This window comes from Corylus avellana, chromosome 2, assembly GCF_965113065.1.
Source record: "Corylus avellana chromosome 2, dhCorAvel1.hap1.2, whole genome shotgun sequence".
In the NCBI taxonomy this organism is placed as follows: Eukaryota; Viridiplantae; Streptophyta; class Magnoliopsida; order Fagales; family Betulaceae; genus Corylus; species Corylus avellana.
In genome coordinates, this window is record NC_142491.1 from 2,869,485 (window position 1) to 2,933,726 (window position 64,242).

General features: G+C 34.0%; 3 protein-coding genes, 1 non-coding gene and 3 pseudogenes across 4 annotated transcripts; 1 reads left to right on the top strand and 6 right to left on the bottom strand.

Moving 5' to 3' along the window:
- Positions 1 to 1,114: 1,114 nt before the first annotated feature.
- On the bottom strand, positions 1,115 to 2,641 carry LOC132173984 (cytochrome P450 94A2 pseudogene; annotated as a pseudogene).
- Positions 2,642 to 10,520: 7,879 nt separating this feature from the next.
- LOC148587199 (U6 spliceosomal RNA) lies at positions 10,521 to 10,624 on the top strand. Its single transcript, XR_015911611.1, has one exon. It is a non-coding gene; the product is annotated as a U6 spliceosomal RNA (small nuclear RNA).
- A 5,486-nt stretch (positions 10,625 to 16,110) lies between these two features.
- Positions 16,111 to 17,646, bottom strand: LOC132182160 (cytochrome P450 94A2 pseudogene; annotated as a pseudogene).
- Positions 17,647 to 22,552: 4,906 nt separating this feature from the next.
- LOC148587200 (U6 spliceosomal RNA) lies at positions 22,553 to 22,647 on the bottom strand (annotated as a pseudogene).
- A 2,891-nt stretch (positions 22,648 to 25,538) lies between these two features.
- On the bottom strand, positions 25,539 to 31,330 carry LOC132163204 (Nuclear transport factor 2 (NTF2) family protein with RNA binding (RRM-RBD-RNP motifs) domain-containing protein). Its single transcript, XM_059573410.2, has 10 exons — positions 31,159 to 31,330; positions 29,932 to 30,002; positions 29,699 to 29,836; positions 28,978 to 29,251; positions 28,673 to 28,899; positions 28,270 to 28,447; positions 28,012 to 28,133; positions 27,866 to 27,925; positions 26,731 to 26,794; positions 25,539 to 26,163 (listed from the first exon to the last, which is right to left on the bottom strand). The coding sequence occupies exons 2-10, from the start codon at positions 29,986 to 29,988 to the stop codon at positions 25,856 to 25,858; spliced, it is 1,428 nt and encodes a 475-aa protein (XP_059429393.2). The 5' UTR covers positions 29,989 to 30,002; positions 31,159 to 31,330; the 3' UTR covers positions 25,539 to 25,855.
- Positions 31,331 to 40,977: 9,647 nt separating this feature from the next.
- Positions 40,978 to 43,370, bottom strand: LOC132190122 (nuclear transport factor 2/RNA recognition motif protein). Its single transcript, XM_059605017.2, has 2 exons — positions 42,528 to 43,370; positions 40,978 to 41,526 (listed from the first exon to the last, which is right to left on the bottom strand). The coding sequence occupies exons 1-2, from the start codon at positions 43,219 to 43,221 to the stop codon at positions 41,006 to 41,008; spliced, it is 1,215 nt and encodes a 404-aa protein (XP_059461000.2). The 5' UTR covers positions 43,222 to 43,370; the 3' UTR covers positions 40,978 to 41,005.
- Positions 43,371 to 49,632: 6,262 nt separating this feature from the next.
- Positions 49,633 to 53,957, bottom strand: LOC132167715 (ER lumen protein retaining receptor family protein). Its single transcript, XM_059578727.2, has 6 exons — positions 53,693 to 53,957; positions 51,497 to 51,696; positions 50,951 to 51,088; positions 50,780 to 50,860; positions 49,878 to 50,005; positions 49,633 to 49,796 (listed from the first exon to the last, which is right to left on the bottom strand). The coding sequence occupies exons 1-6, from the start codon at positions 53,916 to 53,918 to the stop codon at positions 49,757 to 49,759; spliced, it is 813 nt and encodes a 270-aa protein (XP_059434710.1). The 5' UTR covers positions 53,919 to 53,957; the 3' UTR covers positions 49,633 to 49,756.
- Positions 53,958 to 64,242: the final 10,285 nt, after the last annotated feature.

Consider the following 64,242-nt stretch of genomic DNA (forward strand, 5'->3'; position numbering starts at 1 on the left):
CTTGGGGGTGGTTCGGCCACCCCCAAATGCACCCGAACCCTTTTTTTTTTTTTTTTTTGGCCAAGGGGGTGGCCGGACCACCCCCTTGGCCATGGGGGTGGTTCGACCACCCCCAGATCGGCCAGGGGGTGGCTAGAGAGCCACCTCCTTGGCCAAAAATGGGGTGTTCCGGCCACCCCATTTTGGCCAAGGGGTGGCTGGAACCACCCCATCTTTCTCCTCCCTTTTTCTTTGTTTTTTTTTTGTTGTTGTTTTTTTTTTTTTTTAATATTTTGCTTTTTTTTAAAAAAAAAAATACTAAAAAGTACATTTTTGCTCAAATGGCACTGTATCTGGAATAGTACCGTTCCAGCTACAGTGCCGGCCCTGGGCTGTTGGCAAACGGGGCCTTAGATCCATAATCTACTTGTGAGTTTGTGGAAAGAAACCCATGACTTGACCTTCGGTCTCGTGTTGTGGGTTCCCGTGGTCAGAGATCGACAACCAAACCGTGGGTTTACATAGCCATAAACCCACGAATCACGATCATGGGTTTCCTTCAGTAAATAGGTTTTTTTTTTTTTTTTTTCTTAATTTTTTAACGAAAAATGGGTAAAGTAAAAGTAACTGGTAGTTTAAAAGCTTGAAAAAAAAAAAAAAAAAAAAAAACTCCTCGTCAAAAGCCATATTGACGCATGACGGAAGGAAAAAAATAGAAAATAGATAAAAATAATAGAAAATAAAATAAGCTATGTTGATCACCGGTCAACAATGGAGCTTTGGTAAAGTCTCACTATCAAGAAAAAGAGAATAATCATGCCTCCACTAAAACATCTTTTTCATTAATCATAATTTGATTTTTATAGGAGTACAGAGAACATTTAAATAGACATGGTAAAATAAACTCTAACCCTAATTTAATTGACCTTGGACTAAACCTATTATCTAATTATAAAATATCACTAACTCTAGATTAGATGACTTTCGGCCAAGCCCATTACAATAACTCTTAAAAGGTGGATAAAACACCCAACAGAATATAAATAACCTAATTAACTAATAAGATCCAAATAAAATTAAAACCAACTTATTTATTTTTCCTTCTCCACCACATATCTACGTAACACTTTTATTCTCATGCATCCCTCTCTACAATCCTCACCGAAAACCCACCTTTCATTTTTGGAGCAAACTTTGGCTCCACGCCTTCCTCCACCGCCGAAACTACCTTGAATCGCCTGAGAACCCCCGCAAGCACCCTCTTCATCTGCAAGAACGCCATCTCCTTCCCCAAGCAAATCCTTGGCCCCGCCTGGAACACTGGGTACGTGTACGCGTCCCTCCCCACGAACCTCCACTGCCTATTCTCCGCCTCTTCCTCCTTCTCCAGCCACCGCTCAGGCTTGAACTCCGCCCAGTCAGACCCCCACAGTGTCTCCAATCTTCCCATCGCGTATGGTACATACGTCACTCTCATCCCCTTCTTCACCACCGTCCCGTCCGGCAAAACGTCATCGTTCACAGCCTCCTTCGTGACCATTGAGACAGGCGGGTACAGCCGCATGCTTTCACAAAGAGAAGCGTGAGTATAAACCATGTCTTTGACTTCTTCATAGACAGGCGCTTTAGATTTCTCTTTGATTTCTTTCAAAACCTCGGATTCGACATGCGGGTTCTTGGAGAGTAACCAAAGATACCATGTCAAAGCCGAGGAGGTAGTTTCACGCCCAGCGAGTATGAAGCTTATGACCATGTCGGTCACGAAGTTATCATCCGAGTGGCTAGAGCACAAGAATCTTGACAATAGGTCGACGGAATCGAGAGAGGCCTTCTCTTTGAGCTCTTGCTTCTTTTTTCTTATTATGTTCTCGGCGAATTCTTTAACTACTGAGAGTGCGATTCTCATTCGCTTCTCCGACCCAATATTCAACAGCTTCTTGATTTTCCAAATGGTCGGGATTACGGCATCGAACCTGTGGATGGTGTTCTTGACGATTTCTTCAAAAGCTTGAGCGAACTTGGTTTGTGGAAGAGAGGGCAACAGGTAGGCAGGGTCGAATCCAAAAGCTATGTTGCATATATTATCGAAGGCAAACCTTTGAAGAATGTCCTGGAAGTCTAGGACAGTTCCGGTTGCCGCAGCTACGGAGAGGATAGGGATGAGGCGGTCAGAGATCTCTGCGTCCACCACGATCTCGATGAACTTGCGCAGAGACTTGGTGTTGAACTCATGGCTGGCGAGTTGTCTTTGAAACTTCCAGGATTCACCGTCCACGTTGAAGATGCCGTGGCCCAGGAAGTCTTTAAGGGTTGCGTTGAAATAATCTCCCTTGCCGTAGTTGGGGAAGTGGGTCTTGAGGATGTGTCGGACGACGTCGGGGTTGGCGGTGAAAACATGTCGAGTGCCGATGCTGTGGTGGAGGACGTAGGTGGCGGAGGGTGAGACTTGGAGGATGTCTAAAATCCATTGGAGTTGGCGTTTGCGGTTAGCAACCACGGCCAAGAATGAACCTATTATAGGGTAGGATCTTGGGTGGCTGATGGCGGTGGAGGGTGGCGGAGATGATTGCTTTTTAGGTGTTGAAGCTTTGATAAGGAAGAAAATAGAAAGTAAGGGAAGAAGGAGAAGGAAAAAAGAGGGTATGGGATAGAGGAACAACATGGCTAATATTTTGGAAATTAAAGTCTTTAATTATAGGTGTTTTTGTGGATGGACAATTTTGTCGGTATTTATAGGCAAATAAATCACAATTTTTTAATTTTATTTTACAAGTTTTTATAACCTTAAGATGGGTTGACAAAAAAAAAGAAAAGAAAGAAAATAGTCATAAAGTTTCTTTTTATTCATAAAATTTTAATTGGTCCAACAATGTAAACTGCACATGCATGCCCACCTCTTGAATTTTATTACGTAAGCCAATTCGTCACACAATGTGCAGAACTTTCCTGGTGACATGCAATATATATATATATAATCCACCAATTCGTCATTGGTAATTGTAAATCTAAAAGAATAATGCCATATGAAGCGTGAAGCAACCATGATAAAAAAAAATGGTTAAATTCGGAATTGGTTTATATGCTATTTTATGTTTAGCCAATCAGTCTTTGGTATTTAAAAAGTGATAAAATTTGTCATTGGACTTTTTAGCTTATCGTGTCAAATCAGCAGTAACATTTGTTTAGTGAGTCCACATTAGCTGTACCACGGGGCAGTGGAAAAAATCACATTTCCATGCGTAGGTGATGGTAGGGTTCTCTGATGACCTATCTGTTAAAAGTAATGATTAAGTAATTAAATTTTCTAAAAAATTTACATACTTTTCTTAAACTATCACCCAATTGATAATGTCTTTCTAAATTTTTAATTGTGTCTGTCCTCTCAAATTACCAAAATATTGTCAATATTTCTCCAATGACCAAACTACCCTTAATGAAATAAAATAAAAATACTAAAAATTCTAAAAAAAAAAAAAAATACTGAAACTACAATAAATAAATAAATCCAAGGGGTTGCCAAATTTTTTTTTTTTTTTTTAAAAAAAAAAATCCTTCTTGTAAGAAAAAAATTAAAAAATTTCGATTTTTCTTTATAAAAATTGAAATTTTTGTTTTATTTTTATTTTATAATTTTTTAAATTAAAATTTTCGTTCAAAAATAAATATCATTGCAAAAATAATTTTTTTTTAAATTAAAATTTTCTGTTTAAAAAAAATAAAAGATTCGTTTTTAAAAAAAAAATCATTTTTAAGAGAAAAAAAAAATTAATTTAAATTTTCGTTTTTTTTAAAACAATTTTTATTTTATTTTTTCCAAAATTATAGGGGTATTTTTGTCTTATTGAAAAATCTATAGGGGCTTTTTTTTTTTTGCTAGCCTTACGGGGGACATTGGCAATGTCACTACAAAAAAACAATTTTTTTTTATGACTGGAGATTTCTGACGTTTTCTAGTGTCTGACGTGTCAGAAAATTTTTCTGACGGGTCGTTTCTGACGCATGTCGATTGTTAGAAACATAGATGTCAGGAAAAAAAATTTTCTGACGTGTGAGTGGGTAAAACGTCAGAAAATTATGACATTTTACTTTGTCACACGTCATAATACTTTTTTTGACGTGTGAAGTTCTGCAACGTCAAAAAATTTCCTGACGTTGCAGTTCTCTCACGTCAGAAAATTTTCTGACGTGATAGTTCTGACACACGTCAGAAAATTGAAAAATTAAATAAAAAATTAATTAATTAATTTTTTTTTTAATTTTTTCTGGAATTTTTAATTATTAATTAAATTAATTAATTATTATTTTTTTTTGAATTCCTCTGCACGCACGGCAGCTCCCTCACGCTGCCGTACGTGCAGATCTGTGTTTCTCGAGAAACACAGATCGATCTAGATCGTGCAAATCTGCACGATCTGCACCACACCATGGTGAGAGCTGGAGAAAATTTTCTCCAGCTCTCATTTTTCTCTCTCTCTCTTCTAATCTTCTCTTCTTCTTTGATCTTCTCCTTTTTTTTTTTTTTTTTCTTCTGCTTCTCTTCTTCTTCTCTTCTCCCTTTCTTTTTCTTCTGCAGCTTCTCCTCTTCTTCTCTTCTCCCTTTCTTTTTCTTTTTCTTTTTCTTCTTCTCTTCTCCGGCCTTTTCTTTTTCTTCTCCTTCTTCTGCTTTCTTCAATCTGTGGACAGAAGGGAGATATATTGAGAGAGTGGAAAAAACAAATGAGGAGGCATGGCGTGCTGGGGAAAGAAAAGATAAAAAAGCAAAAAAATTCAAACGCGCGCCGGGCCTAGGTGCGCTGCGCACAGCGAGATGGGATGTTTGCACGGAATGGCTCGAGGAAATGAATTTCCTGACGTGCTATGTTTGGCACGTCAGGAAATTCTGACGTGCCAGGTGTTGCACGTCAGAAATTTCTAACGTGCTACACCTGGCACGTCATAAAATTACTCTGGAAAAAAAATTATCTGAAAAAAAATATATCTGCACATATATATAATAATATATATATGTTTAATTTAAATATATTTTCTGACGTGGTAATTCACCACCTCAGAAAAATTCTGACGTGGCACACTGCTACGTCAGAGAAATTCTGACGTTGTGAACCACCACGTCAGAAAATTCTGACGTGATAATTCACCACGTCAGAAAATAAATAATTTTTAAATATTTAAAAATTTTTTGACGTGGTAACTTTTGCTGACGCGTAAAAATTTTCTGACGCGTCAGAATTTTCTGACGTGGTAACTTTTGCCACGTCAGAAAATAAATAATTTTTAAATATTTAAAATCGTTAAAATTTTCCAGACGTTCCAATTTTTAGCACGTCAGAATTTTTTGACGTGTCAAAACAGACATGTCAGAAAATTCTGATGTGCCACTATTCACACGTAAGAAAATTAATTTCTGACGTTTTAAAATTCACCCGTCAGAAAATTGCTGACGTGGCAAAAAAACTTATACTGTAGCCATGTCAGAAAATGCCATTTTTTTTTGTAGTGTGTGTTGGTAGCTTGGGGGGGAGATTGTCACAATTGAAAATATTGGGGGGACATTGTCAATTATGTGGTAGTTTAAGAGGGGTATGTGGACTTTACCCAAAAATTTATCTATTCTTATTAGCTTAAGCTTTTGGGATAAATGATAGTTTAACATGGTATCAAAGCTAAAGGTCCTGGGATCGAACCTTAACTTTGTCAATTCACCCCATTTAAATTAAATATTCCACGTGTTGGGCATCACCTATTAAAAATAGAGTTTGAGCCCACACGTGAGGGGGAGTGTTAAAGTAATGATTATGTGATTAAATTCATCTATTTTTATCAGTTTAAACTTTTGAGATAGCTTGTAATTTAACACCATCTCTGCCTTGTGAAAGTTGTATATGTTGATCATAAGCGAAGGAAAGATGGGACATACAAAATGAGATGCAGGTTTGTAAAGTTTAGAGATAACCACTCGGATTAAATTGAAACGCACATGAAAATTATTTAACTCATCATGAGCCAACTTGATTGAAGGCAAATCATGGTTTAAAAAGACATGCTTCAATATTGTAATCCAATGTGGCCCTAGGCTTTGAGGCAAGGACAAAGTCAGGCAGTAGTTTGAAAGAGATCCCACCAAAAATGTTTTCATTGGATCTCGATTTGGTGCAATAGGTGGTCCATGTAAGAGTATAAACGAACTCTACTTGTTTCGACAAGTGTTTGAGTAATTCGAACCACAGCTATTAGGACGGCCTGAACATCTGTCCAGCAAGTAAGAACTACCCAAACTCTCGAATGAGACCGCCCTATTGCTCGTTCTTAAACAATTCCAACCCTTTAATGCATTCCCTTCTATCATTACTCCCATTTTATTTAAGAAATTCATGTTCCAACCTGTTAGGAATAAATGTGTCCCATTTGGGCCCGGTAATCCGAAGGCCTACAGCCATCCATAAGGCCATGATCTAAGTCACAATTAGCAGGCTTCATAGTTAATAGAGATCTGGCCCAGAAGAATCAACAGTAAATACTACAGAGGCCCGGTTGATCGAGGACTAACCCCCGGGAACAGACTCCCCAAGAGTATCAAACCCTTTGCTTCTCGGGGATCACTTATCATTACAAACGGACATCGTCGATTATCCAAACTCTCAGTGCTCAGTGGATGACTTCCACTAGGTTAGAAACTCTTGTCACAATTATCCAATATCACAGGGATAATGTTAGAGCTCACATACAACTGCTATTTTCAATTCAAATCAAGTTACACGGATAATACCAAAGGAGAGGATCAAACTACAAGACTCGGATAGGATCATCGCAGAATAGAGATAATATCAAAGGAAGATTTTTAATTCGGGTGAACCTGTTAGCCTATTTATAGGCCCAGACCCTAGGTATCAAAATTACGCTGAATTATTTTATCACTTATACATATTTTCTCAGAGTCTTACTTGAGCATCGACACAGGGCTTCGTGTTTGCCTGGTTTATCTTCTTCAGGGTTGATCTCGTAAGACATGCACGCTCAATACAGGGTGTTTTCTTCGTGTTTGCCTGGTTTATCTTTTTCAGGCTTGATCTCGAAAGACGTGCAGATCACACCAATTAGAGACTGTTGAACCAAAAATTGCACCAACACAACCCATTTTATTTAAGGAATTTGTTGTTAAAAAACTACAACCACCCTTCAAAGCATCTTGTCCAAATCATTATCAATCCTAATCTAACTAACATGCCCAATATATATCATCTTTTTTCACAGCTTTTCTAACTTTTTCTCGAGAATCTTTAGTAAGGTGTTTATCTCACCAATTCCGAAGAGTACCAGAAAAACCAGTAGTAAGCAAATCAACAATTCCAGGATGACTCAAATTATGATTAGTAACATAAGTATTAGCAACCATAGACATGTAATTCATTTTATTCAAAAGTTCTTGTTTAGACAGGTCATCAACATTCCATTCATACATTTTATCAACAGAAACAGAAAATTGGGATTGAAAAAACCTTTCTTCAAATTGCAAATCTGGGGGGTAGGTTTTGGATACCAATTCTTGTAAGATTAACGGGTTTGGCTTTATCAAAAATTCTTTGGAGTTTTGGATCTAAATCAATTTCTCCAAAAAAAAATTCAAGAATTTTAATATCAAAATCAATAGAGTATTGGGAGCATTCAGTATTTTCGGAATCAGAATTATCAGGGGTTTCAGCATTTCTTTTGATAGTACAAGCTTTTCCAGAAGTTTCAGCTTGACTAGCTTTTAATTCAGAAAGTATTTTATCGATTTTCTCAACATTTTTTTGGTTACTAATCTTCAATCCAAGGTATTTTCTTTCTTTAGGCAGAGAAAGTATGGGGTTTTCACCTTTTAAAACAGGGGTAACAGGAGTACTATCAAATTTTTCTTCAATACTATCCAACAGTTAACCAATAGTATGGAGAGACTAGTTAACAAAATTGTTTTGTTCAATAATTTTTCTAGTTTCAGTCGAAGTCGAGTTAGTAGTTTTAAAAGGAGAAGCTTTAATGGTTACGCATTTGCATTGAATAAGAAGATTTTCAAGAGGTGGATGAGAAGCTTTAACAATGGTTTTGTCTTCTTTAACGAATGATTTTTTAACAACATTCAGGAAATTAACAGAGGAATAGTGGTTTTGGAGAAAATCAAAAAGTAGGATATGCTTTTGTAGTTCAACCATTTTTTAGTCCATTGGATTTTTATGAGGAACAAAAGAAGTTTTTAACTGGAGTATGTATAACATTGCACTGATGTTGGGGGGGGGGGGGGGGGGGGGGGCATTAAAATCAGAAGCAGAAGGGGAAAGGGATCCCCTTTCATCATCAGCTTGGGACGGAGGAGGAGTCTGTTTAGTAGTATAAAAAGCAGATGAAACTTGTGAGTCAGTTGCAACACCTTTTAACTTTAAATCAGAATTAGTAAGGAATTTCTCAATATCTTTATCCCTTCTTTGAAATCCTTTTGTGGTGGTTGAACCAGCAAAAAAATTTCTTCTTTCATTAATCATCAGAGGTCTTTCAATTTTATTGGAAAGATTTAAATCAGAAAAACTTATTTTAACAGATCCATCTAAATACTGCTGGATGTAATCAACATTACTGATATCATTTACTACTCCGACAGGCTTAGATACATTCTCCAAAAGCCATTTGAAAGGAAGATCAATTTTCTCCCATCAAATCATTTTAGGAGTTCGTATATTAGCATCCTGAGTAGAACTTTGGATTAACACAGTAGAACTACCATAATTCTTGATAATAGCTTGAGGATTTAGATTGGTTTTCAACAATTTGTAATAAATAAGGTAGATGATAGCAAGAGGTCTGCTACTTTCTTCCATATTGTAACCAGAGGTTAGTACATTTAAAGTTAAAGCTTTAACAATATGAATGTCATTCAAAGCAAGAGTTAAATTAGTGAATGTATCAAAATAAATAGGACCATTAAACAGAGAATATTGTATCATACCAAGAATACTAGTCTAAAAATTAACAAATCTAGCATCACGAAGACATAATAAAACAGAGGCATTAATACCTAATCTAGTCAAAGGCTTAATAGCAACTTGAACAGATCCAATATGTAAAAACTTAAAGCATTTAGTAAGAGAATCATTAACAAATTTTTTATAAAACAATTGGTATTTTTCATTATTGCTGGAAATAGCAAATGTTTGTTCAACAGTTTTAATAGAGTATTTAGCATTAAAAGTGGATTTTAACCAAGAAGTAGTATAAACTTCCTTTGTAGAAAGTTTAGGGATATTCCATTTATCAAAATTAAAAGAATTATCATCTTCAGTAGAGAAATGTTCAATATTAACAACATCAGGTGGTAAGGAAGGCCTAGAGCTAACAGAAGAACTGGATCTTCACATCTTTGAAAACTAGATTCTCAAAAGCTAAAATTGTCACTTTCTAGACTTATGCTTTCTTTTAAGAACCTGACTACACATACTCAAGGCCAAAACTAACCCTTCACCTATGCCCAAAAATGCCAAACCCAGACTAGACAAGGGTCCTAAGAGGTCAACCGAGGCTAGACCGACGAGGTGGTAGGTTTAAAATTAAAAGAAGAACACAAAATAGAAAGATCAAACCGTAGCAGATGGAAGAGAAGATAAACAAGCAGCAATAGATCGCAACTCTTATGGCTCTGTTACCAAGGCAAGGGGGTGAACGTCTATATATATATATATATCATTCCCACTCCAATATCAACTCCTCAAGATATGCTTTATCCCCCAAGTTTAAGTCCTTAGCATCCGTAGGAGATCTAACAGTGTGGAGGTTTTTATAATAGAAAGTGGTTCCCCTTCATCGAAGATAAATTTAGTTAATGTCTGAAGACTCTTTAGCCTATCGAGATATCAGGAAAACTACACATTGATTTTGCATTTTTCAAAATACTAATTTGGGTATCAAATATCCCATGATGTGAATAAAAAATTGTATTTAATACAAACAAAGCTCGCAAAACAACTTATCTACACATACGAATTTGAAAAGAAAAAAAAAAAACTCAAGTTGGATAATGATTCCATATTTTTATGTGCTTTTTTATTTATTTATTTTTTTGTAATAAAAGTTCGTTTGATGCCCACGTAAATGGTGTTTTTAATAATCCAGCTTAAAGTTATTAAAAAAAAATCCAAATTGTAAATATTTCAAACAATCCATATGGATAGAATTAAGAATTTAGCCTTTAATTTCAAAGTGCCCTAAAAATTATAGTACATGATGCACTGCTGTTATTTTTATTTTTATTTTCTGTGATTAATTAATAGCATCGACACTGAGGCGCGTGCGTGATCTACGGCTACTATTTGACAGATATGCTTCAAAGGCGCAAAACCAATGGTTCAGATCAGCCTACAATCAGGATAGTTTGGCGTAAATTTTTTTTTTTAAAAAAAAAGGATAGTTTGGTGTAAACTAAGTAGCCTTCCGTTTAGTTGAGAACCAACTAGTCCTATATCACTTAGTTACAAGAATAAAGGAGAATTTTTATAGCAATACAGAATAGAGCAAGAGTATCCCTCGAAGACATCCGATAAAATTGGAACAATACAGAGAAGATTAGCATAGCCCCTGCCCAAGGATGACACGCATAAATCGAGAAATGGTCTAAATATTTTTTTCTCTCTTGCAAATTCCAGAAATGGTCTTGCGTAAGACTGATATTTTGCGGCTCATCTTCTTTTGGATTCTGGTTGAATTGAGTTTTTATATTCTGGAATTGGGTTTTATTTCATTTTTTAAATTTTTCCGAAGCAAAAGCTGTGATTCTATGGCTTCCTCTGTTTTTTTTATGTAATTTCTGCATCTGGATCTTGCTCAAACAGTGAGGCTGATATTTTGCTGCTCATCTTCTTTTGGATTCTGGTTGAATTGATTTTTGATATTCTGGAATTGGGTTTTTATATTTTTCTTACAGCATTGATTGTTAGCTGGTTGTGTTATAATTGTGTTTTCCATTTCTTCTGTGTAACACATTACTGTGGAATTAGTAATATGCTTTCAAATTCCTGGTTGATGAACCCTCCATCCCAGCTTGGAAAGTAGTAAGCATGGCTCTCCCACATTGAAAGTAGAAAACCTTATATCCTTCAGCAGTTGAAACGTTTGCAGCAGTAGAAGTTTCTAGAGCTTCTGAAATTAATGAACCTATCCGCTACTCCATTTGATGTGTGGGTGGAGTTCAGATACTGTAAGCTACTGATGCTGGAAGTTCATTGATGATTCACCTGGGATTGGAGAAAGAAGAATGATGGGATGGGAGCTTTGGTTGTGCCTTTTTACTTAAAAGACAAGGATTAATAGTCACTTCTTTTGATCCTCCAGGTTGTCTTTCTCTCTCTTATTATATGAATTTGAAATAAAATGTGAGAAAAATGTCTCTCTTCTTTAAGTTTTAGTCTCTTTTGTTGATGTTTCTATAGCTGAACTTGATTCCTAAGCAATATAATGATCACAGCTCAAATCATGCTTTGTGCAATTAATATATATTACACTCTCAAGGATTGGCCACTGAGAATTTGAACCATGCGATGTGATGTGCCAAATAAGATCATCGATTGTAAGATTTTTCACTTAAATATGTTTTGATTGGTTGATTTACTGATTGAGGATCATTGGTTGAGATTAGCACTAAATATTTCTTTTGGTTTAAATTTTGCTGCATTTTGTTGTTTTAGAACTTATTTTAAGGATAAACAGTCTTTACGGTACAGTAAGGGATAGGGTTGGCCTTAGGGACAATGTTCCTCTCCATTTCAAATCAAATGGATACTATTTATTTCATAGTTAAGATTTAAAGTTTGTGTATCTAACGGTTTACATGGTGATTGTGTCTTGTGTCTTTATAGTTTTGTTAAGCCTATGAATGAACGGGGGATGGTTTTTATTTATTTATTTTTATTTTTTTAATTTTTTATCATCTTTTACAAGCATTCTATTAGGGGAAAAAAATTGATAGAATATAAACATAATGGCCTATTTGACAAAATTAAAATTTTGGGGAAAATATTTTTTACCCCCTCTAAAGTATTAATGCATTTATGTTTTGGCGCGCAATGTTTAAAAAATATTATGAAGAGATGAAGAAGTTGTCCAACATATATTATGAAGTTGCCCCATCTGCGTGAGATGCTTGGGGGTGCGCCACGAAGAACCTACAAAAAGGTACAGGAGAGAGGGATTCACTTTTTTTTTCATGTTAGGAGGATGTAATTTGGAGGAACTTGCATTGGCAGCGGTGCTTGCACGAAAAATATGGTTCAAAAGGAATTCAGTGGTGGTGCATGGAGAAGAATCCACTCACCCAAACTAAGTATTCCAAGAAGCCGCTCACTCCCTTGCTGAGTCTAGGAGAGATCCACCCAAGACATGGTGCCCATATAAGGGAAGAAGCCCCAAGGTATGGTTAAAATTAATTGAAATGTAGCTGTGGATAAAATTGAGGGGAGTGTAGGGATTGGCATTATTGTTAGGGATTATGAAGGTTTCATATTGGCTGGACAAAGTACAACAAAAACTATATCAGTAGAACTTGTCGTTGCAGAAGCTTTGGCTGCTATACATGTAGTAGAGTTCAGCAAGACGTTGGGTTTCTATGATATAATTTTGGAAGGCGATGTTATGCAGATTGTCAATGCAGTCAAAGTGAAGGACAAAAATTTGGTCAAATATGAATATTAGATTACCAGTTATCCCAAAAAGCTTAAGTTAATGGAAAAAGTGGTGATTTAACGTGATATCAAAGCCAAAGATCTTGGGATCGAATCTTGACTACGTTTTCACGTGTTAGACATCATCTATTAAAAGAAAGTTTGAGCCCACACGTAAGGAAAAATGTTAAATTAATGATTAAGTGAAGCTTAAGCTTTTGCATAACTTGTAATTTAACAATGAATATATTGTGGACGAAATTAGAGAAAGTTTGCGTCAATTGAGGTCTTGGAGAATTGATCACATGAATAGGGATGCAAATTCAGCTACTCATAGTTTAAAATTCGAAGGGACAACTAAGTATGTCATAGATAAAGTTTGGTTAGAAAAAATTTCAAATTGTATTTATGGTAATAAAGATTGAAATTTGTTCATTATATATATAAGGATCAAAAAATTGTATTTAATACCAACTTATTTATAATTTTATACATTAGAATTTTAAACCCATATAGTTTAGTATTTTTATGAGCTTTTAATAGTAAAATTTAAATTTGGATGATGTTCACATATAGGGTCTTTTAATACTCAAATAAGTATAACAAGCTTATTCTCCCAAAGCTGTGATTCTATGGCTTCTTGTCTTCTTGTTCTTACACAAGTTCTACGTAAGTGTCTTGCTCTTCTTCTTTTGGATTTTTTGCACTTAGGTTGAATTGAGTTTTGATAATCTGCATGCAATTAGGTTCATTTTTTTTTTTTTCCAAAAAGGGAGTTGATATTCTTTTAGAATTGAAGCTTGAAACGTTTTGTTTTTGAACAACTAGAGATTTTGGGACGTGCCAAGACGGTTGTTTCTGGTTGCTGAAAATACGATGATTTTCATATTTCTAAACTCATTTTGGTTCACTCTAAACGCATTTTTTGTTGAGGAGAATCATATTTCTAAACCCACCACCTTCTAGTCCAATCATGACATCACATTTACGATCAACCTTCTAATCAATTATCATTAAAAAAAAAAAAAAAAAAAAAAAAAAGGACAATTTCACAAAGCCCTTAAACTTTCTCACGTTTTTTTAGATCCATAACCTGTAATAATTCAATATATAATTAAATGCTAATTGACAATAAAAATTAGCAGCGAAATGAATAATTATATAAATACCTCTATCCATACTTTGCTTAAGCCAATTGAAGAACAGCTTCACAGAAACAAATTTGGAAAACAAAAAAATTTGAGAGGTTCTTCTGACCTATGCCTACAAGTGAGTGCCAATTGATGGAATACACAGACTTTATTTATAAGTAGGTCAGGGGACCCTCAATTAGAACTATTACCTTAATTATTCCTCCCATCAAGGAATAAAAATCAAATCAATACAGCTAATTGATTCCACAAAAATAAAATCTTTAATTAAATCAAATACTTGTTCCACAAGAATTAAATCAATGATTTAATTCAGAATATTTGATTGAAATCAAATACTTGTTCCACAAGAATTAAATCAGTAATTTAATTTAGAATATTTGATTTACACAATAAGCTTTAATTGGAATAAATTACTGAACACCGTAATTATATATATTTTATAATTACAATAATATATATGACATAAGGGACATACTTTAAATGAAATTTCTTACATAACCTACTTGTGAGTCTATGTCGAAAGAAACCCATGACTTGACCTTTGGTCTCGTGTTGTAGGTCTCCGTGGTCAGAGATCCACAACCAAACCGTGGGTTTACATAGCCATAAACCCACGAATCACGATCATGGGTTTCCTTCAGGAAATACTTTTTTTTTTTTTTCCCCTTCATTTTTTTAACGAAAAATGGGTAAAGTAAAAGTGATTGGTAGTTTAAAAGCTGAAAAAAAAAAAAAAAAAAAAAACTCCTGATCAAAAGCCATATTGATGCAGGATGGAAGGATAAAAATAGAAAATAGATAAAAATAATAGAAAATAAAATAAACTATGTTGATCATCGGTCAACAATAGAGCTTTGGTAGAGTCTCACTACCAAGAAAAAAAGAAGGGGGAACTTCACTTACCCCCTATACTTTCGCGCTTTTTGCAGACACCCCCCCATTGTTCAAAACCGCTCACTTTGATGTATCCAACTTTCGTTTCCTTTCACTTTGCCCCTTCCGTTAGGATTTTCTGTTAAATCCTAACGGAAAGGGTGGAAAATTACAATCGTGCCCTTATTTTTTATTAAAAAATCATTTTTTTTAAAAAAAAAATTAGGGGTAGAAAGGTCTTTTACACTGCAAAAGCTAATGGTAGGGGGTATTTGAAAGGAAACGAAAGTTTGATACACCAAAGTGAGAGGTATTGAACAATGGGGGGGTGTCTGCAAAAAGCGCGAAAATATAGGGGGGTAAGTGAAGTTTCCCCAAAAAAGAATAATCATGTCTTTACAAAAACATCTTTTTCATTAATCATAATTTAATCTCCATAGGAGTACAAAGAGCATTTAAATAGACACGGTAAAATAAACCATAATCCTAATTTGACTGACCTTGAACTAAACCCATTATCTAATTATAAAATACTACTAACATTAGATTAGATGACTTTGGGCCAAGCCCATTACAATAACTCTTAAAATGTAGATAAAACACCCATCTAAATATAAAGGAAAAAATATAAAAAAGCCCTACAAGCTACCGGTTGTTTGCAATATAGGCCTCCAATGTTCAAAAGGTTCTAAAGTAGCCCTCCAAACTATCAAAATGTATCAAAAATGTCACTTATTTTTTTATATTCCTATAATACCCCTATTCTTTTAACACATAAAATAATAAAATAATTGTAAAAATAAACTAAACAATTTTTTTTTAAAAAAAAAAAAAAAAAACCAATGGGCGAATAAATTAAAAAAAAAAGTTTTTTAAAATAAATAAATAATTAGTCACCGTAGTTGGTCTAAATTACAAATTGCTTCATGTCGTATTAAAGTAAAATCAATGGGTTAATAAAAACAAATTTTTAACAGAATTTGACTAGAGGGAGTAAATTATTATTTTTAGAATATCTCAAGAACCGTACCTTTTATTTTACTTTAATACATCATGAGTATTCGCTATAGTTGGCCTAAATTATTTATTTATTTCAATATATATATATATATATATATATATATTCGCTCATTGGTTTTTTTGTATTTTTAAATAATTGTTTGGTTTTTTTATTTTTACAATTATTTTATTTGTTAAAAGAATAGGGGTATTATAGGAATATAAAAAAAGTGGCATTTTTGATATATTTTGTTAGTTTGGGATGCTACTTTTGTACCTTTTGAACATTAGGGGGCTATATTGCAAATAGCTAATAGTTTAAAGGACTTTTTTATATATTTTTCCAAATATAAATAACCTAATTAACTAATAAGACCCGACTTATTTATTTTTTCTTCTCCTCACATATCTGCGTAACACTATTATTCTCATGCATCCCTCTCTACAATCCTCACCGGAAACCCACCTTTCATTTTGGAAGTCAATTGTGGAACAAACACTGGCTCCACGCCTTCCTCCACCGCCGAAACCACCTTGAACCGCCTGAGAACCCCCGCAACCACCCTCTTCATTTGCAAGAACGCCATCTCCTTCCCCAAGCAAATCCTTGGCCCCGCCTGGAACACTGGGTACGTGTACGCGTCCCTCCCCACGAACCTCCACTGCCTATTCTCCGCCTCCTCCTTCTCCAGCCACCGCTCAGGCTTGAACTCCGCCCAGTCAGACCCCCACAAAGTCTCCAATCTCCCCATCGCATATGGTACGTACGCCACTCTCATCCCCTTCTTCACCACCGTCCCGTCCGGCAAAACGTCGTCGCTCACAGCCTCCTTCGCGTCCTCTGAGACAGGCGGGTACAACCGCATGCTTTCACAAAGAGAAGCGTGAGTGTAAACCATGTCTTTGACTTCTTCATAGACAGGCGCTTCAGATTTCTCTTTGACTTCCTTCAAAACCTCGGATTCAACGTGTGGGTTCTTGGAGAGTAGCCAAAGATACCATGTCAAAGCCGAGGAGGTAGTGTCACGCCCAGCGAGTAAGAAGCTTATGACTATGTCGGTCACAAAGTTTTCATCCGAGTGGCCGGAGCACAAAAATCTTGACAACAGATCGACGGAATCGAGAGAGGCCTTCTCTTTGAGCTCCTTCTTCTTTTTTCTTATTATGTTCTCGGCGAATTCTTTAATTACTGAGACTGCGATTCTCATTCGCTTCTCCGACCCAATATTCAACAGCTTCTTAATTTTCCACATGGCCGGGATTATTGCATCGAACCTGTCGCTGCTGATCTTGACGCATTCTTCAAAAGCTTGAGCGAACTTGGTTTGTGGAAGAGAGGGCAACAAGTAGGCGGCGTCGAATCCGAAAGCTATTTGGCATATATTATCGAAAGAAAACCTTTGAAGAATGTCCTGGAAGTCTAGCACAGTTCCGGTTGCCGCCGCTACGGAGAGGATAGGGATGAGGCGGTCGGAGATCTCGGTGTCCACGACAATCTCGATGAACTTGCGCAGAGACTTGGTGTTGAACTCATGGCTGGCGAGTTGTCTTTGAAACTTCCAGGATTCACCGTCCACGTTGAGGATGCTGTGGCCCAGGAAGTCTTTAAGGGTTCCAGTTAAATAATCTCCCTTGCCGTAGTTGGGGAATTGAGTCTTGAGTATGTGTCGGACGATGGCGGGGTTGGCGGTGAAGACATGTCGAGTGCCGATGTTGGAGTGGAGGACGTAGGTGGCGGAGGGTGAGACTTGGAGGATGTCCGAAATCCATTGGAGTTGGCGTTTGCGGTTAGCAACCGCGGCCAAGAATGAACCTATTATAGGGTAGGATCTTGGGAGGCCGATGGCGGTGGTGGATGGCGGAGATGATTGCTTTTTAGGTGTTGAAGCTTTGATAAGGAAGAAAATAGAAAGTAAGGGAAGAAGGAGAAGGAAAAAATAGGGTATGGGATAGAGGAACAACATGGCTAATATTTTGGAAATTAAAGTCTTTAATTATAGGTGTTTTTGTGGATGGACAATTTTGTCGGTATTTATAGGCATATAAATCACAATTTTTTAATTTTATTTAACAAGTTTTTATAACCTTAAGATGCGTTGACCCCAAAAAAAAAAAATCCACAAATAGTCATAAAGTTTCTTTTTATTCACAAAATTTTAATTGGTCCAACAATGTAAACTGCACACGCATGCCCACCTCTTGACAATTCGTCACACAATGTGCAGATCGAACTTTCCTGATGACATGCAATATACATATATATAATCCACCAATTGGTCATTTGGTAATTGTAAATCTCAAAGAATAATGCCATATGAAGCGTGAAGCAAACCATGATAAAAAAAAAATGGTTAAATTCTGAATTGGTTTATATGCTATTTTATGTTTATCCAATCAGTCTTTGGTATTTTGAAAGTGATAAAGTTTGTCCTTGGACTTTTAGCATACCGTGCCAAATCAGCAGTAACATCTGTTCAGTAACTCCACGTTACCTGTACCACGTGCCACTGGAAAAAATACACATGCATGTGGTGGTTGGATTCTCCAATGACATATCTATTAAAACAATAATTAAGTGATTAAATTTAGGAAAAAATTTACATATTTTTTTTAAATTATTACCTAATTGATAATGTCTCCTTAAACTACTAAAATATTGTCAATGTTTCCCCAATGACCAAACTACCCTTAGTAAAATAAAAACAAAAATACTAAAAATTCTATAAAAAAAAACTAAAAAAAAAAATCCAACGGGTGGCCAATTTTTTTTTTTTTTTAAATCCTTGTAAAAAAATTAAAAATTTTCGATTTTTTTAATATAAAAATTGGAAATTTTCGTTTTATTTTTATTTTATAATTTTTTAAATAAAAATTTTCGTTTAAAAATAAATAAATTTTCGTTTTAAAAAAAATTCTTTTTTAAAACAATTTTTTTTTTTTTTGAAAAAAGATCGTTTTTTTAAATAAAAATTTCTGTTTAAAAAAATTAAAAGATTCGTTTTAAAAAATAAAAATTAAAAAAATCTTTTTTAAGAAAAAACTAAAACAATTTTTTTTAATTAAAATTTTCGTTTTAAAAAAATAATTTTTATTTTATTTTTATCAAATTTATAGGGGTAGTTATGTCTTATTGAGAAATCTATAGAGACATTTTATCTTTTTGCGAGCCTTAGGGAAACATTGTCACAATTAAAAGTTTGGAGAGAACATTGTCAATTAGGTGATAGTTTTAGGGGGGTATGTAGACTTTACTCAAAAAATTATCTCTTCCTATTAGCTTAAGCTTTTGGGATAAATGTTTTTTTTTTAAAAAAAAACTATTGAGAAAAATGGTAGTTTAACATGGTATCAAAGTCAAAGGTCCTGAGATCGAACATTGACTCTGTCAATTCACCCCATTTAAATTAAATATTCCACGTGTTGGGCCTCATCTATTAAAAATGGAGTTTGAGCCCACATGTGAGGGAGGGTGTTAAAATAATGATTAAGTAATTAAATTCATCTCTTCCTATCAGTTTAAGTTTTTGTGATAACTGATAATTTAACACCGTCTCCACCTCATGAAAGTCGTATCTGTTGATCATATGCGAAGGAAAAATGGGACGTATAGAAAGAGATGCAAGTTTGTAAAGTTTAGAGATAGCCACTCGGATTAAATTGAGGAGCACACGAAAATTATTATACTCATGGACCAACTTGATTGAAGGCAAATTACAATTTAAAAAGACATGCCTCAATAATCTAATCCAATTTGGCCCTTGTAAGAGTATAAACCAACTCTACTTGTTTGGACAAGTGTTTGAATAATTTGAACAACACGTATCTAGACGGCCTGAGCATTTGTCCATCAAGTAAGACCCACCCAAACTCTTGAATGAGACTGCCCTATTGCTCGTTCTTAAAAAATTCCAATCCTTTAACGCATTTTCTCCAATCATTACTCCCATTTAATTTATTTAAGGAATTCATGTTTCAACCCATTTTATGCAAGGAATTTGTTGTTAAAAAAACTCCAACCACCCTTCAAAGCATCTTGTCCAAATCATTACCAATCCTAATCCAACCTTCATGCCAAAAAAATGAAAAAAAAAAAAAAAAAAATCATGCATAAATATTTATTTTTATTCTTTTACTCTTTTTAAGAGCATATTAGAATCTGACAAATTTTTTTTTTTTTTTATCCAATGGAACCATTTTGCCTAGCTCACAACCCAATTCCATTGGCTTTGTGGGTTTTATTTTATTTATTTCAGATTATAAAATCCTCATTTTCTTCCTACTTTTAGCAACCACAATGGCACATCCATCCAAAAATCTCCAGCACTTGAAAAACTAAACGTTTGAAGCTTCAATTCTAAAAGAATATCAACTCGAAATTCCACCAAATATCAATATCTCTTCTATCACCGCTGTGAACGAAAATTAAACCCAATTGCATGCAGAATATAAAAAACTCAATTCAATTTGGGAAGAGGAAGACCAACGAAAAAGGGGTACCCAATTTTAATCCAATTATAATTTCAAAGTGTGGTTTGAAATTAGGAATCACTTTCCGTCTATTATATAATTATTATTACTCAACAAATACCACAAACCTCAATGGTCATATGAAGCTCATTTTGTTTGTTTTAGCACAAAGTGAAGGAAAGGCAACGATATTCATCAAAGCAATTATGCTACTTGTGCCCTAAGCAAAGAAACTTTAGGAGCAAGAAGAGAAAGAGAATAGAGACGAAAGATAAAAGAAAAGAAAAGAAACCCATCTCCCGTTCATTCATAGGCTTAACAAAATTATACAGACACACAGGACATAACCATCATGTATATCGTTAGATGTATCAACTTTAAATCCTAACTATGAAATAAATAATATTCATTTGATTCGAAATAGAAAGGAATATTGTCCTTAAGGCCAATCATATTCCTTAGAGCTCGTTTGGTTTGCGAAATGCGTATTCCATTAGTGTATCGCAAGGACTGTTAATCCTTAAAGTAAGTTCTAAAACAACAAAATGCAGCCAAATTTAAACCAAAAGAAATATTGAGGGACATGGCTATTCTAATTGTATTATCAAAAGGGCATCTAGTACTCTCATGAATAATATCTGCTATTAGAAACATTAACAAAAGAGACTAAAAATTAAAGAAGAAAGACCTTTTTCTCACATTTTTTTTTTTCAAATTCATATAATAAGAGAGAGAAAGACAAGCTGGAGGATCAAAAGAAGTGACTAATCCTTGTCTTTTAAGCAAAAAGGCACACCCAAAGCTCCCATCCCATCATTCTTCTTTCTCCATTTTCCCTCAATCCCAGGTGAATCATCACTGAACTTCCAGCAACAGCAGCTTAGAGTATCTGAACTCCACCCACATCAAATGGAGTAGCAAACCCCAGTTAGAAAGAGAAGCTCTAGAAACTGCTACTGCTGCAAACGTCAACTGCTGAAGGATATAAGGTTTTCTACTTTCATTGATGGGAGAGCCATCATTGAAAGCACAGAGTAACGAGTCCTAAAAATGAACATCGAAAAAAAAAATATCCGTTTGATAAAAAATTTGGAAGTGCTTTTAAGAGTCTAAAAAATTTTAAAATGACAAAAATGCATTTTTAGTAAAAGCTTAAAAATAATGTTTTTGCAAAATGAATTTTTTGACTTAAAAGCTCTATTTCTCAAATACAATCTCAAACATGCTCGTAAGCTGTAATTATTGATTACACAGAAGAATCGCACCGTCAACACAAAAGAAAAATGGCAAGAAAAACAAAACGAACAATTATAAAAGGAAACACAACCGGCTAACAATCAATGCTATAAGAAAAATATCAAAAACTGAAATAAGTCACTAAAATTTGTGAGCAACTATCATTATTTTTTTCTTTGCATTTAAAAAGATAATTTAAATCTGAAGTATTCTGAGGCAATAAGGCCTGTTAATACCTTGTCTGAGTATTCAACATGATGAACATTCACAAGCAAATCTACTTCCAAACTTTAACCGAAAAAGCACAGAGTTAGGTTCTATATATATTCACTTCTCTTTTCCTTTTGTTTTGTTTTGTTTTTTTTTTTCTTTTTCTTTTCTTTTTTATTTGAAAAAATTTACTGAATTGATGTCCTTAATTCTGCCAATGTTACTTTCCAGCTGCTTCTTAAAATGATTGCAGCACCCCATCAACCAAATTAATTAACTTAAGCAAATTCTTAAAGAATGATAGTCAGAACAAGCACTGGTACCTAATTAAATCATGGCAAAAATGGAATCCACAAACTCTCTTGCTGATTAATGAAAAAGCCATATTCATATTCATAAGTGGCTTAACAAATAAACCCTCTTAGCACATCCAAAAATCTCCAGCAGCTTCAATCCTAAAAAAATATCAACTCTCTTGCACCAAATATCAATCTGTTCTAAAACCAAAATACACAAACTATATCAGTTATCACCACTGTGAACCGAATGAAAAAGGGAGCATCTTTGGAAAAATTAAAATAAATAAATAAATAAATAAAACCCAATTCCAAAATATAAAACTTAATTCAATCAGAATCCAAAAGAAGATGAGCAGCACAATATCAGCCTCACTGTTTGAGCAAGACCCAGATGCAGAAATTACATAAAAAAAAAAAAAACAAAATAGAGGAAGCCATTGAATTTATCACAGCTTTTGCTTTGGAAAAATTTAAAAAATGAAATAAAACCCAATTCCAAAATATAAAAACTCAATTCAACCAAAATCCAAAAGAAGATGAGTAGCAAAATATCAGTCTTACTGTTTGAGGAAGACCCAGATGAAGAAATTGAATAAGAACGAAGAAAACAAAACAGAGGATGACATAGAATCACAGATTTTGAGAAAAAAAAAAAAAAAAAAAATTGGACCATTTCTCGATTCATGCGTGTCATCGGGGCCATGCTAATCTTCTCTGTATCGTTCCAATTTTATCGGATGTTCCCGAGGGGACACTCTTACTCTTAGGGGTGCAAAGGCGGGCGGTTAAAAACCGCCCGCTAACCGCTAACCGCTATAACCGCCAACCGCCTAACCGCATTAACCGCTAACCGCCTAACCGCTATAACCGTCTAGCGGTTAGCGGTTAGCGGTTAGCAGTTATTGGGTCTACTAACCGTAACCGCTAACCGCTAACCGCCTTTTTATATAATATATTTTTATAATTATAATTATAAAAATATTTATACATATAACATAATCACTTGATAATTAAATCACAATTTTTTTTAAAAATAATTAAATCACAATTTGAGTATTAATATATTATCACTATAATTTATATGATTATATGATATAATCATTTGATCATTAAATCACAATTTTTTTTAAAAAATAATTAAATCACAATTTGAGTATTAATATATTATCACTATAATTTATATGATTATATCACATGAGATTGATCATTAAATCATTTGATTATATAATAACAAATTATACATATATAATATGACATAACTCATAAGTATACCAATTCATACTAATACAACAATTAAATATCTAGAGATTTATTTCCAATGTATGTTATAAACTTATAAGTCTATATATGTTATAAGTCTATATAAGTCTACATATGTATATGAATAATATAAATGTATAATATCAATACTTAATCATATGATTCGATGACAATTCAAATACTTTATTCAAGACTTCAAGTGAATCATATTATTAATGTACAATGATGATGTGATTCGTATAGTATCAAATTAAGTAATTGACATTGGATTAAACAATGACCAATGTGTTACTTATAAACACATTTTAAGTATTAATGTATTATCATTATAATTTTAGTAATTTATATATTATCACTATAATTGATATGATTATATCACATGATGACTTGATCATTAAATCATATGATTATATAATAATAAATAATACATATATAATATGACATAACTCATAAGTCATAAGTCTACAAGTTAATCATATGATTCATGTACAATGATAATCACAATTGATTCAATTGAATTAAACAATATATTACTTATAACTTCAAGTCTACAATTTAATTAAAGCATTATTAGATACTTTGCGAATTTAGGATTTAGAAGTTTGAACATTACCATTTACCATTAGATATTAAGTTCAGTTCAAAAAAAAAAGATTATAAGTAAATATGATAAGAATTTAAATAATTAATCATATGAATCATATGATGTAATTTAATGAGACTATATAATTATATAATATCAAATTAAGTAATTGACATTAGATTCAACAATGTGTTACTTATAATCACAATTGAAGTATTAATGTATTTTTTGAACATTTTTTAGAAAAAGAAATTTAACCATTTTTCGAACTTATTTTATATGTTTTGTGTTGAACTTTTTTTATATTTTTTTTAATATGTTGTGACAGTTGTCTGAAATCTGAACTTTTTTTTGTATGTTGTGTTGATTTTTTTTTTTTTTTTTTTAAAAAAAAAAGTTAACCGGTTATGATTTAATATTTAAGAAATTTTTTTTAAAGTACAAGTAAATGTAAATTTTGGGTCAAATATTTTTGATTTTTCAATATGGGCTCTTTTTATAGCAATTGGGCCCAAGAAGATATTAAAAATACAAGAAAAAAAATGAGGGTAAAAAAAAGCCCAAAAAAATAAGCCCAAAAAGCCTTAAAGAAAGCCCAAAAAGCCCAAAAAAAAGAGCCCAATTTTAAAAAAGCGGTTAGCGGGCGGTTATCTATTTCACTAACCGCTAACCGGCGGTTAACCGTTAACCGCTAACCGCTTAGCGGTTAGCGGTTGCGGTTAGTGAAATCTACTAACCGCTAAGGCGGTTACGGTTAGCGGTTATTGCCACTAACCGCTAACCGTAACCGCCTTTGCACCCCTACTTACTCTGTTCTGTATTGCTATAAAAACTCTTCTTCATTCTTGTAACATTATGGGACTAGTTGGCTCTTAACTATGCGGAAGGCTACTTAGTTTACATCAAACTATCCTGATTGTAGGCTGATCTGAACCAATCGCTTGCGCCTTTGAAGCACATCTGTCAAATAGTATCCGTAGATCACGCTCGCATCTCAGTGTCGGGGTTATTAATTAATAATTAATAGCAGAAAATAAAAATAAAAATAGCAGCAGTACCTCAATGAATTAGGATCCTTTCCAGATTTTTGTGAGCTTTCTTGGTATTAAATACAATTTTTTTATCAATATCCTGGGATATTTGATACCCAAATTGATATTTTGAAAAATGCAAAATCAACATGTGGGTTTACCTTATTTGTAATTAATTTCTTATTGTATCAAAATAAATTCAGAAATCCATGTGATGTATGCCAAAAGAATATTGATTTATTTCATACTGTCAATTTTGTCCACCAAGCACTGACTTAAGATATTTTGTTAATGTGACACTAACTTAAGTAGAACACATATCACAATTTTATTAGTTCTGATATATCATACTATCAAAAATTTTTAGATCACAACCATTTCGTATTATCAATTGATGTTAATCCAATTAAAATTTCTAGAATTGATTTGAAACTAGTAAACTGACATTTTACCTCTGTTAATATAATTGAAAAAACAGCCTTTGTCAGATTCTAAAAATTGGCTCAACCCATCAAAGGCTTTCTGCATTGAATCAGGGTCAAATAATTTTTAAAAACAGGAATAACATGGTAGAAAATTTTCATCTTTGTTAGTCTTGTTTATTACTGAAATTTCTTCTCTTTGTTTTAATATTATTTATTGCTGAAATTTCTTCTTAAACCCTTTTTGTAAAAAGGGTCAATTTACTTGAAAGATGGCATATTTGGCTGATTCACATCAATTCTGCTTAAGAGGGGACACATTTTCTAACTTCTGAAAATTCTAACCGCTCAAAGAGAAGAGGGTCTACTACATTCACATTGGGCATTTCCGCTCCAGAAAGGAAAAAAAATTCCATACCAAGATGACCTAATGCCCAACCAAAAGAACATTCACATAAAAGCCCAAAGCCCCAAAAATGACTAATCAAAAACAGAAAATTATGCCCACAACGCACTAATTCTCACGGAGGATTAGAATATCCACCCAAGACCGATAAAAGGGGAAAGAGAAAAAAAAAAAAAGGACTAAATCTTCCAATCACTTGACAAAATCACCAGAACAAAATTTTCAACAACTATCTATCCTCCTCACAAGCTGTGAATCCTTATGCAGTAGCGGGTATCCGAGGTGCTGTAGTTCTGGCTGTAGCATTAACAGTCAATCCACCAGCACGATTCACACGACCGCCGTTGCTGCTACCCATGTGATCGGTCCTTTGGTATCCATCACCTCCACGGCTAGAAAATCCTCCTCGATTGCCATTCCTGTTTCCAAACTCAGCCCTGCCATTAAAGTCACCACGACCATAGCCTCCTCCTCTGCCACCTCCATAGTTTCCGTTTCCACGCCCTCTTAATCCTTCATTCCTATATCCAACAGTCCTTCCAGATGAAAATCGACTCTTACTGTTACCTGAAGATTGAAAAAGAGCCACACTATCAAATGTCAAGAAATCAAGATGACCATGAATAAGCCCGACCGAGAGTTCATAGTGAGTACGAGAATGCAATTTGTCTATTGTGTAGAACTTGCACGGAAATCTCTAACAAATAGATCAAAGTCGATGTCAATGCAAATTGTCTATTATGTATGGCTAAGAGATTTGTAGAAAAGAAATAACCGATAGGACGTAAAGCCCATTTCCTCATTCAATCAAGAATGCTCTTTTACCCAAGACATAAAGAGGCTAGAACAATTTTGAGACCTACACAAGCCCCTTCTTTGATCCCTTTCCTCTAGTGATATAGAAATGCATGTCCTTCATCTAACTCCAACATTAAAAGACCAATGCTGTATCTAACATGAACTATATAGAAAAAGAAACAGTTTCTTCCAATGTTTCTCTAGAAAGCAAATCACAAATCAGATGCCCCATATCTAATTCCTAAAAGAACACAAAATGCCAAGCAGCCAAACATATTCCCAAAACAAAAAGAAAAATCCTAAGCGAGAGATATTTGACCACAAAATACAACTTACCTCGACTGGTAGACCTCTTTTCCTCGACAACTGCTTGGCGTCCATTGATAACAATGGGTGAAGCCTGAAACGTCAATGGAAATATTATTTCACACAATAACAAAACACAAGACAATATTAAAGAGCAAATGGAAGCAACAATGGGCTGAAAACAAAAACATGATAGTCTTACAGATAACAAAATCAAACCAAAATCCAAGAAATCACGAGTATTGATGTCTAGACATATTATGGTATCATATCACTAATTCAATTGAGTGTCATTTTGTTTTCAAATATCAAAAAAATAAGTTGTTAAGACTTTCTAGCTGAGTAAAAATTAGAAATTTGACTAAAAACTAAAAGTTATAATTTACTGAAAAAATAGCCATCAAAACCCCATATCCTCTTTAAACTGGACTTCAGTATTCTCAAGTATAACAACAAAATGAATCTGGTCAAGAGAGTAAGTCTGGAAATTGCTGCAGCACCAACGGCATGGAATAAAAAATAAACTAATAAATAAAAGAACAGCATCTCAAAAGCAGTTATAGCAGTCAGGATAATCATACATTGCTAACAATGAAGAATAGCTAGGAGTCAACATAAGGCTATAGATAATGATCGTGTTGGCATAAACTATTCAACCCATTGTGTTGATGATGAAACCTGGTTGCCCAGGTTGGTTTCTTATACACATATATTAGACCTATTGCATTTAGATTTCAATCAAAATGCCTAACTCACAAAAAGGATTCAGAAATAAATGTATCAAACCATTCAACTAAGGAAACAAGTTATGGCCCATCCATCTACTCAGTCTATAACAGGAGAAAAAGAAAAAAAAAAATTACCACCATGGCGATATCTAATGAACACCAGAGTACACTTTGCAGGGCACTTGTCCATTTGACAAACATTCCAGAAATATAACCAGCATATCCCAGTCATAACCAATTCCAATAAATCATTATATACATAAAGAAACATCCTTAGAATTTGTAAATATGTGTAAGAAATCATATTCGCACCAATGGCATCCAAGAAGTGATACAGTCGATAAATGAAAGAAGTTATTGCACCATCTATCTCTGCTCAATCATATCAAGCATAACAGAACAAAAAATGGATCAGCACAGAAAAATCAGATGTTTACCTCGATTGCACATTGCACAGCACTTGCCACCTCAAATTCCACAAAGCCAAAACAAAATCCCTGTGGTATTGAAACATTGAAAATAAATATTAGTGGAGAAAACAGTTAGCAATGAACAACAGATATTAAGTAGACATATGACATACCTTTTGGCTTCTGACTTGAATACCGCCACTCTTAATGGGTCCAAACTTCTTGAACTCATTCTCGAGTAGGGCAGGGGTAGCATTCACAGGGAGGCCTTTTATGTAGATAGAATGACCATCAGCTGTCCATACACACAAAAAAGTGGACAAATTATTTAAATTAATACACCTGTAGAGAGTAATCACAACAAGAAGGATGCAGATCACACTGTGAGTTAACTAGCAGAAACACTGACACAATAATAACAAAAAGCACACCTTCAGATTCCTTATTACTGCTGTTTTCATTAGCATTTGTGCTGGCAACTGGAATCTCAGACACCGGGGCAGGAGGAGGTCCAGCAGTCAATGGTTGTTCTTGGCTTCTGGGAATGGATTTCCGAGGAGCAGGAGTTGGAGTTGAGAAAGGAGAAGCATTCTCCTTCAAAACCTTAACCTGGACACCAATATGAAGTGATTTTAATATATAAGACCTTGATAAAACATAATAATAAAATAAAAAAAAATGACAAATTGAAGTAAAGGAGATCGTGTGTGCTCAAATCTCAGTGTGTACCATTAAATTAGCCCCCACATGTAGAGATTACCAGAATTAATGTTTCTAACAAAATGCATAAAGAAACAAGTGATAAGCATAGGATTTTGCATGATGGTAACTTACAATAGAGGCATATGACTTCTTTGGCACTTCTTCCATTTTAGAGTTAGGTTCGGCCACAATCTGCCAATCATCAGAAATTTGATCAACAACCTCAGGAACAGGTGCTTCCTCTTCTTCAATCGAATCCTGTACCTTCTCAGGAGGATTATACACTTCCTCTACATCAACGTCCTCTGGCACTGCAGGTGATGGTTCAGAAATATGGATCTCCAGGACAGAAGAAGGATCTGCAACACAAATCCTTCAAATCAGTTAGAGTGCACCAAACAGCTGTACTTTGAATTGCAAACTGCATTTCACATTACCAAGGTCAGAACTAGGAGGCGTTTCAACATCATTATCCAAACCCTGGTTCCCCTCATCAACATATCTAAAAACATCATTCAGAACAAAGTAGCCTTTGTCTTGAGGCGCCAGGAAGAAACTCTGACTAAATTTACGCCTCAAAGTATCCTTTCCAGACAAATACCCAGTCACAAGAACAAGAACTCCCCCACTGAAAGAATCTTGTGCATCCACGGATAAGATTTCTGCTCTAAGGTCGCTATATTGAAGAGAGAGTATCTTCTCATTGATTGCCTACTCAATGAAAATCAATCAACACAAAATAGAGGGATCAGTGTTTAATTCTCATAATTTCAACCCAAACTACCATTTATAAATGAACCTACGAAAAAAAACACAAATAATGTAAACAGGTCAATAAAATTAAAACACCTCTCCTTTTCCCACTCTAGTTGTTACATTGTCTGAAGTGCTCTGTTTGGTAAGTGAGAAATTTCAGTTTTTAAAATCCTCCTTTTCATCATACTTTCTGAAACCAGAGAACAATTTTAAACATTCTACCACACTGTAAGCAACCAGAGATAAATTTTTATCACATAATGCAACCAGGAAAAAACACAAACAAGTAGAAACATGTAAGCCTCAAGATTTTAAGGGGAAGAAAAGATAATTTAAATAGGAAAATTAAAAAAAGACTCACACAGAGAGGGGGGAGAGAGAGTAAGAGAGGTGGAAGCTCACTTGCATAGTGGTTGTAATGCTCATGGCCCCATTTTCTTCAGGACGACCAAGCTTACTAATATCCTGGTAAAATCGATGAACTAGCTCGGGGGATTGATGCAAGATAAGGTAGTACTGGTGAACAAAGGCATTGCCAACCTACATTTAACCACAAATTCATCCAAACCAATTAATAACCCAAAAACCAAAATAGAGCCTGTTTATAACATTTCATATCCGATATCAATACATACAACATCAGCACCAGGAGGGCAAGCTGCAGCTGAGACTTCCTGCTCTGAAGATGCCATCACTGAATTGATCACTGAAAAAGCAATCACAATACTAATTAAAAACAACTACTTGCTATCACATTTCACTACCACTGTGAAGTAAAAATAATTTAATATTAGATAGATTTAAACAAAGAAAAAAAAACTAGTTGTCACCAACTTCTTCTTATAGATATGTACACAAGCACCCAATGGGTCTTGCTTATACCCCCCATCTTATGATTATGTTATTTAGGAGGAGGAGGTGCTATTTGAGATAGAGCTCATTTGCCCATTTTCCTCCAACTTGAATGCTTCATATATTCAAAAATATATACTTTCTGGAACTACTTTCCTCAATGAACTTATAGCTGACTGAACATATTCTCAGGAAAACTGTCTTTTCCAAGAAAAAGGACAAACATTTCTCTATTGTAGATACTCCTGAAGCTAACTGAAAAGACTTCATAAGACTTTTCCTAACCATCACCAAAGATCATACACGGAGACCTGGATAGAAAACCTCTTTCACTATTTTTTTCCAAGAAAACATCATCAACCCAGCAAAACAAATACAGAACCCTCCGAATCCATTTTCCCATTTTCACCGGACCATTTTCCCGGAAACAAACAGGCCAAAAGAAAAAAGAAAACCAAGAACACATAAAAAGAACCCAATGGGTCTTGCTTATTCCTCCGTCTTATTGTAATGTTATTTAGGAGGTGCTATTTAAGGTAGAGCTCATTTGCCCATTTTCCACCAACTTGAACACTCCATATTTTCAAAGATATACTTTCTTGAACTACTTTCCTCAATAAACTTATAGCTGATTGAACATATTCTCAGGAAAATTCTCTTTTCCAAGAAAAAGCAAGCACATTTCCCTATTGTAGATACTCCTGAAGCTAGTTGAAAAGACGACAATAGATTATTTTCCTAACCATCACCAAAGATCATTTAGATGGAGAGCTCAGAGCTAGATGGAAAACCTTCTTCACTATTTTGTCCAAGAAAATATCATCAAACCAGCAAAACAAATACAGAACCCTACGACCCATTTTCCAGGGAATCAAACCGGCCAAAAGAAAAAAGAAAACATAACGAATTTACTACGTCATATGTTTTCCCAGGAAAAAAACAGGGCATGAGAAAATGAAAAGGAAAAAAGTGAAGAAAATGATTATTGGGATTTGGAAAGCGAGGATTACCTGAGCGAAGAGAACAGATCGGGCGGCGTGAGTGAGTTAGTTAGAGAGAGTGAGAGAAGGGGTAGTCTCTGTGTTTGCTCAGCGACCCCTCTCACCTCCCCTTCTTTTTTCTTTTCTTAGGGTTTTTATTAGGGTTTGCTTTTGGATCTTGAAGAGTGTGCTTGACACAGAGAGAGAGAGTTTTGGGTATTTAATTACACAAAAATTTTGTAGGAAAATTCATTTAACCCAATTTTTAAAATTGTCTTGTATATGATGTCAAAAATACTTTTTTATTATTATTAATATGGGTTTTAATATATATATATATATATATATATATATGTTTCTCACCAAGGTGCTCCATACATTTGAAGGCCTAATGAAAAAAGTAAGTGAGAAATTTGTCTTATTAATTAAATAACATTTATTTTAATTTTAATATTATATTTTATTTAAAAATTATTCTTCTCACTTTTTGAGATGAAAAATTAATAATTAAGTTTTTATATTCTTTTTAGCATTCAATTCAAATTAATATTGGAGCACATTGGAGACAAACCCAAATACTTTCCATGTTATAATAACAATTTAATTGAAATTGAAATTGAACTTGCCATACAGGAGCAAGTTATGCAAGTTGGACTTTTATTAATTGTAAATGGGAAAGTAAACAATTGGACATTACAAGAAAATTTTTATGATATTGGGGTCTTAATTATTAACTTTCCAATGTGAATTGTGCATGTCTAAAGAAATTAAATGACTACATGTCAGTCAATAAATTCTAATTTTCATGTCTAGGATTTTTTTTTTAAGGCCCCAATATTGTAAGACAAATTACCATAATTGAGGGCCTTAATTACATATAATTTATTAATTTTTTAGCATATTAGAGTTTTAAAAGTCTTTTTGAAAAAAAAAAAAAATTTCTTGTACAATTATTAATGGATAAAGTTTTTCTCCAAACTAGGTTTGAAATTTTTTTTTTAACCTAGTCTATAAAAGTGGCATGTGTCCATTGAACATGTAAGATACACATATTTTTTTAATACCAGAGACAAAGTTGGATGAAATGTTATTAAAAAAAAGGACCCAGTTTGTAGGAAGAGGCCTTAATTTGAGACTTTTATTAGCTTTTGAAAAATGATACACTTAACTCCTACTTTTAAACTCCCAAGTGCTTAGGGCATGTTTAGGGGTGTAACGACCAGGAAAAAGCGCTAATCACATTTGTGCTATTATCCCAAAAAGACTAGTTAATTTGAAGTGTTCCTATAATTTATTATAAAGTACAGTTTCACCTAGTAACTAGGCAATGTGAGACTTGACACTCATGATTATCTTTATAAACCACTCATTCTATGTAGGCTTTTCTCATTTTCTCAATATGGGACCGGGATGTTACAAGGGGGCCTAAAAGTGCATTTAACACCCAAAATGTCAATTTGAAGAAAAAAAAATTTATAAAAAAAATTAAAATTAAAATTAAAAGCGTTTTTAAGGGTCCAAAAAACCTAAAAATTGCCAAAATATACTTTTGACAAAAGCTTAAAAATGAAACTTTTGCCCAAAAGTTCATTTTGACTTAAAAGTTCTATTTCTCAAACATAATTCCAAACAGACTCTTACTCACTCATAGTCAAATAAAAGTTAAATTTGAAGAAAAAATAATTAAAAAAAAATCTCAAAATTTCTATTTGAAGAGCCACCTTTAAAATGAATTAAACTCTTTACATCTTTCTCTATTCTAGTTATATATATATATATATATATATATATATATATATATATATATATTTAATTATTTCTTTCATATTGGTAGATGAGAGAAGGGGTGGAAAACTGGAAATTGTTGATGCAGTTGTCACGCCTGGTAACTCCCAACCCTAGGTTCTGCGAGGAAAATAAGGGTATTACTGGTGGGTGCCACGCAAAGAAGGGGGAAGATGGCAACACCACTTCCGATGCCTAAGTTAATATCAGAGGAACACGAGATAAAGTTAAGACAAGAAAAATGCAAGAGAAAGCTAAGAATAAGGGGAGTAAGAGCATTCATATTGAGCTCTTCAAACAAAAGTGAGATTTGAAGAGAAAACCCTACTTTTTTTCTAATTTGGAGAGCCACATTTTATTTTATTTTTTTGACATGTCTGCACAAGAGGGGGAAGGAGGATTCGAACTAGTGATCTTTACTTCATTAGGCGTGGTCCCAGCCGATTGAGTTACTTCTTGGTGATGAGAGCCACTTTTAAAATGAATTAAACATGAATCTCTCTACATCTTTTTCTACTTTAATTAAATATTCTTTTTTAATCTTTCCTTTTTCTTTATTTGTTGTTGCCATTTTCATGTGTTTCCTATGATTTCCTGATCTAATAGTCTTTCTTTTAGCTAGCTTCTTCCATAGGTGGTTGATTGAAACTTGCACCTTACTTTGTAGGCCTAAGAGAACTAGGGATGTGGTTGTGCGCAGCTCCGCTGCTGGGCTTCTGTGGGGCCTGTTTTCCGTGGGCTTCCACATGGCCTATTCAAGTAGTCCCACATTTATTTGGGTCATGGTTGTGGCCCAATGAAAATTGGATGTGTAGGCTTTCACATTGCCCATTCTAGTAATCCCTAATTCCCTTGGATCATAGCTGTGGCCCAATAGAAATTGGATGTGTGGGATTCCACATTGCCCATTCTAGTAATCCCCAATTCCCTTGGGTCATAGTTGTGGCCCAATGGAAATTGGATGTGTGGGCCTCTGTGATGCCCCAAATATTTATCATACCAAAAAATATATGTATTTATCCACATTAGTCACTTCTTAAAAAACACCCATTTTTTAAATGGCTTAAAAATCATTTTATGCAAAAATACCAGACGCAAAGGACATTTATACGTAGAATCCCAACATAAGGTTAGTAAAGATTTCTTAAGTACTCCTTATATTCTCTCTTTCTCCAAATATTTTTAGATAGCAAATTAACTGCCTATGACGCATAAAACTTAGGTGTCAATGATGTCAAAATGAACTCTCTTGCCACATCAATAAAGTGCTCCCATTAACTATATGTGACTATAGCTTCCTCAGTTGACTTTACAGTAGATTTTTCTGGTCTCAACTGCACAAGAGTTTGTCCCTCAATTGTCATAGACAAGTTATATTCTTGTCTCCAATCCTCATACGATAAAACAGTAATGACAAATATTGGACCAACAGGATGCACACGCAGCTCATACGGATCATATGATGTATAAACTGAAATATTTAAATAACAAATATTAAGACCTATATTTTGCAAATCAATATATATGAAAACCCAAAAACAAAACACATAATATGATAATGCAACGACTACCCAATTTATGCAATTAAAAACACCCTCCGTAGGGAGCAGGGCCCATGGCCATGGCGAGACGCTCTTAACTATTATGATCAAGGCAAGACTACCATCTCCTAATTAACATCTCATAATGTTAATTTCTAGCCATTTTGCTGTAGTCTCTAACTTTAAGATAACATAAATCCTTAGGGAGATTAATATCTTAAATGAGTCAAGTGTGTACCATCGGTTAGATTCGATGTGATTGTCAATTAACTCCACGTTAGGGTGGTCGCCATCCAATAATATTAGGATATCAGTCTTTTTCAAGGAACTTTGTCACATATTAGGTAGTAGGAGTTAAACTCCCACTCCTTACTTAAAGAAAAATACAAACCCCAACACTTTCCATAAATAAAATTTTCCATCCAAATAGACATTGTTGACCCTAACCAAGTTAGGTCAATTTAATTCCCATTGGAATCATGTCTAGGTCTATGGAGTTCCAACTCCCAAACCAATCTTTATTTATAAGTTTCCTTCATTATGATTCTTAAAAATTAAACTCCAACTACTTTGAAAATTTTCATGTTTGAGTAATCAAAATTTCCTTAGGCAATTATCATTAACCACAATAATCTTGGGAAAAAAAGTTCCCAAAATATTCGGTTAAGAATTTTTGAATCTTAACAATTTGGGTTTAAGAATTAGGCTTAGGGTTTGGGAAAACCCTAAATAAACCAAGGCGTAGCCGCCCCTAGTTATGAGAGGTCTATGTATTGCACTCCATGAGTGCCAACTGGTCATCACTTCGAGTGATACCTTAGTGATGGCTTGGACCTATGGCTAGTACCCATTAAGGTGGAAACAAGGGTTAAGACTCCTGGCTCACCTTTTTGATTAGTTATGAATTAAATTCATATTTTAGCATTCATTGTGATTAAATAACCATGCAACCAAACATCAAAACTATGAATGCAAATGTGTCTCATTGATTTTGTAATGCCCAGCCTTGTCCCTTGCAGAACAAGACTCGGGAATCATAACCTCTCATAAGAAAGACTACAACAGAAGACTTTTAACTACAAGATAAAGATAATAATAACTAAAAACCACAATCACAATAACTAGAGTAATAAGAAAGTATCATAACATAGATAGATCTCCAAATGTATTGGTCAACGACCAGTCATCAAAATATTACAGACCAAAAGTAATTGTTCTAAAATAACATCAACACCTAAGTCTAAGTAAAGCTAACATAATTAGAATCTCAATCATCTCTACTAGGTTGGATCCTCCATCGTCCCACATGGACTTGTCCATACCAGGTCTAGGTCCTCAAAGATGATTCGTACCATCGCCACCACAAGTTGGCTGTCCGAATTCATCTTCTGCTAGTCTTGCTAAACCGCGCAATTTATATATAATGAAGATGGGAAAATACAAGGGGGTAAGTCTAAAGACTTAGTGAGTAAAAATGCACGTGGTACTTATGTCATTTAATGATAAACTCCGTTTGATAAATTATGCAGCATTTTGGCATGACACTTATTTATGAATGCAATATAGATATAGTACATGCTATAATCATATGAATTCTATGGTCTATCCGAGATATTATCCCTTCTTAACAGGGTTGTCGCTGTCCCGAGTGACCTGTTATACAATGCCTATGCCTCGACCATTGTACGCTACCGTCCATAACACTAGCAGCCTGATCGAGTTCGACCTAGGGTGGCCCACGCTACTAATGATGTACGACTTGTAGTGACCCACCAATTAAGGTTGTGCCAGTCACGAAATAACCATTGGATCCAAGGCCCGTAAAATCTATATCATTTGTACATTTCTTATCTCTTTGTTTGCTGACAAAAGATTTAAATGCCCTCTAGGAAAAAGCTTTCCCAAATGTTACATGCGGATACCCAATGCATCGAGATTATTTCAATCGATGATAGGTGTCACTCATTGATACATTAAAGTAACCTACATGCAACATCTGAGTCTACAATTCCCTCAAAATTTAAAATCAAAGTCGTAAGTAGTCTTTAAGGAGTTATTGTCTTTCCTTATGCAAAGTATTTTTATTAAAAGACAACGCATTGGTCTGTTCAGTGCTTTAGGGTCTTAGCACCTACACATCAATATGAAGACGCTGCTTCGCTAAATCAAGGTAGATCACCAAGATTCAATGTGTAACAATCTTACTCAAAATTGAATTGCACTCAGTTCCATTTAGCGATTGTAAACTCTTTATTTTTAAGGATACAATGATTATAGACTAAGACCTTGTGTGATAACCAAGTTACTCACACCCATAGCCATATTCAATGTTATCATATGACCTTTCACATGCATAGAAAATATGTTGAACTTTCTAATAATAAGTATGTAAAAGATATTTTATATGTCATATGCTCAAAATAATTTAATCAATGAATAAAATATATATTCACTATAAACATTGAATGTCAACATAGATATAAAATCATTGCGATTCGGGGAACAATCCCCAACAAATACTATGTCACATGACATTGCATAAACAAAATTTATTTAAGTGGAAAACTATTTAAAAGAAAAGTAACTTTTGGTAGGAATCATAAGTTAACTAGTCTTTTTTGGTTTTTTATTTTTTTGAAAGGACAAACACTATTGTCTCATGGTTTAGGTAATTAGCTTCCAAAAAAATATTATTTAATTAATAAGTAGCTTGTATAAGAAATCAACAAAAATTGAAAGGTTGGTGTTCACATGAACATACGAAGAGGAAGAGCCTTTCCAAACGCAACATATATATAGTGTTTTTCCATAAATGAATACTATAATGATGGCATTCTAAATATTCAAATATGCGCATTTATCATTATTTCCAAATCAATATTTTTTAAAAACATTTTGAATGGGTGTCTTGATGTAATATATCATGACTTGGGGATCATCCCTTTCACTAATTAGTTCTACACGTAAATGCTTTGTGAAAAACCTCAAGTTAACATAAATATCATTTCAAAACATACATTGTAATCCCAACAAAAAGATATTATTTATTCAAAAAGGCACGTAACTGAAGAACGATAATAGTTCCAAAAGTCACAATTATTAAACAACACCTACTTGAATCAAATTTGTACAATATATAAGGGCTATGCCTTAGTCATCATTTTGATTATATATAAAAATAAAAATTTTCTAAAGTGGAAGAAAATTCATGGCTTGTAAATGTGTTAGAAAGCTTCCGCTAGTGATGATGGAGTGTCTTATCCTTATTCTCCTAAAAGTTCAAGCTAATGATATTTTTCCTACCACTTTTTCTCCCTCTCTACCCAACTTGTATCCTCACTCCTTTGAACTTGATAAACTTCAAGGAACAATACATACATGCTTTGCAGATGGGATTAAAGTTTGTGAAACAAAATGGTCACCTAAGAAACCCGTCTATCGCATGTCAGAAAAATCGTTAGTAGATCTCAAAGTCAATTTTCGTCGTTGTATTTTAAGAGTTAATGCAGCATGCTGGGGAAAAAAACATGGCATAGAGTCGATGCCTAGCTAACAAGTATGTATTTTGCATAATAAGATGCAGGAGAGGTTGGGGCAATAAAGCGAGCTGTTTCTCACACTAATTTTTAATTATTTTTGATCAAACGTTCGACAATGGACCACCAAACATTCGATGAAATCCTATCATCGAAAATTCGACTTTGGACCATCGAACATTTGACGAAAACGAACATTCAAAGATAGTACACCGAACGTTCGATCAACCTGAAAAGCAAATTTAATATATTAGTCTAACTTCTTTAGCCTTATCCACCTACCTATTTCTATATAAAGCCACATCTCACGACCCTTCAAACTCCATTCACTCCATGCATTTCACCCACACCAAATCTAGAGGGGGAGGAGATTTTACAGAGAGAAAGATGTGTTTTGGTGTTAATCCATCTTCATTAAGGTAAAACTTTGAGCCATACTCATTTTTTCATTTGCTTATACTCTGTTCATATGATTTACTGTGATCTTTACAAGTCTTGAATATGGCAAAATGTATGTATGAATTATTGGAAAAACTTCACAAACCCCCCTCTAAACTTTCACTCGTTTTGAAAATATCCTAAAAAAGTTTAAAAACTCTCAATTAATGGTATCAAACTTTCAATTACCTTATTCTTATGATTTTTCGTTAAATCTCATCAAAATTTCGAAAATACCAATTTTTTTATAAAAATAAAATAAAAATATTGCAAAGATGTTGCACAAATATTGAAAATATGTTATATATATATATATATATAAAAGTTCCAAAATACCCCTATTTTTTATTATAAAAAGATTGTAAAGATTCATCCTTTTATATATATATATATATATATATATATATATATATATATATAAAAGGATGAATCTTTACAATCTTTTTATAATAAAAAATAGGGGTATTTTGGAACTTTTGACAAGATTTAACAGAAAATCCTAACAAAATTGGGTACTTGAAAGAAATTGAAAGTTTCATATCCTTAACTGAGAGTTTTTGAACTTCAGGTGGGTAATTTCAAAACGCATATAAGTTCATGAGAGTTTTCCAAAGCCAAGCAAATGTCTCACAATATCTGCTCTGGTTAGCATTTAGAATATTATTGGAGGCTTTGGGTCTGCAAAGTAGTTACATAAGTAAAATTGGGACATATTAAGACGAACCTATCTGAGCCTCCACTTGGAATCAACAACAACCACCTAAAGGAGGCTGAAAAAGAAAATGCATTGTTATAGTCCGATACGAGAACTATAGAAGAGAAATGATCTACCACTAAATTAGCTACAAAAGTTTCCACTGGAAGAACATAACACAATAAAGCGGTGGAACAATAACCCACAAAACAAACAAACATCAAAATACAAATAAAGCTACAAAACACAAGGAAGATAAAAATAACAGTAAAAAATATTCACTAAGCAGCAACTTCAACAGAGGGCGAGACTCAGGAAGATTGACGGAGGAGCCTCTGACAGCAGCTTGGCAAACACACATCGGTGTTTTTGATCCACACGTCAGCACCTTAGATCCACACGCTGGTGCGTGATGGTCGAAGGAAGAAAGTTGAGGCAGCAGTGGAGAGCCAGGAGGCCGAGAAACCAATTGGCCAGGTGTGTTGGGGTTGTCGAGGAAGAAAGGGCGACAAATCGAGCCTAGAAAGAACATGATCTGAGATCCACTGTAGAGCTGGGCACGGCACGATGGCTGAGGGGGGAGAACAGCCAGAGAGTGACGACGAGGCTGAGCGAGGCTTCTTGGAGATGGAGGAATGTCGTTGAAGCTACTTCATGATTAAAAAGGAAAATACAAGAGAAAACCAGTGACAAAGGGGGGAGGAGAGGCGGCCGCACTAGGCGGAGGTGACGAAGGGAGGAGGGAAAGATCAAAGTCCATTCCTCTTCCCCCGAAAACCGCACAGATGCGGTGGAGAGCCCTATCAGAGGAGGTGGATGGGTTAAAAAAAAATAAAAAATAAAATAAAATAAAATTTGTCTCTCGCATGGGACTAGGCACAGAGTTTTTAACAGAGCTTTCACGAGTTGATGACTGTTTGTTTAGATATATGCATGGGATATCGAGAAGATTCCACAAAGAAAAGGCGTGTTGATTCAATTGAATCTCCTTGAAATTGTTATTCAAACTAACATGAAGTTGATATGAAAATTATAAAAAGAATGAAGTAATAAACAATATCGATTTGGATATGAAAATCTTACTCTATGGAGAATAAAGCATTCTACAGTTAGCAAAACTTAGAAACTGGTATGTTTTTTTTTTTTTTTTTTTTTTTTGGCTCTAATTCGAAACTAATTGATTGTTTGTTACGAGTTTCAACCAACTCTATATAAGTAGGAGTCCTATTAAGACATCTAATATAAGGTACCATAACTAGATATATTTAAACAGGTTACGGTTTAAAAGTCGTGTAAAAAATTACCAATTTTAAATATCGCGTGTTAGGTTCAAATTGTATTGAGCCACATCCATAAAAACTATATAAATCAACCTTCATTCGATCCATTTAATTAAACGAGTAAAACTCTCGACTATAACCCTATAATTTCTTATTGAATTCATAACGAATTTGCGATTCGTATAAAAAATTGTCAACTTTGTATATAAGTGGCTAAACCCAAAGCTATACCAGAAGAATACCTTTCTTTTGCTTGAAATCACCATAAGTATTGCCTTATTGGAATATGCTTGCAATTAATGTTGACAAATCTATTTGATAGGCAATTTGGCCTATCAAAGTTGATCATCTCAAAATTAATGATCGAATTCATCTGATTCATATGATTATAGATCAGTTACTATTAACTGCGGTCCACCAATTGGAATTCGAAATTCAAAAGATGCAAGTCTCTAGCCATTCATTAGAAAGGAGGAGCTCCTCTAACTAGTATTTACCCGCCCACTCAACAAGCGATCATCAAATTTTCTCTCCAACACCAGCGGACCACAAAAAAGAACCAAAAGGCAAAAAAAAAAAAATAAATTATCAGGTTCAGTGGCATCATCCAAAAGCAGAAGGAATAACGGTAATATTTCTCAAAGGGTGGGAGACATCCGTGCCCCCAGCATGCTGCACGAACTCAGCTGGTGAGAATGTGCTTCCATGGCAGACACAAACAATACTAACCTCCGACTTTGAATATCTGTACAAGAACCCGGTAACGGTTTTCCCGTTCGGGCCGTTCCCGGTCGTCGATACATACGGCATTTGAGGAAGTGGAGGAGGAGGAGTATTTTGGTTCTGAGTCTGGGGTTTGGGAGGCTTTCCCATGTCTATCTTGGTTTCCTTCGCTGGACCAGGCGTTGAATCACTTGGCTTTGGTTTTGCTTCGGTTCGTTCTTCTTCAGGTCGAGTATTATTCGATTGACGCACTTTATTGCCATGATCGGATTCTACAGGTTCAGAGGAAGCACTGTTTTCTGAATGGCCCTTGCTATGATCATTTGCTTTGTGACCATTCGATTGAGGTTGCACCAGCAAGGAGGGACATGAACGGCTTCTGGAGTCACTGCTGCCACCACCTGGAAAGATGAAGGAAAAATCAGTTAAATCTGTCTTAGCAAAAAAGGATGATAGTTTTCTCACAACTATAAATTATAGTTGGTGAATTAGCATGGAGCAAAGAAACAAAGGGAAATAGACTATAAAGGGGATCTTTTCCACTATCAAGTGGATGATCCAATAAAGGAAAATAACAAAAATGGAATGCAGTAAATCTGACTACAAGATCAATTTACCTTGAGGGTTTTATTTTTTTAAAATGTTTTGATGGGACTATTTCTGTGTTTTAGATTGTTTATTAATATTTTTGTTAAATTTTAACAAATGATTTATCGTCACGGGTGTAAAGTATTTTTCACATATTTTGGAACCAAATCAAGCCTATTTTGATAAGAGGAATGTTACCCTTTTTCTTGATTTTCTCTCGGTGTTTTCTTGATCTTACATAGATATTATTTTTTTACAAATATAAGAAAAAAAAAAAAAAAACTTAATCTACTAGTCCCTCTTATTTACGTAGGAAGAAAACACTACGAAAAACCGTAACATTTCTCTTTCGATCATAGGATTAATTGTAATTAGAAAATTAGAACAAAATTTTCTACAAATTGGATGATAGAAAAATTCCTCGTCACTTTTTTAATAGTATTAAAAAAAGTGTTTTTCACATGGCGAAAAAAAAGAAAAAGAAAAAAAAAGCACATCACAATTTCTCCATATCATCATGCTTCCTTTACATTCACGTGCTACCACGATTCTCGGACCTATTACACACCCATTGGTCCGGGATGCCAACTAAATATAACACTTGGAATTTTGTGATACTAATCAGAGCGTATAATTAATTTAATCACAATGTAATTGCGTTGTCTTGTCACCACAAAATATTTTAATTTCTATTTCTTGCCTGTATTCTATTTTATATTCTTTTAATTAATTAATTAATTTATTTTTGTTAGGGGAAATATAGAAAAGTTAAAACAAAATGTAAAGAAAATACATCAAGGGTTCTTTGGAGTACCTTCATGAGAGGAGCTATGGTCCTCCGAACCGGCCGAGGAACCGCAGATTGGCGATCCATACGACGTCGTTTCCCCACTCACACCATCTTTCTCGCCTTTCTCGCACCCGCTGGACAGGTTAAACCCCAGGCTCTGATTTCCTTTGTACGGCTTGAAACCCCGCCACGTGGACGGCTCAAAAGCGCCGTCACCAGGCACCCAACACGGCATCACGCACGGAAACCCCCCCAACCCCCCGTTCGTGAACGGCACGTACTGCACCGGCGCGTATGGATACTGCTGCACCGCCGCTGCCACAGCCGGAAACGGCACTGGATTCACAACGTCACCGTTGTGTTGACGCTGCATTTGCATTTGCTCATCTGTCCTCTCTCTCTTACGCGCCGCCGGCTCCTCCTCCATTCCCCACTCGCTCCCGTACTCGCCGTTCTTGGCCCTACACGTGCCCCTCTTCATCTCCTGCTTCTCTTCTCTCTTCCTCTTCGCCTCTTGCCTCCGCAGCGCGTGCATCTCCCGCTTCGCCAGCGGATCCACATGCTCTCCATCTCTAGCATTCACGTACACATCAAAGCCGTTGGATTCCGAATCAGCCGTCAGAGCATAAACTTTCTTCACCGGTTTAAGCTGCTCCGGCTTACCGAAAGTCCCTCCGATCGACAACCCTAAATCCAGCTCGATCTCTTCCTCCGCCATTGCACAAATCTCCAAGACTCAGCCTCAAAAAAGCTCCAAACTAGAACAACTTCATAGCAGAGATCCAATACAAAAAAACTTTGCGTTTGGAAGCTTCAAAAAGTGCTCTAGGGTTTGGGTTCAGATTTTGTGTAGGGAGAGAGGGAAATATGAGGAACGGGACCAAAGCGGGATGGCCACGTGGCGTAAGCGGAGAAGGCGACGAAGGCGGTTGGTAACACGTAGCAGATTTTCGATATAATTAGCGGAAGCGTCGAGCAAGGTCGCACCACTAATGAATTAATTTAAAGAGGATTAGTATATTAATTATTAGTTATTGTTTGTAATTTATTTATTATTTTTAAACAAATTTATATAAGAAATATTAATATGGCAAAAATTTCATTATTTAATTTAAAAATAATGACTGAGATATTTGAAAAAAATGTAGTGTTAGGGATCATTTTTTTTTATCTTATTTTTATCCTCTTAAAGTTGAAATTATTATAAAATTTTGATTTAATAGTGATTTTAAAAGTCACATCAGCTTTAAAAGAATAAAAACATGGTCCCTAACATTACTCTTGAAAAAATTTATTCAATAAAATACCAAACAACTGTTTTGGTCTTATTTATACAAAAAGAAAAGGGAAATTAAATATATAATTTTAAGGGGAAACTTTACTTTTATATTTTTGAACTACCGTGAGTCGTGAAAAAACTCTAAAATCCAAAAATTGTCAATTTACACCCATAAATTTTCAATTTTAATCAATTTCATTAACTTCTAACAGAAATGCTTAAAAAGACCAAATTTAATTACCTTCATTTTTTTTTTGTTTAAAATTTTTAATTTAAAATTAAGGGTAAATTTAAAATTTTATAAAAAAAATATAAGGGGTATAATGTTATTTTATCATTTTTAACATTTTAAATATGATAGAGGGGTCAATTGAATTAAATTAAATTAAAATTTTTTAAAATTTAAGAGGTCTACTCAAAACACTCGATAATTTAAGGATTGTTTTTTCATAATTTTAAATATAATATTTTTAAAAAATATATTAATTAAATATTGGGTTAAATACCAAATACCCCCTGGGGTTTGGTAACTTTATTTTTACCCCCCTGGGGTTTCATTTTTATCACAGAACCCTCCTAAGTTTTGATAAAGGACCAAGTTAGTCCATCCGTTAGTTGACCGTTAGGACTGACACGTGAACCAATCAGATGTTGACACGTACCATCCATTTAATTTTTTTTAATTAAAAAAAAAAAGAAAAAAGAAAATAAAATAAAATAAAAACAATTGGGGGTGGGTCTTGGCCATTCGGCCACCCCCAAATGGCCAAGGGGGTGGCCGAGCCACCCCCAATGTTTTACATTTTTTTTTTTTTTTTTAAATACATTTTTTAAAATTTTAAAAAATATATTTTTTTTTAAAATTTTTTTTTAAAAATTAAAAAAAATAATAATATATGTGTCACGTGTCGACGTCTGATTGGTCCACGTGTCAGTCCTAACGGTCAATTAACGGTCAACTAACGGATGAACTAATTTGGTTACTTATCAAAATCACAGGGACCTCCTATGATAAAAATGAAACTCCAAAAAAAAAAAAAAAAATTAAAAAACTCTAAGAGAGTTTGAAGTATTTAACCCTTAAATATTTTATGTAAATTACGTATTCAGGTTTATGAAAGGATACAGCCTTCGAATTAGAGCCAAGGGCGCAAGCTAGCAGGTTCGGAAGCCGCCACGTGGCAGGCGTGCATGAAGAGCAGAAGATCGAACGCGTGTACGTTTCTCCCGCCCCCTTGGCACTCGCTGTACTTACTGACAGCCTGGCAGGATACGGACACGTGGTGCGAGATCTTGCTGTCCCCTCGAATCCCCTACTTTTCAGAAAACGAAACTACGTAGTTCTCCAACTTCTCGACACGTGTGTTTGTCGCAGAGGAGTGGGCCCGAGAAAGGGACTGACACGTGGAGTGGTGTTGGAGCCATAACAGCTCAGCAGCAGGTCAAGTTGCGGAGAAAAGTTGTAAAGGAAGGTGATGTAGACGTGTCGACGTGTTCGCCGCTGGGTGATCGTACACGTGGTGCAATTGGTTTGGATAAGGTTGTTTTATAGGCTTTAGGTTGGTAGGACACGTGGAGACACCTCTGAGAATTGAATGAGGATGTTGTCTGTGGCGCCAGGTGAGAGTGGTAGGTGGGACCGGGTTTGGACTGGGGGTTTCGAAACGACTGAGAGTGATGTGCGATGCATGGAGGGCACGTGTCCATGTCCGGGATTTAAGCTTTGTAAAAGTAAAGTGAAAGTCACGGGCATGTAAGAGGGAGCGGCTTTGTGTAGATGAAAGACGTCTGAGGTGTCCTTTGTTGTACCATATGTGGGTTCTACTTATGATTGAAATTATTTCTTTTTTGTTACAAAAAAAAAAAAAAAAAAAATTTCTTTTTCTTTTTTATATAATTTTTAACAATAACAAAATGGTGATAAAAGGATTTGATTTACATAAAATAAAAGGCCGTAAAGTTTAATTTTTTAATTGTATCACTTGTTAAGAGAGAGATCAAGATTTGAGATTTGAAAGACTCTTAGACGAATATCTCACTTTTTCTCACAACATTCTTCGTTTCTTTTTATTGTTCGTTGTTGTTTGTTGAGATTTGTTGGGCTTTTGTTTGACCCTATGTTTGGTTGTTGAGAAAATAAAGGGAAAGAAAATAAAACATGTAAAACGAATGGAATTGGAAAAAAAATGGTTATCCGTTGGGGGCGGATACAACCAAATCTTACCCCATGTGGATAGGCACTTCGCGAAACCGCCCCCAATTGGGGGACAACTATGGGGTGGGGTAGAGCTGAAATCTACATTAGGCGGTGGGGTGATGCCCAATTCTAATTTCAATTAAAAATTCGGGTGCACTGAGGAAGCGAATTGATAATGTACAATACATTAAATAGGGCTGGCAAAATGGGTTCACGTGTTGGGTTCATATCAATTCGATTAACCCAGCAACCCGACACTTTTATCAAACAGGTCATAAACCTGTTTATGACACGAACTCGTTTAACCTAAACTCTAAAACTACGTATCGAGTTTGCAAGTCGTGCATTAAATTGTCAATCATAAATGAAGTTAAATTTAAAATTTACTTAAAAATTAAAAATAAAATTTTAAAAAATAAATAAATTGTATAAACGTGTCAACCCGTTTATGTAAAACACGACACGTTTATTAAAAGGGTATAAACAAGTCACCCATTTATGACTTGAACCCATTTAATTAACATAAACTATAACCCTAAAATTACGTGTTGTGTTCACGGGTTACGGGTTAAATTGTCAACCCTAAAAGAATGATTTGATCAATTTCAAACTTTAGGGAGTCATTTGATAATGTTATAAACCTCATGGACCTCTACAATATTCTTCCATATAAAAATTTACAAAAACTATTGAATGCTAATTAACAAGAAAATTCTAAATATCATTAACATTTAAAAAACATTTAAAAAGTCCATAAGAGATAGCTCAATCGGCTGTGAATCACGCCTAATGAAGCGGAGGTCACTAGTTCGAATCCCCCCTCCCCTCCCTCCCCATTCCCTTATGTGGACATGTAAAAAAAAACACATTTAAAAATAATAATATTAAAGGAAAAACATATAAGGCAATTAATCAAAACAAATCCAAGAGTTTTCTAAAAGTGAAATCCAACAACATTACAAATCTAGCAATTATAAGAAACATAAATTAAAAATCTGAAAAACATAAATTTAAAAATATTAAATATAATATATATGTATATATATGAAAAATATAATATACATTAAATATATAAAGGAATGCAGATATCCGCATATCCTAAAACCGCTATCCGCATCCGCATTTACATATATTAGTTTTTGCTATCCACATCCCGCATCCTCATCTGGATAACTGATGCGGGCGGTTATTATCCGCCGGTATTTTTACCCTTAATCATTACAATAGAAGCTTTTATCTTTTTAAAATAAGTATCATCTTAAATAAAATAGGATCAAGATTTTGTACAATTTTTAGGGTATGCTACCATGTAGAATTATAGATTTCGGTCATATCCCAACAATTAATTTCAAATAAAGAGTAATGCTACTAATTTTCACACATATTTATCACACACATTTTACACCGGTTAGCGTAACATATTTTAAATGACACTTAAAAAAAAAACTACTTAAAATATGATACCTCAAGTGGTCACTGTTGTAAAATGAGTGTGATAATTAGAGTGACATTACTCTCAAATAAATGGTGATATAAATGCTTATGTGACAAAATCGTAATCATTTTTTTTTTTTTTTTTAACATGTCCGTACAAGAGGAGAGAAGGGAGATTCGTACTAGTGACCTCCGCTTCATTAGGCGTGGTCCCAGCCGATTGATCTACCTCTTGGGAACAAAATTGTAATCATTTAATTTGAAATATGAGAAAGTGTATGTTACAATATCCAAAGAATTCTAGAGTCTTGTTATCCAATAATAAAATTTCTCCGTACAAATAAAAATTTAAGGACAAAAGATCAAGGCAATTTTCTTTTCTAAACATTTAAGAGGGGCATTATAGGTACTTTACAAATACAATTACTAGGTTCTTTTATTTTTCTTTCATTACCCTTTATTTGCTTACTTTCAAAAGTTGGTGTCGTTAAGCAAATAAGCAATTGAAGTACTATCTTTTCATGAAATAAGATGAAATCTCGTGTAATAATAATGTGGTTCTATTGTAATGAAAAGGCAATCCTATGTGAGAAGCTTCTCAGGTACTTGTCGGAAATGTCTTTAAGAGATAGCTTAATTAGCCGAGGATTACTCCTCAATAAACGGAATTTACTAGTTTAAATTCATTTTCTCTATTTCTGTCTCATTGCATGGACAAGTCACAAAAAAAGAAGAAGTACTTACATGAATAGGTTGGACTTAAGGCACTTGCCCAAAAAGGTGAGATTTGGGTAGACTCCCACAATGACTATTCTATTGCATAGGATTTAAATCCAATCTAAACATTATACTATACATTGAGGAAATGTTTGGCAAGTCATCAAATTGGGCAAGCCGCGTGGATGGTATTTTTTTATTTTTTATTTTCTAAGCTATATGAGAAGTGAGTTACAAGAAAACAAAATTTAAGACCGTGAGCTTCCCAACAACAAATCCTTAACAATACAATGCTTGGGAAAAAAAAAATAGATGAACTAGGAAATGCGCAAAAAATTGGTCTGGTCCTCTGTATCTTGGAAAAAAAGACAATAGTCTAGTCCTCTGCATCTTGGGAAAACAGCCAAGAAATGGGCGTATGATGCAGTTTCCAAATTTGGATTTGGTTTCTTGTTTATTATAAAAGAATAAAATAAAAATTTGCAAAGATTTAGGTATTGCTAAGGATTTAATGGAATTTGTAAAAATATTTACACTTGAATCTTTTCAATTTTATTTTTTATTTTTATAAACAAAAAAAATGTATTTTAAAAATTTTGACAAGATTTAACAAAAAATCGTAATGAATGGAGGATATTGCAAAAAAATTAAAAGTTTGATACCCTAGCTAAATTGAGAATATTTAAACTTTAGAAGGTAGTTTCAAAACGGGTGAAAGTTTATGGGAGTTTTGTGAAGTTTCTCCTTAATGTTTCGATATACTCTCAGTTTCAAGTCAGAAAAATGGTCTCTAATTTGATAAGTTTTGCATTCAATATTTGAGATAACCCAATCCTTAGGTCATCAAATACCCAGATAATCTTTATAGGTTTAGACACTTGTCGAATTAAACTAGGCCAATTCTGAATTGAATGAAGTCGCCTTTTGGAATTGGTTTATAATTTGTATCCTATAATGACCAAAAGTTTGGATTGTCATGTAAATAAAACTTGACCTTGTGGGTAAGATTATAAGAATGTTATATTTATGAATATGGGCATTCACTAATGCCTCTCAAATAATTAAATGAGTCGGGTTAATTAAAAATGACAAAATAGACAATAGATACATTTGACTTCAGGAAAATAAAAGAAAAGAAAAGACAATAGTTTCCAAAGACTGATTATGGTTTAGAACTTAGACTACATACAGAAAGTTGAGAAAAATAGAATACAGTCATGACTTACTAGATTCCGTCAGAATGAGATTTTTTTTGTTATTAGGCTGCTTGAATTTTATAGGAATTCCGACAATTTAAGAGGTAGTTGTGGGTCCATTTGCTTTGGACAATGAATCCTACATCTTAAGGTGTCGGGAAGGTAGACTCCATGACCCCTCTCTTTAAGCTCAAGAAGGAAGAGAGGGTTTGCAAAGGATGAAGTTTAAGAACTCGTCAAATCTATGACCTCATGAAAGAGATGATGCAAAAGGAAACAGGAAAAATATGAAGCATGCATATAAGGATTTTTTAAAAAACCCTTATGTAATGTAACCAAATCAACCTTTATAAAACCCCAATATAGTAAGGAAGAAAAGACATTAAAAGTCAAAATTTGAACACTTATGGTCTCCAAAGCCTGACTAATTCTAAACTGGCATCCTCATTATAAGTTGTCCTTCAATGCAACTGCAGATTGAAAGACATAATCAGTATATATGAGTGAAATATATATATATATATATATAGAGGCAAAGAAAGGGGAGTTACCTCTTGATGTAATAGTAACAAAAGTCAGCCAAGATGAATGTTTGGATAATTTCTGAAATGAAAGCAGCCACGAACCAGAAGTACCCGCTGACAAACAGATAAAAATACCTACCACCTGTCTTGTAAATCTGCATGTGGATGCCAAGAATGTTTCATTCAAAGGTGCAAAAGAAGTTGTAATAAGGTTATTGTCTGAAAGTGATTGATTTAGCTATGAACCAATTAAGTGTCCTTGTTTCAGGATACTTGGGTACAAGGACAAACACTCAGATTAGAAACATCTGTAAGAGTTGTCATTGAGCTTGTTCATCAGCACATAATTTGATGAGTTCTTCCCCTTACATATATACTTCTCGAAACTTCAGTTAAATATGAACATAATAAGTGAAATTTAGGAATGTTCAAAAGCTCAATGCTAAATAGGATTAGGATTCTCTACAATTTCAAAAATTCTCAAATTATAGAATCTAGGTCGTTTCTAAGGATCAAAACGCTTGGAAAATGCCACCTATAAAAAGCATGGCATGTTATCTAGGTAGCTATAAAGAATTTCATTCCTAAAAGGCTTATTTTTCACTTTTGCTCGCTAAATACTATATTTTTATCTTATAATTTTCAAATAAACAACGTTGACATGGCTCTTTAAATCTACAAATAATTTTTTTTAATAATGATTAATTCAAAGATTAGTTGGAAGTGTCGCATCAGCCTTTTTGGATGAACGTTGAATAAAACTATAGTATCTAGCATTAATTTCTCTGAGCAAAATACACGTGGCCAAGCAGGGTGTTTCCACCTAGGCTAAGCCATCAGATGTCATAGATGTAAAAGGAATGGAAAATATTTGACACAAAGATTGAGTTAATAATCCATTATTGGAACCCTAGAATTCTTAAACTGACCTCAATTATCCAATAGGCACATGCCAAGAATCTTGAAACTCCCAATGCAAACACATAATGGGCTGTAAATGGTTCAATCATCTGAAAAATGGCAACCAGAATTAGAAGAAATTAGTGCTTTAACTAAAGTAAAGTACTTGACAAACAGATGGATGCATAGAACTTATATACCTTTGCATTCCTCATGAAACAGAGCTGAGGCAGCACAGAAAGAGCTTCTGTATACACACTAAGTGCCCACAAGACTCGAAACAAGAAACCTTGTTCCATGTAAGGGTGGACGAAGAAGGCAAGAACAATAATCGGCACCTGTGATCGATGCAATAATCAGAAGAAATTTCTGAATAATCTCTCTTTACACATGTGATATATATTATTAGAACAAATAAGAAACTAAATAAAGAAAGAAAAGAGATGAAAGATTTTAGGTGGTTCAGCCTATGGCCTACATCCACACATCAAAGGCTTTATTTGTAAAAAAATAGTATGAATGTTATATGTCTCTTTTACTTCTACTTCTTGTAAGTATGATCTATTGACCTCTTATAATTATTGTCTCTTGAGTTCTTATAACTCTTGTCTTAATATATATCAATCTTATGTTATTCCATATAATGTTGTCATAAACATAAACAACGTGCCACCTCCACAAGGGTCGGATAAATCACAAACTTTCTTATATAAGAGCAGAGAAGACAGAGCAATGTGTTTAATTACCAAATAATATAAGGGCAAGGTGTCAAGCTCCTTGATGTAGGTGGACTTCAACTTGAACCGGATCATGTATATAACCCATGCCGTTGACATGAGAGTGATAAAATATAGTACAGAGTGAATGTTACTCTCCCACGATGCACTACAAATGAATCTTGTAAATAAGAACAGAGCTGTGAGTTCTTGAGTCTTTAATGAGAGGCCTGCAGGAGAAGGCAAAACCTCATTAATTATTATTAGAACTACATAATTTTTTCTTTGACATATATATCAAAGAGAATATTTTCTAAGAGTATATATGATTTGCTGATATATATACCCCTGAACTATCACGTGTTTTTCCAAATTTCAAAAATTCTCAATCTAATCCTCTAAACTTTCAATTTGATTAATTGACCCCCTTCCCCCAGATTCAGCCATTAACCCTCAACAAAAATGACTAAAAATACCATATTACCCTTTGATTTTTAATTTAAAATAAAAAGGTAAATTTATAATTTTATAAAAAAGTTAGGGATATAAAGGTTATTTTATCGCTTTTAACATTTAAAATCTGACAGAAGGGGGTAATTGCATCAAATTGAAAATTCACGGGGCAAAATTAAGAGTTTTTGAAATTTAGAGGGTCTTCTCAAAATGTGTAGTAGTTCAAGGGTCTTAAGTGAAGTTTTTCATATATATATATATATATATATATATATATATATATATTCAAACTTCTTTGATTTGATCATTTTGATGGAGCAGTCTGCTCTATCTTTGAGTTGATCATTTTAATGATAATCTCAGTCAATTATTATTCAAAAAAAAAAAAAAAAATTCAGACTTCTGAAATAATTATTGAAGCAAAGAACATAACCTAGATATCATCCTGAAATAAATGATCAATTCAAGACAATGATGCATAATAATATTAAGGGACTAGAAAAGAAAAAAGAAAAAAATGTCTCTATAATATAATATATTCAAGATAAAATCTTTAGCCATTTAGCAATAAATTTAAAATAAATAAATAAATAGAAACCCTGGTATGAAAACTTTATTAACTTTCATTAATCATCACTCATTCCTTTAATTAAAAATAAAAAAAGAGAAGAAAAGACAGATTATTGGAATTCATTTGTTTTCAGATATGCCCTTGTGATTTGCCATGATGTTGAATCACATTTTTATTTGGATGTAACAAGTATGTCAACAAAAAAAAGAAAAAAGAAAAAGAAATTTAAGATTAATATGGTGCTAAAAGTCAATAGGAGTTGTGAACTTAATAATAGCATAAAAATCAACCATCCTTAAATCATATAATCTTAAATAAAAAAAGGAAAAGACATTTGCAGGACTAGATTAATTAATGGAAATCCTTTAATATATATATATATATATATATATATATATATATATATATATATATATATATATATATATATATATCTGTGTGTGTGTGTGTCTGTGTAATATCAAACTAACTAGCTAGCTAGATAATTAACTTTAATTAGTTTAAAATAATTAGAAGCAGAATAAATATTTCAAGAATAATATAATAATTAAGAAAAGTGAAGAATTTGATGCTTAAGCATGTGATTTTAATAGTATATATAATCTTTTTTTTATATATTATTTTAATATTCATCTTTGTGTTGTTCAAGTTTTGTGCCAAGTATATCTTGTAGTCAATAATATAATTCCTAGCTCAGAGAAAATAATACCTATATATCATTAATTTCCAAATTGATCTTCGTTCAAGTTGAAGAAATGAATTCATTATATATACGCAAAACATATTGGAATAAATATACAAAAAATAGTGGTGGTTGATCTCTTTTAGTCAAGGTTGAAACAGTTTAATTTTTATTTAATTTTTTTAATTAAGGCTACTATTTAACGGTGGTTATAGAGTTAAACAGGTAATCTTGATCATAATGTGCCAGTATATATTTTTATTTTTTCGAATGGGAGGAGGAGAGTTCTTCCCTTTTCTTTTTCTTTTTTATATATAAAAAAAGGGAAAAAGCTAGAAAAAGAAAAAGAAATGCATCGAAAATCTAAACAAACATTGAAAAATTAAAAAAATTAAAATTAAAAAGACAAGAACAAAACAATTCAGCAAAAATTGTAATGCACAAACATTTTTTCAAAAATAAGAAAATTAATATATATATATATATAAAGAGAGTGAGAGTCAGAGAGAGAGAGAGATACCGGAGCATGTCTTTTTGGTGGTGAGCTTGTAAATCAAGACGAAGAGTCCGACGGCATGGACGGATTCGGAGCCCATGAAAAAGTGGTTGCTATTGTGAACGGTAAGCTTCAAAACGACCAAAGCACAAAGAGCAAGCGCCGCCCCAAGACAAATCTTCAGCCGCATAGACCGCCTCTTCAGCCATGCAACCGCCTCGCTCGCCGGCGAACTCCTCCTCCTCCCCATCGATATCTCTCCCTCCTTCCTTTTTCCGAGAAACCAAACAAAAATGAAATAAAATTATATATATATATATATATATATATATATATATATATAAAAATAAATAAATGTGATGAGTTATTAATTAAGAGAGCCTTTCGTTAGGATTGAGAGTTTTCCTTGTCACTGCATGCTGTGTTTGGAAAGACACGAAGAGGGCATGCAGTTGGCAGCCAAACATTATGTGGCATTTATTTTCTTCCTACGTTGGCAGCCAATTCACATTTGACACGTCGGATTTTTATTTAAGGACATTATAATATACTATCCCGAAATTAGCGCTTGCTTCCTTGTTTGGGGGCCCCTGATTTGGTAATATATTATCACAAATTAAAGATGTTTGCTTTTATGTATTTTTACATCTTTTGTCTATAAATATAAATGATGTGCAAATGTATCATTGCATGATTTTGTAAAAGAGATATATACAATAGATATGTAAAATAATGACACTAAATACATGTCATTATATTATGATAAATAGTTTGTTTTCATTCTATGTAAAGGAACTCAAGTTTGAATTGTACAGATTCAATGGTGAATTTTTTTTTAAAAAAAAAATAGACAAAAGATGTGTAGGAGAATGACACCAAACACACCTTTTATGTGGTGTAAAACTCTTTTTATCGCATTCAATAGAAATTAGACACATCTGGTAAAAACACAAAATACAATAGAGATAAAAATGATGCATATTTAATTAGTTCAAATTATCCTATGAACTTTTCCATTAATTCTAATCCAATGCCCACCACCCACTGTCAAACCCCTATTCACCTTCAGCGCTGAATACCAAAGTCTCCTAAATCAACCAAGATGGTAGATCCGGTGATTTTATCAATGTGTATTTTGTCTATGAGGTTTTTGTTAAGAGAAGAGAAATTATTTAGTGTAAAGTGTTATATTATTTTTGATGTTTGAAGTTGAAATGTCTGCTTTCTATATATTAGAAGGTACAAAACACCCAATTTACTACCTTATTGAAGTTATTCACTAATTGGTTTTTTTTTTTTTTTTTTTTTTTTGTGGTTTTGTTTTTTGGGACTTTCAAGGAAGGGAAGAATTGAATGGACATAGGATGTAGAGATTTTGTTGTGTGCTTCGCTCTGGGCCTTTGAAGGTTGTGATAGAGCAATGTTATGGACTATTTTTTTATCTTTTTTTTTTTATTTTTTTAAAATTGATGTGGCTTTTAATGAAGAGGTAACTTAATCAGCTGAGATCACGCCTAATGAAGTGGATGTCACTAGTTCGAATCCTTCTCCCCCCTCTTGTTCGGACATGTCAAAAAAAAAAAAAAAAAAACTGATGTGGCTTTTAAAATCACAATTATATTTTAGATGAATCATACTTAAATTTTGATCTAATAATAATTTTGAAAGCTACATCAACTTTAAGAGAGTAAAAAAATAGTCTTTAACATTACTCACAAACAAAAGTGTTTCATTACCAACACGAGAATACAGCCCCCTTACAAGCAGGTCCCTCGCCCCCCATATACTTCTCCGTGACCTGCTTGGCTGCTTGTAAGGGGGCTGTATTCTCGTGTTGGTAATGGGCAGAAAACAAAGAATTTGGGGGGATAAGTGGGTCCCATCCCAGCCACTTATTCCATCCAATCCTATGGAGCGGGTGTGGGCGAAAATTGCAGAAAAGTTCATTTGGAGGCCCATCTTTCTGTCATGTGGCCAAGGAAATTTTCAAGCGATGCGAGGTAGCTGAGATCAACATTTTTGTGGGTTTAGTCAGAAAGATCTAGTTTCGGCGAAATACAGTGGTTCACGGAGGCCCCTTCCTTCATCCCAATCTCATGGTTCAACAGGCGGAGGAAGCTGCAGCAGCTTTCGCGTCTGTGCAGACCACGGGCAGCATCACAGAACCGCGACCAAGCCAAGATAAATGGGTAGCTCCTCCTTTTGGGTGGTATAAAATAAATTGGGACGCAGCTCTGTGTAACCGGCTGGGAAAAGACTGGGGTGGGTGCTGTAATTCGCGACTGGGAAGGGAAAACTATGGTTGTACGTGGTTTGACCAGGTCTGGCTGCTTGGATCCTCTGGCGACGGAAGCATGGGCAGGAACCCAAGCTCTTGAATTAGGGAAGGAAATGGGGCTGTCTCAAATTTTGTTAGAAGGGGATGCAAAGGTGGTGGTGGAGGCTGTCAATGCAGTAACCATCGACGGGAGCACAATTGGTCACCTGGTGGATGACATGAAAGTTTTATTGTCGGCCTTTCAACAGTGGCGGGTGCAGCGGGTGGGTCATGAGCTAAATAAGGTGGCCCATACAATTGCTCGTCAAGCTGTTAGGGAGGGAATTGAGAGAACATGGATTGGGGTTGTTCCTGACTGTATCCGAGAAATTATACTAAGGGAGCACTCTGCTTCTTTAGATTGATCATATTTATAAAAGTGATTCTATTTTATCTCAAAAAAAAAAAAAAAAAACAAAACAAAAGTGCTTCGTTAATTATTGCTCAAGATTCAGATATTCGCATCTCTTATGGTATTTCTACTGAAAAGTTTAGGGAAAAAACAAATTAGTTACATGTGATTTCAATTTAGTCTTTAGGTTTTACATTTCAACATTTAAGTCATTAAATTTTTCTCTTATCACATCAGACTAATTAATAAATTCTGATCCTAATTGTATAGGTGCCATATGGCATAATTAATTTAAATTATTTTAAAAAAGAGGTTGAGTCATGTCTCTTTAATTGATTGGTCTAACATACATATCGTAAATTAATTGGACAATAAGATTGATTGTTCGTTTGGTCAAGTGGTGGATTTTCTACGTAAGACCTGTGAAGTTTAGGAGATCAAAGTGAAGTTTCTCCAAAAATTTAAGGACCACCTAATTGTAAAAATTTAAAACTTGAAGATTAAATTAAAGTAACATAAAAAGTTAGAGACTAAATTTAATTTTTCCAATTTTTAAAATCAGGTCGGTTGGGTAAAAGTATAGTTTTTGAGAAATATTTCGAATTCTGAGTTTCGAAAAAGGTAAAAAAATTGAGATGGATTTGGTGGAGGCAACATTTGAAAAAAGTGTTACAAACAAAAATTTGGTTGGTAAAATTTTGTGAAGCGTTTTTAAAAAATAAAAAATTGAAAACGTGTTTCCCAAAAATTATGAAGTCTCCCCATTGACCCGTTCATCATGCTTTTGTCATTTTATTGTTAATATCCCATCTAAACTACTAAAAAAGTCAATATACTGATACTCCAATGATAATAAAATGACAAAATAACACTAAAAATTGCAATAAAACAAAAATATCTTTATAAATTTGAAAGAAAAAAAAAGTAAAACTAAAAAAACAAATATATATATATATATATTTTAAAAAAACCAAGTGGGTGGGTTTTTCATTTTTTTAAAGTTTTTTTAAAATTAATTTTTTTATAATAATTTTATAAATGGTATTTTATTATTGAAGGACATTAATATTTTTTTATAGTTTAGAAGAGATATTGATATAATTTAATACTTTAAGAGGACATTAACAATGAAGAAAATGATAGTTTGAGAGTGGAATGTATACTTTATAAAAAACATAAAAGAAAAAAAAAAATACAACTTGAAAACTTGTATTTTATTCATAATTCTGAAAATTAATGTTTACAGAGCAACTGTTTTTAATAATAGCCACTTTATTGCTATAAATCTTAACTCCAAATAAACTCCTAAATAAAACTCGAGAAGTGCTATGATGTAGACCTGACTAGTAACAAAACATTGAAAATGAAATATTGGCTCGTTTGAGGGAGCCATAATTTCTAATGATTAGTTGAGGGAGTCTTGACCCCCAAAACATATTAAGAACATGTTTAGAATTGAATTAGAGAGTTTAAAAAGTATGTTTGGTACTTACAAAGTTGTGCCAAACAAAAACTGACATGTTTGATAAAAAATTTCAAAAGTAATTATTTGATTTTTTTTTTTTTTTACTCTAAAAATGTCCAGTGTGCTCTAAAAATGGTAAAAAAAATTCAAAAATACTTCAATCGTGGGTCACAAAACCCAACGGAGGGTCACCAAGGTGACCTGCCGTGGGTCTCAAGACCCATATTGGGTCACCTACGGTGACCAGGCTTGGGTCACATTTGACCCACGATGAGTCAATTTTTTTCCTTCTTTCTTCTTTTTTTTTTTTTTTTTTTTTTTTTTTTTTTTTTTAAATAATAATATTTTATTTGGAGTTAAAAGTAAATTTAGAATTATAGAAAAATTTCAGACGTATAAAGGCTATTTTACCTCTTTTTTCATTTGATTTAACTCTAATTCCTAACGGAGGGGGATAATTAAAAAAAATCAAAAAATCGATACACTAAAGTGGGAGTTTTTGAACTTTTGAGGGATTTTTACAAAAAACATGACATTTCAGGGAAATAATTGAAGTTTTCTCTAAAAATAATTAGGGTTAAATACCTTATTCACCCTTGGAGTTTCATAATTTTATTTTTTGACTCCTAGGGTTTACTTTTAATCACAAGAGGTTCTTGTGGTTTGTCTAAAGATCGAGATGGTCTTTTGATCTATCTGTCGTTAGTAGAGTTAACGAAAATCCACACTGACTTGGGAACCAATTACAATTCGACATGTGTCCTTCCACAAAATATGACTGAATTATTAATTTGCCAAGTAATAAAATTTTATTAAAAATCAAAATACATTTATTTTATTTTATTGTACAATATATCATGAAAATCTCCAAACCAGGCGTCTTCACCAAGGGTGATTCGTATTGACATCTATCAGCGAACCACCCTCAAATATAACATTATGAAGCCCCATATCATGACAAAACTCTACAGCACTCAAAGCATCGATAGGTTCAGCCAAAACCGATTTTAACATATAGCCATGTGTGCGACTCCTAGTTGCAATCATTTGGCCCTAATAATCTCTGGCTATAATCTCAATACCCATACGCCTAGTGGTAAAGTCTATGGCGACATCCCAATTTATCTTATAACATCCTTGTGGTGGACTATTCCATTTTGAAAGCACCTCGTCCAATCTTTGATTGTCATTTCCACCTACCTTTTCATTTACAGTTTTGTATGCCTGTAGAAAGGAAGTAGACTCTTTGATAAGGAGATTTGGATGAGCAAATATACCCAATAAACCACTGTATTTCTTCTAAGCTAGATACTACGTGCAATAATCACAGATAATTATGTTCCTCCATGTTGGGAAAATTGATAATTAATTGGTTACCAATTTCCCACCAGCCCTTTATGCGAAAGACAAGTTTGAAAAGAAAACGCACGAGAACACATATCAATCACACACATACACAAAGAGTTTACGTGGTTCGGCAATATGCCTACGTCCACGGGGCGTGATCCGGACTCCTTCTTTACTATTGAGAAATATTGAGTATAATAGTACAAGCCTGAACCGCTCAAGTTTAATATCCCAAACCCAAGCCCTTAACCCCTTGTACACCTCACTCAACTGTCCATTTCAAATACCCAGTAAAAAAAAGTCACAAAGTGTTCTCACCAATTTGGATTTTCCGGATCCCCACTTAACCAAGGATTGCATGTCCTTTTATAGTGGCTAATCACGAAAAATAGGAGAACAATTTTAATCCAATTGCTACTGGGAAAACGAAACCATCATGAATACAAAGTCTTTTTCATGATGAAGATAAGCATTGCAACCCACATGTTTATCCACACACGTTTTCTCCAAAAAATCAAATTCCAAGTTGTTCTTGGACTCTTTTTAAAACTAACCTTATCCTCTTATAGATAAATATGACTTGAGCCCACCAACTTGAATATTGATATTTTTCAGCAATTATCTTCACACTTGTTGACAATTTGAGCCATTATCAACACTCCATTGTAAACGTAAGCCAGCTCTCCCCAAGACATCAATGAAGTTTCCTCCTTCAACGAACTCTTTTGCACATTTTTCCCACAAGCCCCCCCAACATCAGAAGTCGAGGGACAGCTCCATAACACGTGTAGGGCACTTTCGTTGACAGAAAATACAATTAGATTCCTTAACAATACCTCGCTTCTTCAGATTCTCTTTAGTCGGGAGGATATCATGCACGCCTATCATAAGAATACTTTGACATTGTTAAACTATCAGTTATCCTAAAAGTTTAAGCTTATAGGAAGAGATTAAATCACCATTACTTTAACACTCTCCCTCACGTGTGGGCTTAAACTCTCTTTTAATAGATGAAGCCCAACACGTGAAATATTTAATTTAAATTGAGTGATTTGACAAAGTCAGTGTTCGATCATAGAACCTTTGGCCCTGATAATGTTAAATTACTAGTTATCTCAAAAGTTTAGCTTATAAGAAGAAGTAAATTTAATCACTTCACCATTACTTTAATAGACATGATTGGGCACTTGCAGACTCCAAATTGACTTCAAAATCCTGCTGTATCTAGAACTTTTTGATCCCTCCTCACGCTGTAGTTCGTTCTTTTCTTTGGCTAAGTGATAGGTACTTCGCACTCTGCAGGGGTGCCTCTCAATATCAAGACATCCTATTGCCTATATTGGCTCAATGGCAATTTACATATCATCTTAGCCTTTTTCTCCTTAAATATTTCTTTTATGAAGGGCACCTTCCACCATTGTGTATCTAGGTCTATGAGTTCCGCTACCTAATTGGAACCTTCCTCTAATATTGTCCTTGGTTTTTGCACTGCATAAGTCGATGAAGTTGGCAACTATTTATCGCCCCAGATTTTAACAATATCCTTCCCATCCCCAATTCACCAAATAAGTCCGCCCTTTAATAATTTACGTGCTGCAAAAATGTTTCTCCATGCATATGATGGTTTTTTACCCATAGATGCCTCCAAAATAGATCCTCCTGGGAAGTATTTTGCTGTTCTGATTTTTGCTGCCAAACCATTTGGATTATGTAAAATTCTCTTAACATTGTGTAGCTAAAAGTGCTTTATTGAAATATATTAAACGTCTGTTTGAGTGTACGTTTGAGGGTCCTAAAACTGTGTATAACACTTAAAAAGTTTGTTTGATGAGAAAAGTATCCGTTTGGTAAAAAATATTGAAAGCGTTTTTAAGGGTTCAAAAAGTCAAAAAAATGGCTAAAACGCACTTTTGACAAAAATTTAAAAATAAAGTTTTTACCAAAAAACTCATTTTAACTTAAAAGCTCTATTTCTCTGATGCAATTACAAATATGCTCTAAATCTCTAAATCCCATACCTCCTTTTGCCTTAGATAAACCCATTTTTTTCCAACTCATCCAATAAACCTTAAGACCGTTTTATCCAAGCTATTAAGTTTGCTTAATTCTTCGATAACCAATCACTATGAGTCAGACTCAATACAATTTGTCAATCCTTTTTCCTGTCCTTAAGGTGGTCTTTCATTATTTAACATACGGCTAAAACTGTCTGGAAAAGAAGATGAAAAAGAAAACAGATTAATATAGTATACGTCCAAACATGTCCTTAAAAGACTTAGCCTCACAAGTTACAAGTTGCTTAGAAGATTCTACCTCCATTTTTTTTTTGAATTTCGTATAATTAATTAAATAGAAATGTCAGTTCTTGTTTCCGTATGAACAGGCGACTCCGAAATTTCTTAGATGTGAGGACAACAACTACTCGTTATAATACTAAACGACCCAAACAGATCATCTAGGATGACAACATCCGAGGTTTCAACTATATAAACTATAATTAACCAACTAAACAATATTTTTAGCCTTCTTTCCCAAGTCTTCTTCTTCTTCTCTTGCTTTCTCAACCCAAATGGTGATTTTCCTTCTGAAAATCATCTTCTTGGCGATAACCACGCTATCAAATCTGATTTCTTGGCTATTTTTCACCACTGTCGCCAACCTTTTCGTCTTGGTCGTCTATGGATTCAGAGTGCCCGGCGAAGCCATGCAGGGAGCACTAGAACAAGTCGGCGAAGCCATCAAAGGGTGCCTGGAATATATGTTGGAGCTTGTGATTGAAGTAGTAAAGTTTTTTATTTCTAGCTTTTTTGATGCTCTTATTGCCGCCGTCACCGGGTCTGCTGCCGCCGCTGGCTCGGCCGCCGGAGACCTTGTGGAGAAAACAAGGACTTCTCTTGAAGGGTTGTTGAAAGACTTGCCGGAGGTTATGGAGGGCTTCTCGGAGATGGTGTCAACGATCGTTTCAGATTTGTGGAACAATTACAAGGATGCTTTGGGTTATGTAACTGAGAATGCTTGATCTTATGGGGTAATATTGTTCAATATATTTCTTTTTATGTATTTATTTATTTTTAATTTTTTGTAGATTTAGAGCTATAGAATTTTGTCCTGTCCACCATTAATTTTAAGCAGAAGTACCCTTCTGCATCCCATGAACATGTTTCCTCATGTCCTGCATGTTGTTATTGGACTTTTATTTATTTATTTTTATCGATACGAAAAAAGTAAAAGAGAAAATTATTAGAACCCAAATAATTGTTTGACAACCCAAATAAAAAGCCTTTAAACTATTAGAAATTGGTGCGATAAAATTTTTGGCTATCAAAAATGAGTAAATAAATAACCTAATCCTATTGAGGAAATTGAAACAGCTACAAAGTGTGGCTAGCAAAGGCAATGTTTCTAAAACGGAATTACCGGCCACAGAAAGCGAAAAGACACTTTACAACAAGGAGACAATCAATGAAAAAAGTTAATTAAAGCTGTTAGAAAAAAGCTTCACCACGGTGTCCGGTATGAGCGGCACCCGGCATGAAAAGCTATCTTGGACTTATTAACAAGGAATTGAGGCTCATGAGATTTGGGGTTCAGAGTTAGTTATTTGTGTAAAGTTCTTAAGTTTAGATCAGAAGTTGTGTGGAAAGGTGGAAAGAAGAAGAAGCCATAAAAAAAAAAAAAAAAAAAATTATTTAAAAAAGAAAAGAATAAATATATGAACATGATGACTTCATACACGGAGAAACCAAGTCTTCCTTGACCAGTTGTTACGCAGTAATTTTTAAGAAGTCGTCGATTCGGCATAATTATTAAAAAAATAATAATTATTAAAAATGGGAAAAATTCAAAGGTTCACAATTATTAAAAAAAAAATATGGCAATTAATTAGATCTGATCAACACTTAATTAAAACAAAGGTGACAACAATATTTAATTAATGTTCTGTGATTGAATTCTTGTAATAATGTTGGAGACAAAATTCAACTCGATACCTTCATTATAAAGCAATATTATAAATTACGTTATAAAGAAACATCAAGGAATATAACACTAATAAGCAACATCATCGAACATACTCCCTTATGTTCCTAGAAACTACGTAGTCCATGATTTCTTGTATAAATAGCTCAAACAATTACTTTTCAAATTCCCGTATTTGGCTTTTTAGATTTTCCTAGCTGTAAAAGAGTAGGGGTATGTTGAAAATTACAAATTTGACCCCTGCTCGAATTTAGCCTCATATCAAAATAAATCCATATGAGATATAAAAATTAGGGAAATCTTTTTCAAAATTCCTCTAACTTCCACACATTTTGAAAGTACTTCCTCAAAGTTTAAGAACTTTCAACTAAGGGTATCGAACTTTCAATTTCTTTCAATTACCCTCTTCCGTTAGAATCTTGTCAAAATTTCTAAAATACTCTTGCTTTTTATTTAAAAAAGAAAAAAAAAATTATACATTCAGGCATTTATTATTTTTTTTTTTATAAAACAAAAGCAAGGGTATTTTGAACATTTTGACAAAAATTAATGAAAAATCTTAATAAAATAAGGTAATTGAAAGAAATTGAAAATTTGATACTCTTAGTTGAGAGTTTTAAAACTTTGGGGATTGTGTCAAAACGAATAGAAGTTTAGGAAAATTTTATGAAATTTTCCATAAAAATTAGGAGTAATTACCTTTAACCCAATGAACTACAGCGCCTTAACACTTTTCTTTCATAAACTACCAACTATGACACCTGACCTCATCAAATTATCATCTTATAACAAAAAACCTCATTCCGTCAGTTAAAGAGGTTCAAATTGATAGTGGTCAACGCGCCATTTGCTAGTCATATGTCATTTTAATTTTTTTTTGTTTCACTTTTGCCCCACTTCAGATCATGAAAATGACGCTTATACCCTCCATTTTTTTTTTTTTTCCTCTCTTCTCTTTCCTCCATTTTTTAGAAGGTGAAGAAGAAATTCCTGTGACTCCTCTGGATAATCAAGGGGAAAAAAAAATCTCGAAGACCCAGATTCAAACCCAATCCTGAATCCTCAATGAACCTACTCTCATGAATACCCAAATTTGATTCAGAAAATCCTTCGTT

Coding starts and splice junctions, on each gene's coding strand:
- LOC132163204 (XM_059573410.2), bottom strand. CDS start 29,988: ATGGCATCTTCAGAGCAGGAAGTCTCAGCTGCAGCTTGCCCTCCTGGT. Junction 28,448..28,672: donor AGAAGTCATATGCCTCTATT/GTAAGTTACCAT, acceptor ATTGGTGTCCAG/GTTAAGGTTTTGAAGGAGAA. Junction 26,795..27,865: donor CTGTGCAATGTGCAATCGAG/GTAAACATCTGA, acceptor TTGACGTTTCAG/GCTTCACCCATTGTTATCAA.
- LOC132190122 (XM_059605017.2), bottom strand. CDS start 43,221: ATGGCGGAGGAAGAGATCGAGCTGGATTTAGGGTTGTCGATCGGAGGG. Junction 41,527..42,527: donor CCATAGCTCCTCTCATGAAG/GTACTCCAAAGA, acceptor TCATCTTTCCAG/GTGGTGGCAGCAGTGACTCC.
- LOC132167715 (XM_059578727.2), bottom strand. CDS start 53,918: ATGGGGAGGAGGAGGAGTTCGCCGGCGAGCGAGGCGGTTGCATGGCTG. Junction 50,006..50,779: donor GTGCCTATTGGATAATTGAG/GTCAGTTTAAGA, acceptor ATCCACATGCAG/ATTTACAAGACAGGTGGTAG. Junction 49,797..49,877: donor TGTTACTATTACATCAAGAG/GTAACTCCCCTT, acceptor TTCAATCTGCAG/TTGCATTGAAGGACAACTTA.